General features: G+C 45.8%; 2 protein-coding genes across 2 annotated transcripts; both read left to right on the top strand.

Moving 5' to 3' along the window:
- The first annotated feature begins 31,680 nt into the window (after positions 1-31,680).
- On the top strand, positions 31,681-53,507 carry Zdhhc18 (zDHHC palmitoyltransferase 18). Its single transcript, XM_076860975.2, has 8 exons — positions 31,681-32,067; positions 37,153-37,313; positions 45,721-45,870; positions 47,541-47,678; positions 47,779-47,827; positions 48,359-48,461; positions 50,628-50,740; positions 51,612-53,507. The coding sequence occupies exons 1-8, from the start codon at positions 31,751-31,753 to the stop codon at positions 51,727-51,729; spliced, it is 1,149 nt and encodes a 382-aa protein (XP_076717090.2). The 5' UTR covers positions 31,681-31,750; the 3' UTR covers positions 51,730-53,507.
- Positions 53,508-57,885: 4,378 nt separating this feature from the next.
- Positions 57,886-60,700, top strand: Sfn (stratifin). The gene is made up of 2 exons (XM_076863166.2): positions 57,886-58,490; positions 59,122-60,700. The coding sequence occupies exon 2, from the start codon at positions 59,432-59,434 to the stop codon at positions 60,176-60,178; it is 747 nt and encodes a 248-aa protein (XP_076719281.1). The 5' UTR covers positions 57,886-58,490; positions 59,122-59,431; the 3' UTR covers positions 60,179-60,700.
- Positions 60,701-71,337: the final 10,637 nt, after the last annotated feature.

Genomic DNA, 71,337 nt, shown 5'->3' with positions numbered 1-71,337 from the left:
GCATTTTTTTTTATTGGTTGTTCAAAACATTACAAAGCTCTTGACATATCATATTTCATACATTATACCACAGCATTTTGATTCCTGGAATTTTGTAGTAAGTTTTTTGTTTGTTATTTTGAAACAAAATTTAATGTATATATTAAGTTTTTATTTATTTAATTAATTAATTAATTTATTTATTTATTTTTATGGTACTGGAGGGCTGAACCCCGGCACACTCCACCACTGAGCCACACCCCCAGACCTTTTTATTTTTATTTTCAGGCAGTGTATTGCTAAGTTGCTGAGTCTGGCCTCAGACTTGTTATCCTCCTGCCTCCGCCTCCTGAATCACTGGGATTACAGGCATGTGACATTCACACAGCTGTTAGTAAATTTTGAAATTAGAAATTGATACATCTCCAACTTTGTTCTTTTTATTTAAAATAAATTGTTTTCACTTGAGATTCCATATGAATAGACAGAGAGAGACAAAGACAGAAAAAGATTGATTTTAAAGAATTTTGTTCACATGATTGTAGAAGCTGGCAAGTCCAAAATATTTAGGATAGGCTGGCCTCGGAAGATCTATGGAAGAACTGATGTTGTGGTTGGAGTGCAAAGGCCTCTGCTGGCAGAATTCCCTCCTACTTGGGGGAAGCAGGTCATTTTTTTTTTTAACATTTATTTTTTAGTTTTTGGCAGACACAGCATCTTTATTTGTATGTGGTGCTGAGGATCGAACCTGGGCCGCACGCGTGCCAGGCGAGCGCGCTACCGCTTGAGCCACATCCCCAGCCCGGAAGTAGGTCATTTTTCTATTAAGGCCTTCAACTGATTGAATGAGGCCACCCACATTATGAAGGGTAATTTGCTTTACTCAGTCTGCTAATTTAAATGTTTATCTCATCTAAAAAATATTTTTATAGGAGCTGGGATGTATCTAAGTAATAGAGTACATGCTTAGCATGCACAAAGCCCTGGGTTAAATACCCAGCATCCCCCCCAAAAAAAATGTTCACAGAAACATCTTGAATAACATTTGACCAAATATCTATGTATTGTGGTCTAGCCAAGTTGACATGTAAAACTGATCATCATAGTAAGTTTCTGTTCTATTTGCTTCTAGTTAGATTCATGTGACACACAAAGTTCTTTCCTAGATTCTCAAGCTGATGTACTTATTTGCACCATTATCCCCTTGCCTTATTCTCAACGCAATGGTGGCCACATTGAAGCCATGTGAAATAATAAGTAAGAAGGCCACACTCTTAACCTGATATTTGCCTTAGATGTGATCATATCTTTCAGCTCATGTTTTTCAAAGCCTTTTCAATCTTACCTTGTACTACTGTTGTCTAGAGGCAGTAACTTTTCCAATCCTGAAAGGCCCATGATCTCTGAACTTTCTCTATTCTCCTTACCTATGCTTGAAAACCAGCTAATTCTCACCTAAGCTTCCCTCCTTTTTTATACTACTTTATGAAGACACCTGTGCTACTTATTACGTGTTTGTCTCCATATCCACTTTTCTGCTCTCCTGTATGAGTTACTAGAGCTGGGACTCTGCAAATCACATTTGGGCTGTCAGGCGACTTCATTTGGCTATGCCAATAAAGGCCACTAGAGGGAGATACCCCAGAGGAAGAAGAAGGGGCTTGCTCTTTAAATTTGCTTCTTGTTCCTCTGAAGACCACTCTGGTGACACTCCTTCACCCTGGTGGCAGCAGGCCCTTCCTGTAATAGCAAGTGAGTCCACCTTTGAAGTTTTTTTTCCCCTAGAAATTGTAGAACCAGCTCCATGGCACCCCACTCAGAAACACCAGCATGAACTGGATAATGTCAGGTTCTTCCAAGCTGAGATCCTAGATGTCGGCCCTAGACTTTGAGGTTTGAGTGTCAGCTCTGTAGAGCCCTCCTAAGTTTCGCAGTATTAGTAATTTCATAACCTTCCCTTTGTTCTCTTAGCCCTAGGAGTTACAGATGCTTCCTGCTGTCTATTACTGCCCCCATGATATTAAGAGGGTTTGTGTTTTATTTATTTATTTACAATTAATGACTTTATACTTAGTGAATCATTCTTTCCCTACTCCCACTACTCCCAACCCTTGGTACTGGGTATTTAACCCAGGGACCCTCTACCACTGAGCCACCTCCCCAACCCCTTTTATTTTGAGACAGATCTTGCTAAATTACTGAGGCTGGCCCCCAACTTGCAATCATCCTGCTTCAGCCCCCTGAGTTGCTAGGATTACAGATTTGGGTCACCGCACCCAGTAGAGTTAACCATTCTTTACATTAAATTTTTAAAATATCTATTTTTAGAACTTCATTTATTTACTTTTTATGTGGTGCTGAGGATTGAAACCAGGGCCTCACCTGTGCTAGGCAAGTGCTCTCCTACTGAGCTACAGCCCTAGCCCCCTATATTATTTTTGTCAATAATTGGTATGATTTCTGTTGCATTGACTAGACTTTGATACAGAAATTAGTACTAGGATTGGCCCCAGGAAATAAATCCCAAAAGATGAGATTAGAAAACTGGCTTGGTTGGGTCATCAGATTTGAATGTGCTAAGCTCCTTGTCAATGAAAATATGTGATTCCATCAATTCATGGCATTCCATGGCATTGTAATTAATCAAATTAACACCTGTGGTTATTTGTAATGAAGTGCCAACTAAACCAAGTGCCTCGGGGATCCATGTAGTTGTACTTGACAATTATGACAGTGATCATGACTATAAGGACTATGGTGTGGGACAGATTCTTCTGACTACATCAGGGTTCTTACAAAAAGAAAATGACAAACTTAGGTCTTGAAACTTTCAGCTCAAGTCACGATCAGAGAACTGTAGGGATTCCATGTGTTAGGAGTTCAGGGATACCAAGATGGCAGAGGCAGGGTACAAGAAAAATGCTGATGAAGGACAAGACAAGGAGATGAGTCATCAAGTCCCTGTTACAGTAAGTTCCATTAACATGACAACTCCTGCCACTGAGGACTTATCACCTGTGATAATTCCCACCACAATTTTGGTATTCTAAAATAACCAATAGGGGAAAATTGGACAGTATTCTAATTAGGTACCATAAAGTAACCAATGGGAGCAAATGGGGTGAGGGCTTCGATCAGGTCCACATAGGGAAGAGATGTAAGACACACAGCTCAGCATGTTAGACACTAACTTCCAAACAATGGGCCCTTGAGCCTCTCTCTTGCTCAGCCTACTCTGCTGTACCTTGAGGAGTGCTACTTTCACCTTCACCTTTACTAAATATGTACATTGCCTGTTACTTCTGTGTGTTTTGCTCAGTTCTTTGTTTAGGACACCAAGGACCTGGACCCCAGCTGAACACCCCAGTAATAATATCTTGGCTAGTCAGCAAGGAGGTAAACCCCTTTTCAGGGACCCCCATATTGCAATCACCTAATAACTTTTCTTTTCTATCAGGCTCTCCAATAGTACCATGTGCAGCCTCAGAAGCAACTAATGATCTCCCGGGCCTTCCCCAGGGTAATCAGAACATTGGGACTTCTATAGCTTGGGAGGGTGGTGACTCTAGGTACCTCTCAGCCTCCCCACCAGGTGTTTGATCTGGTTTTGGGGGGTTTTCAGTTTCATTGTTTGTGTTTTTAAATCTCCTAGTGAGCCTGTGTGCTCTTCTTCCCCTTCTCAACTATTTCACTTGCTCATCATGTCATGTCAGGGCTCTTGATTCTTTGCCACACTCTCAGCAGGCACAGGTCGGACAGATAAAAATACCACTAGGAAACTCACCCCTTGAAAACTGCTGTGACAGGATGATCTGGTAGTGAGCCACAGTTAGACTTAGTCTATTTTGGACACAGGACAAAGCTCACCAGTGCTGGCACATTGTACAATCAGCCAGTTACCCCAATCCTGTGTCTTCTCCAGAAGGAAATTATCTGAATCAGAACTCAACATGGTACTCACAGTCTCTGTTTCTGCTTTATTCCCAGTCTTCTTCCACCTCCTGTGGGCTTTTACTCCTTCTCGGTTAATCAATCTTCCTTGCTTGTAGGTATCACCTCCTCCAAAATATCTATGGCTCTTTTTTGAAAGGTTTTAAAAATTCCCTCCCTATGAGGGATGGGACCTATTGGTTGCAGATGTTACCCATATCGTTTGCCATCAACCAAAAGAAAACAGGCCAAAATTAAACTGGTCTTTTCTTTTTCTAGGTTTACGGAGACAGGAAAGGTTGGATAGGGATAACTGGGATGCCACTAAGTGGACCTTTACAAATAGAGTTTCATGGTTCTTTTTAGCCTTTGAGTAGGAAGGCTAAATACCACTGGGAAAGAAAGAATAATTACCAATATGCTAGGAGCAGAGGAAAACATGCAGGTATTACACAGCCCATGGAAAAGAGCCAAACCAAAAAGAGAGAGCCTAGATTCCAAAGGGAATGGGGCAAATTATGTCCCCAAATTGGTAGACATAATTTGGCAGCTTGTAGTTCTGGTCATAGGAACTCAAAGGAAGTAGTGTGCACCCATCATAGGGGTCATAGACATCTGTCTACAAAATTGTGGGATTTCTATGAGGATGCCTGGGAAATGCCCAACCCCTAAGTTCCCAATCCTCACAGGTATGCCTCAGGCAGAATCCAGGGCCCTAGTTACAGAACCTAAAAACTCTTTCTTTCAGAATAGCCAACATGGGAGGAACTACCTCCATTGTACATGACTCCCCACTTGGATATATTCTCCATTACTGAAAATGCTTCTACCCTGACAATTTGAGGTGGGGAAAAGGACTTTTTAAAAATTGTAATAATACTTGCTCCAATATGAGCTAGGGGGTTGAAATCAATGGCCTCTGAATGGAAGCCAAAATTATAATACCATCATGTAACTAGATATCTTTTGCAGGAGAGAAAGAAAGTGGTCAGAAGTCCCCTACACCCAAGCCTTCATGTACTGTATAAAACCCACTCCTATGCTGTGACAATATCCCACAAGGGGCTCCTAAGGCAACTGCCCCAAATCACAATATCCTGAATGACCCATTAGTAAATAACCCTCCTGTTTCTCAGGGGAACAGCTATGACAACCTCCTTCAGCTCTTTGGGTTAGGTTGCCCTAGTTAATGCTCTTTGCCTCTCATGCTCAAAACAACAAATTTCCTTTCTCCTTAGATTTCTGCCAGTTATCTATCTCTCTGAGGCTTGCATCTGGAATGTAATTAAGCTGCACAAGCAATTGTTCAATCCAGTTTAAGAGTGTCACTTTCAGGCTGAGGATGTATTGCAGTTGGTAAAGAGCTTATCTCACTTGCACACCGCCCTGGGTTTAATCCCCGACACCCCCCCCCCAAAAAAAATAGAGTGTCACTTTTAAATTCAAGCTGCAATGGGACATAAATGACTATTTTCTCTGTCCTTGTACTCTGGAATTCTGCTCTCTCATTAAGTTCCTCCCTAGATGCTAAAACACAGGGAGGGAAAATGGAAAGATCCTAGATATATAAATCTTTTTTTCCTTGAGAACTTTTTCCTGAGAAACTCATGGGCTCCTACATTCTTTAAATATCTGGACTGACTCTAATCTGATCCAAAAGTGCACTCTAGTCTATATACAAGAGTAATTACAGTTGCATCATTTAAAAAAAAAAACTGTCTTTTTCTGAGTTCATGTTTTTTTGGGTGAACTCACTTTTCATCCTGCATTCCTAAAGTAATATATTTTGTTTGGATTAGTCTTGTTTTGTCTGAATGGAGTTTTTTTCCCCCCTCTATCTGTTTTTCCTGTTATTTTTATTCAGTGGTCAATAATTCAAGGGTTAACTCTTAAATGCACTGGAAAAGGAAAGAGATCTTCTCCTTTGGAGAGTCCTAAGGAAGGAGATTAACAGTGGTGATGGTGGAAGGAAATCTTCCCCCGTGGAGGATGAATGGTCCCCTTGAACCTTTGATTTCAGCATCCACCATGGCTGACAGACTCTACTGTTCACATTCCCCAAAGCACAGGCCCTTCCTATATCTGAGTCATAGTGAAAAATCTGTGACAGGCTCTATTTTAATTTCTAAATTAAAATTTATATCTGATAGTAGTTCTTTTGTCTCCTACCTGTAGGGATTTCATTTCTGGTAAAAATCTACAAAATCCTTGTTTCTTGTCTGCTTTATGTATATTTGTGCACATCTGTGTACTGTATGTTATATCTACTTATGTGCTTGTGTTTTATATCATTTACATGGTACCAAAATTAATATAAAGATAAATGAGCACTCATAAATTAATAAAAAGAAAGAAAGAAATGGATACAAATGCCTTTTGGTTCACATGTCTTAAATTGGTTTAAATAAGAGTAGAGATGTCTTTAAGATTAACACATGGGCTGGGGACATAACTCAGTTGGTAGAGTGCTTGCTTCACATGCACAAGGTCCTGGGTTCAATCCCTAGCACCACCAAAAAACAAAACAAGATTAACCCACAGGTTTTCTTGGTGGTCGACTAATCAAGAGAGCATTGGTTTCTATTAAGAGTTTAAAGTGTAACATTCTTGCTTCTAGAATTTTTCTTCAGCAGAAAAAGATGGTTTAAAATGTTAACTAGGCTTGATTTCCATGGGTAACCTAAGTTAAAAATGGGTAAATTAGACTTAACATAACTGGGCTTAATCTTCATGCATATGTTTGTTACAAGAGACATTTGAGGGGCTGGGGCTATGGCTCAGTGGTAGAGCACTTGCCTAACATGTATGAGGAACTGGCTCAAGCCTCAGAGCTACATGGAAATAAATAAACAAAATAAAGATATTGTGTCCTTCTACAACTAAGAATATGTAAAAAAAAAAAAAAAAGAGACATTTGATAAATTTGCAAAGTGAAAATACTAAAACATCAACTGATAATACAAATTCAAGTACTCTTGGATTCTTATATTCTATAAGAGAGCATATATTTGGGTCTACCAAATGTGCTTTTGTATAAATTCTTTTTTTTTTTTTTAAGAGAGAGTGGGAGAGAGAGAGAGTGGGGGAGGGAGAAAGAGAGAGAGAGAGAATTTTTTAATATTTATTTTTTAATTCTCGGCGGACACAACATCTTTGTTTGTATGTGGTGCTGAGGATCGAACCCGGGCCGCGCGCATGCTAGTTGAGCGTGCTACCGCTTGAGCCACATCCCCAGCCCCTTGTATAAATTCTTGATAAATTAACAGTTTAAGATTGCTTTGTGTTGGGGTTTTCAAAAGCAAGGTTATGAAGAGTTAAAATTCTAACAGGTGTAATTCTATATACAGAGTATGAAAGTTCCAGTTGTGCTTTGATTAATGTACTATAAAAACATAAATATTTCATTTTATTAAAAAGTTATAACTTGTCTAAATTCAGAAATTTCAAAAAGATTGTTTCATAATGTAAATTTAAGAAAAAATTAGCAACTGGGGAAAAGAAAATACAAGAATGTTAAGCTTGTAAATTGGAAGCTATGTACGTTTAATACAGGCAAGGTAACCAATAATTGCTCTCTTTTATAAATTGTATCTGACATAAAAGGGCCACACAGCCATTTAAAATTTGGCTTACATCTCTTTGCTTTGAGAAAGTCTATTTTTAATCATTAACACTGTTTTCTAAACTTAAGAGATTTAATGTTATCTTTTTATTTTTGTCAGTGTTATTAACCTATGCAGACCTATAATTATAGTTATCCTACACTATCGATTCTAAATTTTTCTTTGAAAGTTAAACTTGGTTAATATAAGACATCTGAGTAAATGTGACACTGTTGTTACTAGCTTCTTTGTGTATTAGATGTATTTATGTCCTCCAAGAATACAAGTCTTAAAATATAAAGCTTAGGAGATCACTTTACCAAGCTGGTCTTCTCCAAACTAAGGTTGTCTGTAGCAATAGTTTATTTTCTTTCTTTCTTTTTTTATATAATATTAGGCAGAAATATGGCTTTATTTTAATATTTCATACCTTTATTTTATTTATTTATCTTCATGTGGTGGTTAGGATGGAACCCAGGGCCTTGCACGTGCTAGATGAGCACTGTACCACTGAGCCACAACCCCAGCCCTGTAATAGTTTCTTTCAGACATATAAAAATAACAAATTTAGCTGGGCACAGTGGCCCACCCCTGAAATCTCAGCAGCTTGGGAGGCTGAGAGAGGAAGATCGTGAGTTCAAAGCCAGCCTCAGCAATAGCGAGATGCTTAGCAACTCAGAAAAACCCTGTCGCTATATAAAACATAGAAAAGGGCTGGGGATGGCTCAGTGGTTAAGCATTCCTGGGTTCAATCCCCCCAAAAATTAGAAATATCACTTTAATGTTTAGTAACTGGATAAAAATAACCTATCTTCACCAGGAGCAAAGGCATATGCCTATAATCTCAGCAACTCAAGAGACTAAAGCAGGAAAATCACAAGTTTAAAGCCAGCCTCAGCAACTTAGTGAGGCCCTAAACAACTTAGTGAGAGTCTGTCTCAAAATAAAAGATAAAAAGGGCCAGGGCTGGGCGTAGTAGTGCACACCTGTAATCCCAGCAGTTTGGGAGACTGAGGCAGAAAGATCGTGAGTTCAAAGCCAGCCTCAGCAATAGGGAGGCTGCTTAGCAATTCATTGAGACCTTGTCTCTAAATAAAATACAAAATAGGGCTGTGAATGTGGCTCATGGTAAAGTGTCCCTGGGCTCAATCTCTGGTACCCCGCCCCTCAAAAAAAGCAATGAGGGTTTTGTTTTGTTTTTGTTTTGTCTTTATTTTGAGACAGGGACCCACTAAGTTGCTGAGAGCCTTGTTAATTTGCTGAGTCTGGCCTCGAACTTGAGATCCTCCTGTCTCAGCCTCTTGAACCACTTGGGTTATAGGTATGAGCCACCATACTGGCTCAATGGTTCTTTTAATGTAACTTAAGATGCACCCTTGAATCAGCCCTATCAAAAGTAAATAAAGCTGGGGGCTGTAAAGGAAAAGGTTATTAGATAGAAGTGCTTGATAACTATCACAAAAGACTGTCAGAGACACAGATTTTTTGTTGTTGTTGTTGTTATTTTTGAGTCAATTTGAGACCTATAAACCTTTTTAACCTCCTACATAGGCAAACTTGATCTGTTTCTGTGTTTTGCTGTTATGATTATGTAGCCCAGATATTTATCCCTCTGATTGGTTTAAAAGATGCAATATAGCATATAAAAGCCCTAACTACCAAGAGAGACCTAAATGACACAGTTTAAGGAATTCCTCTATTAACCCAGAAGTAACACCTACGAGAAAGCTAGTTTACAAAAATAAGATAGCATTAGATATCTTAACTACAGCTCAAGGGGATACCTGTGACATTATAAAAACAAAATGTTGTGTACACACTTCTAACAACTCTGCTGATGTTTCTAAAGCCTCAAATGGCTTCCATTCACAAACCAATGCCACATTGGATTTGCCTTAAGCTTTAATGAGTTGCTGTCTTCATGTTTTTCAGAGACTGACCGATAGTACTAATTGCTTTTGTGCTAATTGTTTGCAAGGAAACAATGCTTTGCTGTCTTGTTTGTTGTTGTCCTACCCATGATCTCTGCTCTATGTCCACCTCACTCAGTTGCCCACCAGTTGCCTCTATGGACCTCTGTACTCCCCTGATGCTGAATCCTTAACTTCCCATGTTTTACCTGGTAGAAAATCATAAAAAAATCTAGGCTATCAAACTCCAACTGGTACTATGGCAAGGCTACAGACGGATCCCACAAATGGACCCCAACACTCCGCTTTTTGATCTTTACCAGATAGGGCAAAAGTTCTGTGAATCCCAAATAGGCAAGGACAATAGTCCATTGTCAGCCTGAAGCAGCTATAAGAAGATGAGATCTCCAGCCCCTCAACCTCCCAAAAAGAATTTGGGGATCATGGCTCTCAGGGGGAAATGTTAGGTAGGAGTTCAGGGACCACCAAGATGGCAGAAGCAAGGTTTAAGAAAAGGAAATGCCACTGAAAGACAAAACAGGGAGATGAGTCATCATGTCCCTGTTACAGTAAGTTCCTTTACCAAGACAATCCTGACAGTAAGGATGCATGGCCTGTGATAACTCTGACCATGAGTTTGGTATTCTAAAGTAACCATTGGGGGAAAATTGGACAGTACTCTAATCAGGTATCATAAGGGAGCCATTGGGAGCAAATGGGGTGAGAGCTTCAATCAGGTCCACATGGGGAAGAGAACACCTCACAGCTCAGCATGTAAGACACTGTATGCTGGCATCAAGGCCTTGAGCCTCTCTCTTGCTTGGCCTACTCTGCTCTACCTTGTGGAGAGCTTCACCTTCAATAAATTTGTTCTTTGCCTTTTACTTCTGTGTGTCTTACTCAATTCTTTGTTTGGGATACCAAGGACCTGGACCCCAATTGGATATCCCAATGATAACACATGCTAGCCATAAAAGAATCTTTTATTGCTTATAACTGGCACTTATTTACTATGAAAAAACACAAAATTTTGCATATTGAAGAATTACATCAGTTAAATTCATAGCTTAAGTTTTTCCTGTGAATGAGAAGGAATGGATCCTGAAACTTGGAATGGGAATGTCTGATTTGACTTGGACAATTCCATTTATGTCTGTGCTTCCCTTGCTGGAGGAAGCATCTTGTCTGCTTGTGTCTAAGTAGACCAGCCTACCCTTGCTGGAAAAGTATAATCTCCTTTTCTGGGGCAGAAAATATGCCTTGTAAAGATCTCCTTAAGATGTACCTGGGTCATCCTTTGTTGCCACTAGACCTATAAGTAGGGTCATATCTCAGCATTCTCCAAGGGGGCAAATACAAAATTTGACTCATAAGGAAGTAACTTACACACTAACATAGAAGTTTTCACTGACTTCATAGCCATTATAGTGTTGCAGCACATAGCATTACTGTATGTGCTTGTAGTGATGTTGGTGTAAACAAAGCTACTGCATTTCCAATTGTATAAAGTACAGTACAAGCTGGGTGTGGGGTCACATGCCTGTAATCCCAGTGACTCAGGAGGCTGAGGCAGGAGGATCTTAAGTTCAAAGCCATTCTCAGCAATTTAGCAAGACCCTGTCTCAAAATAAAAACTAAGAAGGGGGCTGGAGCTGGAGCTCAGTGCCAGTCTTGGAAGAGGAGCTGGGTCTTCCATGACTTCTTGTTGCTCCTGTAGTACACTGGCAGTTTGTGTTTATTGATAGGCTTGAAAGCCCTGGGGTTCTCACTTGCCAAACAGTTTCAATGTTGCAATGACTGAAACATTTCCCTCAAACAAGACTACTATCCTGTCCTTGAAATCCTTGAAATGGGCTTAACCACTGGGCCACATCCCTAGCCCTTCTTAGTTTATATATATACTTTTTTTTTAAAATTGTAGATGGACAGAATGCCTTTATTTCTTTAGTTTTTTATGTGGTGCTAAGGATCAAACCCAGTGCCTCACACATGCCAGGCGAGTGGTCTACCACTGAGCTACAGCCCCAGCCCAAATAATACCTCTTTGATTCACCAAATGGGTCAAGGTGTTATAGCAACTTTTAAGGCCTATAACCCAAAGAGGATCTTTGCCCAGGCTACTGCTGCAACTGCAGAAGACATTGAGCAGATACTGATGCAATTCTGGAAGGATTACAACATCTATGACTGAATCAAGAAAGTTTCTTATTTTGGGGGTGATGTTACCAAGGACTGGCATCTGGAAGAAGACACTCAAGATACTCATCTGTGATCTCAAAGGATTTTCCAAGAATGGGGAGGTTGTAAAAATCAACAAGGCTGTGGTTGAGATGATAAACAACTCTCTCTCTCTCTCTCTCTCTCTCTCTCTCTCTCTCTCTGTATATATATATATATATATAGTTGTCAATGGACCTTTATTTAGTTATTTATTTATATGATAATTGAATTGAACCCAGTGCCTCAAACATGCTAGGCAAGTGGCTCTACCACTGAGCCACAACTCCAGCCCTAATGACAAACAACTTTAACCTAGGTGTGAATGAAAATGAAGATGACATTGAGGATCTCCTAGAGTTTTTTTTTTTTTGTACCAGAGATTGAACCCAGGAGTGCGTAGCTGAGCAACATCTCCAGCCATATATATGTGTATATATATATATATATATATATATATATATATATATATATATATATATATATATATATATATTAGAGACTGGGTCTTGTTAAGTTGCTTAGGTCCTGGCTAAATTAGTGAGGCTGACTTATGAACTCATAATCCTCCTGCCTCAGCCTCCAGAGCTGTTGGGATTACTGGCGCGCACCACTGTGCCAGTGTAGAGGTGGTTCTTGAGGAATTGATTAAGGAGGCATTTTTGCAACTGCACACTTAGCATAGCTGATGAAGAGTCAAGGGAAAAGAAAACTGAAGGAGATGATAAAGACCAAGAACCTGGGCTGGAGATGTAGCTCAGTGGAAGAACACTTGCCTAGCATGTGTGAGACCCTGGGTTTGATTCCCAGTCACTACAAAAAACAAATACCCAACAACAAAATAACTACTTAAGAAGACCCCTATCGAGTATTCACAGTGAAGGACTTAGTTGAGGTATTTTAATCCTTCCTTCCTTCCCTCCTTCCTTCCTTCCTTCCTTCCTTCCTTCCTTCCTTCCTTGCTAGGCATTAAACCCAAAACCTGGAGTGGACTAGGCAAATGGTCTGCCACTGATCTATACTCCCATCTCCCTTGTGGAAGCTTTTGCAGACTTCATCAAGCTCCTTAAAAAGTTTAAAAACATGACTGGGCACAGTGGTGCTTACCTGTAATCATAGTGATTTGGGAGGCTAGGCAAGAGGATCAAAGGTTCAAAGCCAGTCTCAGCAACTTAGTGAGATCTTGTCTCAAAATAAAAAGGGCTGGGGATGTCACTCAATGGAAGAGTGCCCCTGGGTTCCATCTCCAGTATGGGGTCATGGCCAGGGGATGAGAAATGTTCATGGTATTATCTGTTTATATCAAATTTATGATGAAGGAAAGAAGCAACCATCTGGACATATTTATGAAGAGCAATACCTCTTCAAGAAGAGCCTTAGGTCCTTCTGGAGATATTCCAGAATCATAGTAGATGACAATTCCATGCAAGTTATTGCCCCTGAATACCTTCTAGTGGGACAAGAGGTGGAGATTGAAGGCAGGAATATTAATTATTCTCACTCTGAATAGGCCTAGGCTAATGAATACATTAGTGTCCTGGTTTTTAATGGAAAAATTTAAAAAGTAAAGAAATGAAAAATTGAAAAAACTTATATAATAAGGACATAAAGAAATCTTTTTATACAACTGCCTCATATGTATATTTGTTTGGTTCTGGGAATTGAAGTGAGAGGCACTTAACCACTGAGCCACATCCCCACACCCCGCTTTTTTTTATCCTTTATTTATTTTTATGTGGTACTGAGGATTGAACCCAGAGCCTCACCTGTGCAAGGCAAGCTCTCTGAGCCACATCCCCAACTCCTTTTATTTTATTTAAAAAGACAGGGTCTTGCTAAATTGTGCCCAGTCTGGCTGGGCACAATTCATGAGCCATTTGTCAAAAGAAACGAACTTTATTTTTAATAAAGCCTCTCCCACACCCCCCAGCCTCTCCACCTCCCACAATCCTCCTGCTCTTGGGGCCGATTGGCTGGGTTGTGTGGGCGGAGCCAAAAAAGTCCCCCAATGAGCAGCTCCGTGGCCTGAAAGGGCAGGAAAATAGCCCAATGAGCATCACTGCAGAGGAGCCAATCAGCTAAATGTTGCTGGTGCCGCTGTGAGCCAATCATCAGCTGGCAGTCTGAAAGTTTGCTGGGGCCCCTTCGGCTGTGGCTCTCAACATCTCCCCCTCTCTGTTTAAACAACAAGCATGTGGCTTAGGGACCGTGCCTGCCTTAGGTTGTCCAATAGTACATATGGTCCTTACCCGTCATTGGATGCGCTGACCTCAAGGCATCAGCCTCCTGTCTTAGGTTGGTACCATTGCAATTGGATCTTACCCGTCACTGACTACCGGTCCAGTATACAGCCACACCTGTGGAGAGGTCTTTGTACCAGCAGGGGTGGGGCGGGGAGTGAGGTTCTTTGCCTCACCTCTGTTGGCCTCCAAATTTTAGCTGAACGATTATGACAAGCAGAAGGGAGGAAGATACACCAAGCCAATTGATGGCTCCTTTTGGAAAAATTGTACCACCAATGACATCATCAGCAAAAATACCCCAACATTACAACAAGTCGCTGCATCAACAGATAGTTCACAATGCATACAGGTGAGTTCACAATGCATATAAGTGATACATAGTCCAGGCAAGTTCTGCAAGCAGTTCAGTGATGGCTATTGCAGAAGCTGTAGATTGGTTTTATCTTTGTCTTCACTGGCACTGGGATGAAGATAGGAATTCTGGCAATAATGGCTAAAGAAAAAATTATGTAACATTCCAGAAGGCACTAAAAGAAAACAATTTTCTTAACAATTTACATTATCTGGAAGAGAATTATTAAATATAATGAAAAGGAAAGGTGAAAGTAAACAAACAGATCTGTTAACCTCCTTTTTTGTTCACATATTAAAACAATCCTCAACAGTTGTTTACCCAATTTAAATTAAACCATTTAAATCATGTGAATAAAAAAAAAATATTTGGATCCATTTTTTCATGAGCGCTCATCATATATGATATATGGACATACGTACATACAAACATACAACATAAAACACAAGTGTGCACACAACACATAACATAATAGTAAAGGCCTTATAACTTTTTACAGGTGAAATCTCCATTGTAATGTTTAAAAACTCTATAGTCAAAAAAATAGAACTGATCAGCAAAACATTAACCTAGGTCTGTATGAGCTCAAAAAACAAAATAGAACTTCATGATATGGGAAAGGGCAATAATAAAATAGATATTGAAAAAAGCATCCTGGTTCTGTCCCAGATGTAAGAATAGCCAAACTGAAGTTCTGGATATCAGCTGTTATGGATTTGAGCCAAATCATCTTCTTTTTGGTCTGTAGAAATCGCTTTAGTTAAGCTCTCTGGAACCCAAATCGGTTGCTGTTCTCCCTGTGGAAACACAGAAACAGACCCCCGACTCCAGGCAATTACTGGGTCAGGACCTTTCCATTGTCCTGTTAGAATATCCTTCCAAAGTACCTTGGGCTTATGTACATTTTTTGGACACATATGCCTTTCCGCAGCACTAAGCCCTGATGAATCCAAATTTTAAAAGTTTAGAGTAAAAAGGGTTATTTTAAGTTTATCTTTGGGGAATATATACCCCTTCCCAATTCCTTCTTTTTGCTTTAATAAGTACATTTTAATAGTTTGATGAGCTCTTTCAACTATGCCTTGTCCCTGTGGATTGTATGGGATTCCTGTTATATGAGTAATGCCAAATGATGAGCAAAATTGTTTAAAAGAGGTAGAAGTATAACCTGGGGCATTATCTGTTTTTAACTGTTTTGGAACGCCCACAGTGGCAAAATTTTGTAAGCAATGAGCTATAACATCTTTAGTTTTTTCTCCGGCATAAAGGGAGCCCATCAAAAATCCAGAAGAAGTATCAACTGTAACATGCAAATATTTTAATTTTCCAAATTCTGGCAAGTGTGTGACGTCCATCTGCCAAATATGGTTAGGTATCGATCCTCTAGGATTGACTCCAAGATTAACTTGTGGTAAAAAGGTCACACAATTTTGACATTGTTTTATTATTTGTCTAGCTTGTTCCTTAGTTATTTTAAAACGCTTTTGTAAAGTATTAGCATTGACATGGAACTTTTTATGAAAATTTGTAGCTTCTTTTAGTGTAGAGAAAATATGTATGTCATGTGTAGTTTTATCTGCTAAATCATTGCCCAAACTAAGGGCTCCAGGCAATCCTGTATGTGCCCTGATATGTCCTATAAAGAATGGATCTTTTCTGTCCCAGATTAGACTTTGTATAGTGGAAAGCAAAGAGAAAACAGTAGAGGAAGGGGAAATCCTACCAGCATCTTCAAGGGATACTATAGCATTAACTATATACTGACTATCGGAAAATAAATTAAATACAGAATTTTTAAACATCACAAAAGCCTGTAATACTGCCTTAAGCTCTACCTTTTGAGCTGATTGCTTGGGTACTAAAAATGTAAAAGTTTGATCAGGTGTAACTATTGCTGCTGTACCATTATTTGATCCATCAGTGAATATATTTGGAGCATTCCCGATAGGTGTTTTTCTTGTCATTTTTGGAAAAAGTACAGGATGCGATGACCAAAAAGACAATAAAGGATTAGATGGTAAGTGGTTATCAAATGAAACATTAGATTTGCACATGATTATTGCCCAAGTATTTAACTCATTAGCTAACTCATCAATTTGATTCATAATATATGGAGTAATAATTTTATTGGGAGAAATTCCAAACACTCCCTTTGCTGCTTTTATTCCTTTGAGTATTAATTGTCCTACAGCCTCAGGATACCTAGTAAGAATAGTGTTAGGAGAATAAGATAAATGTATCCATAATAATGGGCCTTCTTGCCAAAATACTCCTGTAGGAATATTTTTGTTGGTATTATAATAAATAATAAAGGCAAACTTATATCAATTCTATCCAAATGCATATTTTCCATATATGTTTCAATGATTTTTAATGCCTTTCTTGCTTCAGGCGTTAACATTCGGGGTGAATTTGGATCTGATGGACCTTTTAGGATATCAAATAAAGGTCCCAACTCTCCTGTTGGTATACCTAGATAAGGCCTTATCCAATTTATGTCTCCTAATAACTTTTGAAAGTCATTAAGTGATTTGAGTTGATCTACTCGTATTTGAATTTTTGGTGGACAGACCATGGCTGAGGATAATAGAACTCCTAAATAATTAATTGGAAAATTTAAATGTACTTTATCTATTGCTATCTCTAGATTATAATTTTTTAATAAGTTTGTAAGTGTGGCATAACATTCTAGCAATGTGTTTTTAGCTTTGTGTGCTAATAATACATCATCCATATAGTGAAATATTTGTAGTTCAGGATTTTGATTTCTAAGTGGCTGGATTGCTTTGTTAACATAAATTTGACACATCGTTGGGCTGTTAGCCATCCTTGAGGGAGTACTTTCCATTCATATCTCTGATCAGGACCTTCATGATTCAGTGCAGGGATAGTAAATGCAAAACGTGGACTATCCTTAGGATGAATTGGAATTGAAAAAAAAAACAATCTTTAATATCTATAACTAAAATATACCAAGTTTTTGGCAAAGCAGACAATTGAGGAATCCCCGATTGAGCAGATCCCATAATAACCATCTCATTATTAATGGCTCTTAAATCTTGCAATAATCTCCATTTACCAGATTTCTTTTTGATGACAAAAATGGGAGTATTATGGGGAGATACAGAAGGTTGTATATGTCCTTCTGCTAATTGTTGTTTGACCAGATCATGGGCTGCTTGTATCTTTTCTTTAGTCAGGGGCCACTGAGGAACCCATACTGGTCTTTCTGATTTCCAAGTAATTTTTATTGTCTCAGTGGCCCTTTCTGAAAATCCAACCCATGTCTGTCTGTTCCTTGATCTATTTGTATTGGTGCTGCTATACCTTGTTCTTGTTTTCCTAATCTTTTTCCTTTCCTAAAACCTTGTCTAGTCATAATAGCGGGTGCATTTTGGTTGATGTTATTTGTTAATGTCAAACCTAATTGATCTAGGACATCTCGTACCCATAAATTTATAGGAAGATGATCCAATACATATGGCTGTATAGTTCCTTCACATCCTTCAGGATCCTTCCAATCTAATACCATTGCACTTCTATGGGGATTAGTCGCCACTCCTAGGCCTTGAAGCGTTTGAGTGGCTTGTTGTGTTTTGGCCATTCTTGACGAGAGATGATGCTAAGGTCTGCACCTGTATCCAGTAGCCCATTAAATTCATGTCCTTGAATATTTAGTTTTAGCATGGGGCGAGAATCTAAATTTAAAGAAAGCATAGCCCAATCTACACCTGTGGAGCCTAATCCCTTGGAACCTCTTTCTATAGCACGACTGGAAAATTTATCATGTAGGCTTGGTATTATTAGTAACTGTGCTATTCTATCTCCTGGTGAAATTACTGATATACCCTTTGGAGAACTGGCTATAATTTTTATTTCACCTTCATAATCGGGATCAATTACCCCAGGACTTATCATAAGTCCTTTTAGAGTAGAAGAGCTGCGTCCCAATAATAAGCCTACTGTTCCTATGGGAAGAGGTCCTTTCACCCCTGTGGGAATGATTTGAACTCCCATCTCTGGAGTTAGTACTGATCTGGCGGAGGCGCAGATGTCCAACCCTGCGCTCCCTCTGGTTTGTCTGATGAGGGATCTGATGGACAATGTGTCCTGGGCACTACCCTGATGGGGTTGCTGGGTTCCTCCAGTGCTCCGTATATTTGTGGTTTTGGGCCCCGGAGCATTGGGCCCCCCTGTCCATTTTTTGGCAATGGAGCCCAATGCCTTTCTCCACGATATCGTGGATAAACACTTGGTCCTTGTTCATTTTTTGATAATGGAGTACCCTCTATGGTGGTTTGAGAACGGCATTCATTAGCCCAATGTCTCCCTCTACGGCATCGTGGGCAAATACCCGGTATTCTACTCCTTTGATACCTAGTTTTGTTAAACCCTCCTCCTATGGGGCAATTCCTTTTAAAATGTCCTGTTTGTTCACAATTGTAGCATGTTCTTGGCCTGGCATCTAAAGCCTGTTTTACTGCAGCTGCCACAATTTGCCCTTGTTCATTAATGTCTCTGGCATCTAAAGCCTGTTTTACTGCAGCTGCCACGACTTGCTCTTGTTCATTAATGTCTCTACATAATTTAATATATGTGTTTAAATCTTCATGTTTCCATGGTCTAATGATATCTCTGCACCAACGATTCGCTTGGTCATAAGCCAGTTGTTTTATTAATGGCATTGCTTGTTCTGTAGTCCCCAAAACTCTGGTAGCTGTTTGAATAAGCCTATCTACAAATTCAGCGTAAGATTCATTAGCTCCTTGTATTATCTTAGATAATTGACCTTGTAAACCTCCATGTCCTTGTAAAGTCTTCCATGCCCTAACTGCATCTACAGCAATTTGTAAATATACACCAGGATCATATGCAATTTGTTGCTGCTGATCCTCATAAGGTCCCTTTCCTAACAACATATCTAGATTTCTCTGAGGATAACCAGCTGCTGCATTTCGCCTAGCCGTCTCCTTGCAAAATTCCTCATTGGCAACCTTCCATAACAGGTATTGTCCTCCATTTAGCACAGCTTTACACATATTAGCCCAATCTGCTGGCGTCATGTTCAAGTTGGTAATGGATTCAACCAAGCTTACAGTGAAGGGTGCTTGAGGACCATAGGTTGTTACAGCCTCTTTTAGCTGCTTCACTGTTTTGAAATTTAAAGTATGGTAAATTCGCTGCCCTCCTTCCTCAAATACAGGGCATGTTAATACTTGAGATCCTGTCTCAGGATCTGAACTATCCACTGCGGGGGTTGGGGGCCTCTCAGCATATGGAAGTGGCCTTGTCAGTTGGACACTTACGTCCTCTGGTGATAGAAAGGTGTTAGTAGCAGTCTCCTGTAGAGGTGGTGCTGTTGGTTGGACACTTAAGCCCTCTGGTGATAGAAAGGTTTTAGTAGCAGTCTCCTTTTGTAACTTTCCCCCTGATGGCTTTTTCTGTTCTAAACTTTCTTTCTCTGTCTGATTAGCTCGAAAGACCTTCTCTTTTACTTGAATCTTTTCCTCTTTCTGACTAACTTGAGAGACCTCCTCTTTTACTTGAATCAGTATGTCTTCTCCTTCCTCTACCTTTGTCTGAATTGAAGGCTTTGGACTAAGAAAACCAAATACCAATGGCCACAATGCCAATGTGCCAGCTGGCAGAGTTCCTGGGCTGTTCTTTTCTATTCTTTTTAAATCTTCACCATGATGGTTCCATTGTGATATATTTAACAACTCCTCCTTAAAAAGCCATGGGCTACATTTTTGCATTGTATCAACGTATGCCCTAACTGTTCTTGATTTTACTGAGATGCCTTCTTCCTCTAACAATTTACTTAACACTCTTTCAGTTTGTTTTTTACTAGTTTCTGATCCCGTATTTCTACTATAATACAACCCAACAAGATAACACCAAACAAAACCGAGACAGAATGAAATAAAAATGGAACAACAAAAATTCATTATAGCCTTTCTATCCTCCTTACATGTGCAACCGTCCTTTCTCCCTATCTGTTCCTCAGACGTAAATAGTTTTTCCTCAGAAGTGAGCGGTTTTTCTTCCGTCTCACTCATCTCCAGGGACAGGCAACTTAAAACAAAAATGAAGCAAAACAAAAGAGGAATCTTAAAATGGCTCCCCATCCTCTCACCCTGCCCTCAGGGGCGAGCGGTTTACTTACCCTCAGTCGCTCCCCGTGCGAGCCACCAAATGCCGCAGTCTGGCTGGGCACAATTCAGGAGTCACTTGTCAAAAGAAACTAACTTTATTTTTAGAACCACACACGATAAACAAAACAGCTCCTCAGGAAAAAACCCTCAGAGCCCAACTGCCACCACCGGCTTCCCACAAGCCACACACCCCAACAAACTCTTCCTCCCACAATCCTCCTGCTCTTGAGGCCGATTGGCTGGGTCGCATGGGCGGAGCCAAAAAAGTCCCCCAATGAGCAGCTCCGTGGTCTGAAAGGGCAGGGAAACAGCCCAATGAGCATCACCACAGAGGAGCCAATCAGCTAGATGTTGCTGGGGCCGCTGTGAGCCAATCATCAGCTGGCAGTCTGAAAGTTTGCTGGGGCCCCTTCAGCTCATCAGCTGGCAGTCTGAAAGTTTGCTGGGGCCCCTTCGGCTGTGGCTCTCAACAATGATAGGTGTTTTTCTTGTCATTTTTGGAAAAATTACAGGATGCGATGACCAAAAAGACAATAAAGGATTTGATGGTAAGTGGTTATCAAATGAAACATTAGATTTGCACATGATTATTGCCCAAGTATTTAACTCATTAGCTAACTCATCAATTTGATTCATAGTATATGGAGTAATAATTTTATTGGAAGAAATTCCAAACACTCCCTTTGCTGCTTTTATTCCTTTGAGTATTAATTGTCCTACAGCCTCAGGATACCTAGTAAGAATAGTGTTAGGAGAATAAGATAAATGTATCCATAATAATAGACCTTCTTGCCAAAATACTCCTGTAGGAATATTTTTGTTGGTATTATAATAAATAATAAAGGCAAACTTATATCAATTCTATCCAAATGCATATTTTCCATATATGTTTCAATGATTTTTAATGCCTTTCTTGCTTCAGGCGTTAACATTCGGGGTGAATTTGGATCTGATGGACCTTTTAGGATATCAAATAAAGGTCCCAACTCTCCTGTTGGTATACCTAGATAAGGCCTTATCCAATTTATGTCTCCTAATAACTTTTGAAAGTCATTAAGTGATTTGAGTTGATCTACTCGTATTTGAATTTTTGGTGGATGGACCATGGCTGAGGATAATAGAACTCCTAAATAATTAATTGGAAAATTTAAATGTACTTTATCTATTGCTATCTCTAGTTTATAATTTTTTAATAAGTTTGTAAGTGTGGCATAACATTCTAGCAATGTGTTTTTAGCTTTGTGTGCTAATAATACATCATCCATACAGTGAAATATTTGTAGTTCAGGATTTTGATTTCTAAGTGGCTGGATTGCTTTGTTAACATAAATTTGACACATAGTTGGGCTGTTAGCCATCCTTTGAGGGAGTACTTTCCATTCATATCTTTGATCAGGACCTTCATGATTCAGTGCAGGGATAGTAAATGCAAAACATGGACTATCCTCAGGATGAATTGGAATTGAAAAAAAACAATCTTTAATATCTATAACTAAAACATACCAAGTTTTTGGCAAAGCAGACAATTGAGGAATCCCCGATTGAGGAGGTCCCATAATAACCATCTCATTATTAATGGCTCTTAAATCTTGCAATAATCTCCATTTACCAGATTTCTTTTTGATGACAAAAATGGGAGTATTATGGGGAGATACAGAAGGTTGTATATGTCCTTCTGCTAATTGTTGTTTGACCAGGTCATGGGCTGCTTGTATCTTTTCTTTAGTCAGGGGCCACTGAGGAACCCATACTGGTCTTTCTGATTTCCAAGTAATTTTTATTGTCTCAGTGGCCCTTTCTGAAAATCCAACCCATGTCTGTCTGTTCCTTGATCTATTTGTATTGGTGCTGCTATACCTTGTTCTTGTTTTTCTAATCTTTTTCCTTTCCTAAAACCTTGTCTAGTCATAATAGTGGGTGCATTTTGGTTGATGTTATTTGTTAATGTCAAACCTAATTTATCTAGGACATCTCGTCCCCATAAATTTATGGGAAGATGATCCAATACATATGGCTGTATAGTTCCTTCACATCCTTCAGGATCCTTCCAATCTAATACCATTGCACTTCTATGGGGATTAGTCGCCACTCCTAGGCCTTGAAGCGTTTGAGTGGCTTGTTGTAATGGCCAATGTTTTGGCCATTCTTGACGAGAGATGATGCTAAGGTCTGCACCTGTATCCAGTAGCCCATTAAATTCATGTCCTTGAATATTTAGTTTTAGCATGGGGCGAGAATCTAAATTTAAAGAAAGCATAGCCCAATCTACACCTGTGGAGCCTAATCCCTTGGAACCTCTTTCTATAGCACGACTGGAAAATTTATCATGTAGGCTTAGTATTATTAGTAACTGTGCTATTCTATCTCCTGGTGAAATTACTGATATACCCTTTGGAGAACTGGCTATAATTTTTATTTCACCTTCATAATCGGGATCAATTACCCCAGGACTTATCATAAGTCCTTTTAGAGTAGAAGAGCTGCGTCCCAATAATAAGCCTACTGTTCCTTTGGGAAGAGGTCCTTTCACCTCTGTGGGAATGATTTGAACTCCCATCTCTGGAGTTAGTACTGATCTGGCGGAGGCGCAGATGTCCAACCCTGCGCTCCCTCTGGTTTGTCTGATGAGGGATCTGATGGACAATGTGTCCTGGGCACTACTCTGATGGGGTTGCTGGGTTCTTCCAGTGTTCCGTATATTTGTGGTTTTGGGCCCCGGAGCATTGGGCCCCCCTGTCCATTTTTGGCAATGGAGCCCAATGCCTTTCTCCACAATATCGTGGATAAACACTTGGTCCTTGTTCGTTTTTTGATAATGGAGTACCCTCTATGGTGGTTTGAGAATGGCATTCATTAGCCCAATGTCTTCCTCTACGGCATCGTGGACAAATACCTGGTATTCTACTCCTTTGATACCTAGTTTTGTTAAACCCTCCTCCTATGGGGCAATTCCTTTTAAAATGTCCTGTTTGTTCACAATTGTAGCATGTTCTTGGCCTGGCATCTAAAGCCTGTTTTACTGCAGCTGCCACAATTTGCCCTTGTTCATTAATGTCTCTGGCATCTAAAGCCTGTTTTACTGCAGCTGCCACGACTTGCTCTTGTTCATTAATGTCTCTACATAATTTAATATATGTGTTTAAATCTTCATGTTTCCATGGTCTAATGATATCTCTGCACCAACGATTCGCTTGGTCATAAGCCAGTTGTTTTATTAATGGCATTGCTTGTTCTGTAGTCCCCAAAACTCTGGTAGCTGTTTGAATAAGCCTATCTACAAATTCAGCGTAAGATTCATTAGCTCCTTGTATTATCTTAGATAACTGACCTTGTAAACCTCCATGTCCTTGTAAAGTCTTCCATGCCCTAACCGCATCTACAGCAATTTGTATGTATACGCCAGGATCATATGCAATTTGATGCTGCTGATCCTCATAAGGTTCCTTTCCTAACAACATATCTAGATTTCTCTGAGGATAACCTTAGCTGCTGCATTTCGCCTAGCCGACTCCTTGCAAAATTCCTCATTGGCAACCTTCCATAACAGGTATTGTCCTCCATTTAGCACAGCTTTACACATATTAGCCCAATCTGCTGGCGTCATGTTCAAGTTGGTAATGGATTCAACCATGCTTATAGTGAAGGGTGCTTGAGGACCATAGGTTGTTACAGCCTCTTTTAGCTTCTTCACTTTTTTGAAATTTAAAGCATGGTGAATTCGCTGCCCTCCTGCCTGCTCAAATACAGGGCATGTTAATATTTGAGATCCTGTCTCAGGATCCCAACTATCAACTGCGGGAGTTGGGGGCCTCCCAGCATATGGAAGTGGCCTTGTCAGTTGGACACTTACATCCTCTGGTGATAGAAAGGTGTTAGTAGCAGTCTCCTGTAGAGGTGGTGCTGTTGGTTGGACACTTAAGCCCTCTGGTGATAGAAAGGTGTTAGTAGCAGTCTCCTTTTGTAACTTTCCCCCCGATGGCTTTTTCTGCTCTAAACTTTCTTTCTCTGTCTGACTAGCTTGAGAGGCCTTCTCTTTTACTTGAATCTTTTCCTCTGTCTGACTAGTTCGAGAGGCCTTCTCTTTTACTTGAATTTTTTCCTCTGTCTGACTAGCTTGAGAGACCTTCTTTTTTACTTGAATTTTTTTCTCTGTCTGACTAGCTCAAGAGACCTTCTCTTTTACTTGAATATTTCTACTATAACTATAATACAACCCAAGAAGATAACGCCAAACAAAACTGAACCAGAATGAAACAAAAGTGGAACAACAGAAAATCATTATAATAGCCTTTCTATCCTCCTGAAATGTCCATCCATCCTTTCTCCTTATCTGTTCCTCAGATGTGAGCGGTTTTTCTTCCATCTTACACATATCCAGGGACAGGCAATTTAAAACAAAAGTGAAGCAAAACAAAAGAAGAATCTTAAAATGGCTACCCATCCTCTCGCCCTGCCCTCAAGGGCGACCAGTTTACTTACCCTCAGTTGCTCCCCGTGCGGGCCACCAAATGCCGCAGTCTGGCTGGGCACAATTCAGGAGCCACTTGTCAAAAGAAACGAACTTTATTTTTAGAACCACACACGCCAAACAAAGCACCTCCTCAGGAAAACCTTCAGAGCCCAACTGCCACCACCGGCTTCCCACAAGCCTCTCCCACACCCCCCAGCCTCTCACCTCCCACAATCCTCCTGCTCTTGAGGCCGATTGGCTGGGTCGCGTGGGCGGAGTCAAAAAAGTCCCCCAATGAGCAGCTCCGTGGCCTGAAAGGGCAGGAAAACAGCCCAATGAGCATCACCGCAGAGGAGCCAATCAGCTAGATGTTGCTGGGGCCGCTGTGAGCCAATCATCAGCTGGCAGTCTGAAAGTTTGCTGGGGCCCCTTCGGCTATGGCTCTCAACACTGCCTCATATGTATATCTGTTTGGTTCTGGGAATTGAAGTGAGGGGCACTTAACTACTGAGCCACATCCCCACCACCCCGCTTTTTTTTAACCTTTATTTATTTTTATGTGGTACTGAGGATTGAACCCAGAGCCTCACCTGTGCAAGGCAAGCTCTCTGAGCCACATCCCCAACTCCTTTTATTTTATTTAAAAAGACAGGGTCTTGCTAAATTGCTTAGGACTTCACTAAGTTGCTGAGGCTGGCTTTGAACTTGTAATCCTTTTGCCTCCCAAACCATTGGGATTACAGGTATGTGCCACCGCAACTGGCTATGTATTTGTTTTAAATGAACTGTTATTGCTAAAGAGTCAAAAAAGTTAAAGAAAAATTAAAAGTATGTAAAGTTTTAAAAAGCTAAGATTAATTTACTATTAAATAAAGAAAATGTTTTTAATAAATTTAGTGTAGACCGCCAGGCAATCACTCAGTCAGTGACTCACCCACAACTTCCAGGCTTCCATACTAGACTGATGATAAATACCCTGTATAAGTGTATCACTTTTTATCTTTTATGCAGAATTTTTCTATGTTTAGACACACAAGTACTTAACACCTACAGCCTTCAGTACAGTAACATGCTATACAGGTTTGTGGCCTAGAAGTGATAAGTTAATAACCTAGGTGTGTAGTAGGCTAATCAATTTGTTTGTATGAGTGCAGGTACCCTATGATGTTCACACAATGGCAAAATCACTCAAAGATAAATTTCTCAGAATGTGTCCCCAACATTAAGCAATGCATAACTGAATTTAGCAACTAATGTGGTTAACTGACCCGTTGAGTAAGGACTATTATGATAGGAAGGGCCAAGTGGATTCCCCTCTCTATGAGGACAGCAAACCAGAAGTAAACTGCATACTAATGTGTTATGGGTTGAATTGTGCCCCCTACCCAAAATTCATATGTTGAAGCTCCAACATATGAAGCACCTTCAATAGGCCTTAAAGGAGATAGTCAAGGTTAAATGAGATAATAAGCATGGGACCCTAATTCAATAGGCCTAATACTTTTATAAGAAGAGGAAGAAACATCTGGAGTGTGTGTATAGAAGACAAGGCCATGTGAAGACACAGTGAGAAGTGTGCAAGCCAGACAGATACCTCTTCAGAAACCAAACCTGCTGGCACCTTGACCTTGGACTTCTGGTCTCCAAAACTGAGAAGCTGACTCATACATTGGGGAAGTTTCAGATAGTAGTGTCAGATCAGAGATGAAATAGCCAGGTACAGTGGTGCATGTGTGTTATCCCAGCTGCTCAAGAGGCTGAGCAAGAGGAGTGCAATTTTAAAAGTCAGCTTTAGCAAATTAGTGAGATCCTGTCTCAAAATAAAAAATAAAAAATATTGGAATTGTAGCTCAGTGATAGAACATCTCTAGGTTGCCTACATTATGGTCTGTAGACAAGGCAACTGGATTATGGAGAATGACTATGAATTATCATAAATTTAATCAGATAATGCCTCCAATTATGGCTGCTGTTTCAGATGCAGTAGTTCTCCTGGCATCTGGATTCAGTTATTGACCTGGCAATTGATGTTTTCCTCTGTATAATTTGTAAGAAACACAAGAAGTTTGCTTTTACCTAGCAGGGCCTGAAGTACACCTTCACAGTGTATCCAGACTATATAAAGTCTTCTGTTCCCTGTCATAAAGTAGGAGAGAGAGAGAGAGAGAGAGAGAGAGAAAGAAAACACACTGGGGGTCAAACCCAGTAACACAGACTAGTCAATCTTTGTACATGCTAGACAAGTGCTCTAACACTGAGCTACACTCCCAGCCTCTAGTTCACAGAGATCTTGATCATCTTGGTCTTGTATATAATATCACTCCATTGAGGACATTTTGCTGCTTGGGTATGACAAACTGGAATTAGCAATGACTTAAAGACACTTTAGTAAAACATGAGAAATAAAGAGTTGGAAGACAAACACCATAATAATTCATAGGGCTATGACTTCAGAGTAGTGTCTGGTGGTCCAACATGCTAAAAGCCCAGCTATAGTACAAGCCGCTCTTCACTTGGACCTTACAAATCAGGAGATTCAATGACATTCAGGCTTTGTCAAATAGGGATGTTACATGGAGTCACCAATAGGTGAATCACAACACAGACCTCTAGGACCTTGAAGTAAATCCACACCATTTTCTCCAAATTACCATTCTCTTCATGCTTCTGGGCTCTGATACAGGCTGAAGGCCTAATCACAGGATATCAAGCAGCCATAAGACCTGAGTGTCCAATCAGGAATTAGTTGATATATCTTGTTACTAAGCCATGAGTGAGGTTGGGCATCCACAGCAGTCATCTCTCTTCAATTGAAAATGGTATATAGGAAATAAGCCTCAGGCACATCTGGAAGAGGGAGGCATGAGTTAGTGGAATGAAGAGGTAATTTTCCTTTGACCCCACTTCCCACTGTACTGCCTCCTCCTGGGGAGTTCCTTATGACTACAGCCTGGTTTACAGATGGCTCTGCACCATATGTGGCGGACACATCACAGCTCCACTCAGGGGTGGCCCTGAAGGACAGTGGTGAACTCCCATTGAAGATCCATATCCTTCAGAAAAGAAGATTTGGATCCCCCTGCTAGGTACAGAACTCTAAAACAGCTGAGATCCCAGCAGAAGGCAAAGGAAATATAAAAAGAAGATTAGAAAAATAAAGCTATAAATATCAACCATGGCCTTGTGACCAATTTCAGAAATAAGAACTGTTAAAGCAATGCATATTTTCTTCCATTTGTTATGTGGTATATATGATTACAACTTATAAATACTATAATAATAATTATAATTATAAATTATAATTACATATATAAATAAAGTATCTATATACTTTTTCTTCTTTTCCTTCTTATTTTATACAAATTTTCTTCAAATTCTATGATACAACTTAGTTTTTAGGTAACATAATTTTCAGGAAGAAATGTGACTGGTTTTGAGGAATTATTTACATAGCCCAGATATAGATAAAGTGATTATTAGGATTTTGAATTTCTTTGTTTTGGGGAGTGGGTGAGAACATATTTGTACAAAATATAATTGCAGCTTGTCAAGTAGAAAAATAGAGTTGTCTTGTTGTATGGAAGTTTAAAACTAGAGACAAGTGCATATGGATACTGAGTAGCCACAGAGGCGGACTGCGCCTGATATTAAGTTATTGTCTGTCTGCTCCAAACCAGCCTGTCTATACTTGGCTTTGAAAGCCTGGAGCTGGGACTCTGCAAACCACATTTCTCCTTTACCAACTGATCTGTGTTTGGTTTTGCCAGTTGGGAGCACTAGGGAAAGACTACACAGCTCTCCCTTTCAATAAATATTTTACTATAGCATCACAGAACTCTCCAGCCATCCAGCCTGTTAGATTTGTTTCCATGTAGCCCACTGCCTGATCATTAATGCTGTGCTATCTATTTTTGCTTTTATTATACCAGCATTCCATTCCTGGTACTAAATTTTGTACTCATAAGGGTCAGCTAGCTGGGTAGGGTAATCCCAGCAACTCAGGAGTCTGAGGCAAGAGAATCACAAGTTTGACATCAATGTGGGCAACTTGGTAAGACTCTGTCTCAAAATTAAAAAAAAAAAAAAAACTAATAAGGGCTAGTGGTATAGTTGTGGTAAAGCACCCCTGGGTTTAATCCTAGTACCACAAAAAGGGGGGTTAGCTAATTGTTATAGCAAACAGCTTCCCAAATTCAGTGGCTTATACAACAAAAGTCTATTTTTTGCTTACCTCAGAGTTCAATAGTCATGTAGGGAGAGCTCTGCTCTCCACAATTATGCAGAACCCATGTTCTTTTCATCTTGTGGTTCCACCCTCTTCTAGGTTCTTGGTATCTTTCCCATTCTACTAGCAGAAGGGAAGGAAGGCAAGAATCAGCACACAGAAGTTTTATGGGCCAGGCTGGGAGTAGAACCTACCACCTCCAGAATTCTGTCACATGGCCACACCTATTGGTGACAGTGGCTGGGAACTGTGGGTATTGATGAGAAGTAGTAGTTTTTAACTATAACAAATGGGTCACTGGTAACATTCAAGGCAGAAATTTTTGAGGAGTGATGTAGACAGATACCATATTGTAAAAAGTTCAGAAATAACAAAAAAAGTGGCAGCAGTTTTTTTTTCTTTTCCCTTTTTCTCTCTTTTTTTGTTCTGGGGATTAAACTCAGTGCAGTGCCTTGTGCATTCTAGACAAGGAGTCTACCACTGAATTATACCCCCAGACCCACATCCTTAAGTTAAGAGGAAAGAACGGATAAAAAACAGACATATTGAGATAGGAGGGAAACTAAAAATCAAGTAGGATAGCTTTGGCTTCTGTAAAGTGACAAGGAATAAGAAAAGCTTTAGGATTGTAAGAGGACCCAGTTGAGGTGGGACGATGGGAAACTGCTGTACTGCAACAAGTTAGTTTTGTGACTTTATTTAACAGCCAAAGAGTGGAAGGAGAGGAAACTTACACAATCTTACCCTTCAAGGTGGGACTCATCAAATCCAGAGCCTTTGGCACCAAGGACATGGCAGGGCAGCCTTTGGCATATGTACCAATTAGTAATCCTTGAGGTCACTGTTGGCTTCCTATCTGTCCCCATGTGTATTCTGCCTTCCTTTCTTAGTCTCTCTTGGTCCCCAGCTCTCGTTCTCTCTCCTTTTCTCTCTCTCTCTCTCTCTCTCTCTCTTTAGCTGTTGATAGACCTTTATTTTATTTATTTATATGCAATGCTGAGAATCAAACCCAATGCCTTACACAAGCCAGGCAAGTGCGCTACCGCTGAGCCCCAGCCCCAGACCCCCCAGCTCTCTCTTTTCTTATTTTTTCCCCTAGGTTTTAGAGTAACTCCAGTATGACGGACAGACCCTAAGGTGACCCCCAATGATTTCTGCCTCCTGATATTCACTTCTTTGTGTAAACTTCTCCTCTTGAGTGTAAGTGGAACCTGTGACTTCCTTCTAACCATAGAATAGGGAAGGCAATAGCATATTATTCCTGTCATAATAAGTTATATAAGGTCTGTCAAGGCTAGGGGTGTAGCTCAATGATACAGAGCTTGCCTAGTACATGAGGTCCTGGGTGTGATCCACAGTACTGCAAAACAAAATAAAACTAAACCCTATCTTAGCAAACTGGAGTTGGAGATTGTACTTGTTGGCTTCATGAGGTAAGTGGCCATATTGAAGAAGCTAGCAAAATAAATTGGTATTCTCCAGGAACTGCAGGTGGAACTGGAGGGAAGAAGCCTCCTACTGACAGCCAGCAAAAAGCCCAGGCCCTCAGTTATACAGTGACAAAAAGTAAATTCTGCCAACAACCTGAAAGGACTTGTAAGTAGATTCTTCCCCATTTGAGTTTCTACATGAGACAGCCGCCTGGATGACTTTTATTTTTTATTTATTTATTTATTTTATTTTTTTTGTGGTACTGGAGATTGAACCCAGGGCCTCACACAAGATAGGCAAACACTTTACCACTGAGCTACATCCCCAACCTTCTTATTTTTTTGACACAGCAACTCGCTAAATTGTCCAGCCTGGCCTGGTACTTGTAATCCTGCCTCAGTGTCCCGAGTAGCTCGATTAGAGCCAGCCCACCCTGCTGGGGTGGGTCGCATCTGGATTGGAACCCTGTGAGACTCCAAGCAAAGGATTTAGCTCAACTGTTTATGGGTTCCTGACCTGGGATCCACGAGAAATAGGTGTGTTTTTTAAGTTTGTGGTAATTTGTTCAGTAGCAATAGAACACGAATATATCCAGAATTCCTGAAAAAAACACGGAGGCCCTCAGGCATGACCCCTGCATTACAGGCTGGGCTATACCTAGGAACCTCTGGTCTGGGCCCAGGACAGCTGGGTGAGGAAGACCAGAAGGTGGGCCCTTTGGGCATTTGAACTTCGGATGTGTCCCCGACTCCCAAAGATGCCTGCCTCCAGAATGCCTTCCAGTCAGTCCTCAGGGATGTGCGAAGCCTGGCCCGGGAATTATAAATTGGGCCGCCACCTGAATCTCGGCTCTTGGCACAGTGCCTGGCACACAGTGGGCTCCTAACAAACGGTTTGCTTGCAAAAGAGAAAGCGCCCTTGAGAGCGCATCTGCTGATGGCTCCTGGTGTAGAACTGCGGGGGTGGGGGGCCGCAGGGACTCGCTGGGGTCCTGCTGTGGGCCGGGACCGCCTCGGCCGCGCCATCCCGGGCCCCGGCGGAGGGGGCGCTGCGGCGGGAGGCCGCGGCAGCAGCGGGCCGGGGCCGGGGGCGGGGCGGCTGCAGGGCCGCCCCCAGAGAGCCAGCGAGCGAGCTATCAAGCACCGCGCGCGCGCGCGCGCGCGCGCCGCCGCCGCCGCCACCTCCGCTGTTCGCCCGGGTCCCGGAGCGGTCCGGCCGGCCCGCGGGGCACGGAGCCGAGGCCCGCGGCCGGCCGCATGAAGGACTGCGAGTACCAGCAGATCAGCCCCGGGGCTGCCCCGCCGCCCGCCTCCCCCGGGGCGCGCCGCCCCGGCCCCGCCGCGCCCCCCGCCCCGGGACCCGGGCCCGCGCCCGCCGCGCCGCGCTGGAGCGGCAGCGGCAGCGGCAGCGGCAGCGGGAGCTTGGGCCGCCGCCCGCGGCGCAAGTGGGAGGTGTTCCCGGGCCGCAACCGCTTCTTCTGCGGCGGCCGCCTCATGCTGGCGGGTCACGGCGGCGTCTTTGCGCTCACGCTGCTGCTCATCCTCAGCACCACGGTCCTCTTCTTCGTCTTCGAGTGAGTTCGCGGCGCTCGCCGCGCCCCTATCGCCGGCCGCGCGCCCCTTGCTCCCCTTGCTTGGGCACCCACCTGCACGGCCCCTCCGGGCACTCGCCCTCTCAGCCCTGAGCCCGCCCGCAGCCGCCTGCTCCTCTCCGGTCTGTCCTGAGGCCTCCCCTGGCTCCCGACTCATCTCCTGTTTGCCCGCCCTGGACCCCTCCACCCTTGCCAGCCACTCTGCCCTCGGCCGCTTTGGTTCCCTGCCTTTGCCGGCCTCTGAAGGAACACCACCCTCCAGTGTCCCTTCACCCTGCCCCCCAGCCTCCCAGAACCAGCCTCCCAGAACCAGCCCCCCAGGCCTCCTCGGTTCCTTAGGTAGAGCCCTCCTGCTCTCTCATCCCTAGACCATCTCTTGCACATCCCACGTTCTTTCTGACCCCTCAAGGCATCTTTTCTTTCTGAGCCTTCCAGACAACTTCTAAATTTCTATGTCCTTTGGCTGTGTACATACTATCCTGAATTTCCTAGCATCTTCTTGTTCCCTCCAGGTCATCCCAGGGTCTCCTTTCAGACCCCTCCTGTTTTTTGCTTTCCCTGTCATGCTCACTGTGGATCCCAAGGCATCCTCCCACAAACATCTTGGGGTCTCTCTGGCTGCCTCTTCCTTCTTCCCTTAGCTTCCTCAGAGCTTCCTGTCCTTCCCTTAGTCCCCTGATCCCCCCAGATGTCTTCCAGGTCCCTGCCCCCATTCCTGACCTCATGGCTTTTTTCCCCTTCTTACCATTCTGGAGCATTCCTCTGGCCTGTTCCACATCAGGAACAGCTATGTGCCTTGTTATTTCTTAAAGAAAGGATCCAGAGTGCTTTGGTATGACAGGTCCTTTTTGACCCATGGGTTTTTTACTCCTTTGTCTCCCCAGTGACCCTGGATTGTCCCACACAGGATATCTGTTTTGTGGATGAAGGAGTGGGTACTTATAACTTACCAGGACCACATTGGTGATCAGAAGTTTCCACCCCACCTCTCTAGCTGGAGCCACCTGCCACATAATTCCTTGCACAGAATCCCAGGCATCCACACCCACCCCATGAGCCCCACCTTCCCCTCCTGGCTGTCATCTCTTGTGGTCCTCTTGTGGTGTGGTTGAGAACTCTGTCTCTGGGGCCAACAGCTTCACCTCACACTAATTTTGTGACCTCAGGGCAGTAACTTCAATTTTCAGACCCCCTGCTTCCTCGTCTGTAAAATGGGGTCTTTAATAGTACCCACCCCCCAGGTGATCATGAGATTGGCCTGCGGGCTTTTAGCCCAGTAACACTAATCTGATGTTGGCTACTGTTAGTACTTGTTGTCTTCACCAGAAAAACACTTCACAAGGGCATGTGGCCATAGCCAGGCTGTCACAAAGACACCAGCTCCCAGGTCCCTTTCCAGTTGCTAGATCATGTAACTGCAACCTCAGATTGCCCCTTGAAGCAAGGTGAAGACTTCCTATAAATTGGCTTCTTCTTTTCATCCACTAAACACTCTGCTCTTTCTTTGTCTTTGTGGGAAAAAAGTTCAGGGATGATTTAGAAATAGAAGCTCTGGATTCCCAACCCACAGGGTAACCCCTGGGCTGAATTTCAGACCTGGTTGTCCAGACCAGACCTGTGGATGCTATGAAAGTGCCTCCTCCAGGAGCCCCAGGATGTGCTTAGTCTCTTGCCCAGGCAGGAGGAAGCAGTGCTTGCAGCGGTTGGCCCTGTGACCTACAGTGTGAGATTCAGTCAGTTCAGAAGCAGGACAGTTGCTGGCTGAGTGAGTAGCTTTGCTGGTGACTTATTTGTCCCCTGCTAGGGAGAAAGCAAGGACTTCCAGGCTCAGAGAACACTTGTGAATCATCTTGGCTTTTGTCTCTGCTTGTCCTTGTCCTCACTTGAAGTGGTAGATTTGGCAGCAGGGTTTGGTGAGGTCCTTGAGCTCACCTGGGTCTGGACCAGAGTGAAATCTCAATAAGAACCTGGAGTGGTGGAAGTGCCTTTAGTGAGGCAGGGAGCACGGAGATGCTCAGACACCCCCATTGCTCTGGGAAAAGATACAGGTGGCCATCTGGGGCCTTTTCTGCAATGAATGGTTTTGCTTCCTTGTTTGGTTTGGTGGATTGTTGCGCAGGCCTCCTGGCTTCTGCCTACTTCCCACCCCCACCCCCACCCCCACTGCAGCAGGAGTGTCCCTTTGATTCCTAGTCAGATCTCAGTCCTCCTGGTTCTCTGGGTAGGAGCCAGAGCTCTGGTCCCTGCTTCCCTTCTGTCTACTTCTGCCCCATTGTCCTGATGTGCATTCCCATCCAGGCAGGTTGGCCTGCTTGCACACTCCTACCTCGGGGCCTTCGCACTGCTCGGAGTGTCCTTCCTTCAGATAGCCTCATGCCTCACTCTTCCCTTTCCACACCCTTCCCTGACATCCATGCTGCATGCATACTTGTTTGGTAGTTTCTTGCCTGCCTTTGTACATGAGAGCAGGGTATTGTTCTCCTCACTGTTGTATCCTTAGTCCCTAGAACCAGTGCCTGTATATTGCAGGTACTAAATACAGCAACTACTGGTTGAAAGAATGAATGAGCAAATCAGTTTTTGGGAGCCCAGAGACTTTGGCCGGCTAAGTGAACTTAAATCTAGCTGTGGGCCCAGGAGTTCCCCTCTGGAAAATCAAGAGACTAGGACTTAGTGTTTCTTGAAGGTTCTACAAGTCTCAGAGTTCAAGTCTTCTCCGTTCTCCAGAGAAGTCTGGTTGTGCATGAACTGGACAAGTTGCCAGTGGGTGACCCTGAGCGCCCGGCTGGTTCTTTTTGAGAATCAGATCTGGGAGCACTGAGATTTGTGGAGTAGAGCATGGACCCCTAGGAGTTCTTGTCCTTGGCAGTCTCTGCTCCTCAGGGGAAAGGCTTCTATGGAGCCACAGCACCTGATGCTAGAGGCTTCAGAAGCAGTGTGTAGATGCCCACAGGTTTGCTCCCTGCCTCTGTGCTGGCTCCTGGCCTCTTGGCTGTTCTTGGGCCTCCAGCCTCCAGTCATTTCCAAATAGCTGCTTCCCATTCCATTAGTCCACTCTGTCTTTAGGAGGGAAAGCAGCATATGACAGTGATTAATATAGTATGGACCTCAAAGTCAGATCTGGCTTGAGTCCCCCCTCACCTCAGACAAGTTACCTAAGTTCTCTGAACTTTAGTTTCTTCATCTATAAATTAAGAAGCATAATTTCAGAGGGTCTCTGTAAAGATGTTTGTTTGGTTGGTACTAGGGATTGAACCTTAAGGGTACTCCGACTGAACTACATCCCCAACTCTTTATTTTTTTTTATTTTAAGACAACATCTTGCTAAATTGCTGAGACTGGCCTTGAACTTATGATCCCCCTGCCTCAGCCTCCTGGGTCATTGGGATTACAGGCATGTGCCACTGTACCTAGCTCTACTATAAAGATTTATGGCACATAGTAATTGTTAGTACTTAAGATATTATTAATAATAATTTATGAATTAGGGCCGTAAATGGCACATAAAATGCCTTCGAAGAAGACAGCTATTTCTGACCTCTTGCTGGAGGGGACCACTATTCATTCATTTTTGGAAGATATATACTGAGCACCTTCTTGGTACCAGGTGCTGGCAGGGTGCTAGGGGATGTTAGGTGAACAGGGTATCACAGTCTGTCTCCTCATAGGGGCTTGTGTCCCAGCAGGGAACAGGCAGTCAACACATCAGCAGACAATTAATATTTTTAATTTTATGCAAGAAATAAAGAGTATTGGGAAGGGCTGCTTTATACAGAATTTCTCACGGATGATCCTTCTGAGGAAGGAAGAGCATTCCAGAAAAAGAACAGCAAATGCAAAGGCTCTGATGTAGGAAAGAGCCAGGTTTGTTTTAGGGGCTATCCTGAAGCAACTGTAACAGGATTCATGGGGGCAGGGTGAATTTCATGGAATGAGGCTGGAGAAACCTTCAGTAGGAACCTTCCTGAATTCAGTAGGGTCTGGACCATGCTTGGCCTATGAGGCTGTGGTAGGGAGTTTGGATTATATTCAAAATGTAACGACATGGTATAATCCCAGCAACTCAGGAGGCTGAGGCAGAAGGATCTCAAGTTCAAGGTCAGCCTCAGCAACTTAGCGAGACCCCGTTTCAAACTAAAAAATAAAAAGGACAGGAATGTGGCTCAATAATAAAGTACCCCTGGGTTTAATCCCCAATACTACCAAAAAAAAAAAAAAGGATGGAAGATGGATCTGAGAGAGGGATGGGGGCCTGTGGTAGGCTGCCCACCTGCCTGGTAGAGGAGGACACATGTTCATCCAGCAGCCTCACAGGGCCTGAGCTTTCTTTTGGCTGTTCTCTGAGCCACCTAGGGTTAGGGGTCCTGGCACATTCCTATGGAGTTATCATGCCTTAGGTGACTATGACTGATGTGCTGTTGCCCCCAACCCTTTACTCATTCTGGTTTTAGCTTCAGTGTCTCTCCTTCAGGGGGCCTCATGGGCTAGGGACTCTTGTCATATTTATGGCCATTATTCCTGCTGTTTATTAAAAGTGTTGCCTGGCTCAAGGAAGAATATTTGGGAAGTGAGTGATTGAGTGAGGAGGTGAATGAGTAAACAAATATGGCCATGGGTGGTTTATCGCGATAGTTCACTTAATTCTTAGTACTGCCTGGAGCCCTGTGTTTCAGAGGATCCTGAGGCTGCAGCTAAGCACTGGGGTTAAGAGTGCTGGGATATGAGCTTGGTACAGTGGCACAACTGTAGACTCAGCAGCTACAATGGGAGCATCACTTGAGCCTAGCAAGGAGTTCAAGGTCAGCCTGGGCAATGCAGTGAGACCCTGTCTCAATGTTGGCGGGGGAAGGGGGGGATGGCACTGGGATCTGTTGATCACTTTGCCGTGAGCTCAGCGGGGACGTACAAGGCTAGATAAGTGATGCTTATTATGGGCACTTATATGGGAGTGGCTGCGCTCACCCAGAAGCTGTGCCTCAGCCTCAGCTTTATTCAAAAATGTGATACCTAGTACCCCAGCGAATCCTTGGGGTATCTGCTGATCTCTCTCTCCATCTCTCTTTCTAGCTGCCCCTACCTGGCTCGCAAACTGACCCTGGCCATCCCCATCATCGCTGCCATCCTCTTCTTCTTCGTCATGAGCTGCCTGCTGCAAACAAGTTTCACCGACCCTGGGATCCTGCCCCGGGCCACTGTCTGTGAAGCAGCTGCCCTGGAGAAACAGATTGGTGAGGCTCATTTATACTCCCAGCTGAAGCTGTGTCTTTCCCAGCTCCAAGTTCCTGGACTTGGGGAGGAGGCCCAATTTTTCTCTTCTAACACTTTGCTAGGAACTGGGTTACAGTAGTGAGCAAGGCAGGCCGGAGTGGACGCTGGAGTGGTGGGAGCCAGATGATAAACAAGCAAGAAATGCTAGCCAGAGCTGGGGATGTGGCTCAGTGGCAGAGCACTCGCCTGGCATGTGTGAGGCCCTGCGAATTCCATCCCCAGTACCAGACCAAAAAAAAAGAAGAAGAAAGAAATACTAGCTAAGCTGGGTATGGTAGTCCATATCTGTAATGCCAGTGACTTGAGAGGCTGAAGCAGGAGGATCACATTCAAGGTCAGCCTCAGCAATTTAGCAAGGCCCTTAGCAAAATGCCATCTCAAAAATAAAAAGGGCTGGGGATATGGCTCAGTAGTTAATTGCCCCTGGGTTCAACTTCCAGTACCAAAAACAAATAAACAAACAATAACAAAAGAACTAGCCAAGAAAAGACTGTATTGGCAGTCAGCATGGCACTGAGTGCTAACTCAGGGTCAGGCACTGTTTTAACCTTTTCATAGGCATGATCTTATTGAACCCATTAATCCTATGAAATGTACCATTGTTATTCTCTTTTTACTGATTGATTAAATTGAGGCACAGATAAAGTAAGTAAATAGTCCAGGATCACCCAGTAAATGAAAGAGTTGCACTGAGACCCCAGGCAGTCTGGCTACAGTCCTCCTCTTAAACATTCATAAATAAATTCATTTATTCATCAAACATTTATTGAGCAACTGCTACGTGCTAGGCACTTTTCTAGATGCTGGTGATAGAGTAGCAGTGAACAAAACTAACTAACATTAATCCTTGTTCTCATGGAGACGATATTCCAGGGGAGGAGAGAGACAGTAAACAAATAATTAAATGTCTAGGATTCAGACAGAAAGAGGAGGGAGAGAGGATAAGAGCTGCAGAAGGGCATAGGGTTTTAAGCAGTGTGGTTAGGGGAGGTTCTGTGAAGGAGGTGATATCTGAGCAGAGGCATGGGCCTGTAGAGATGAGGGCCTGGTGAAGGGACAGCAGAGGGACACAGTAGACATGGGCTTGGGCTGGTTTAGATCCCGTGGTCGGTCAGGAGCCCTCTAAGAGATGGGCCCCATAAGATGTGGTAGGAATACGAGGATCTTCAAACAGTAAAGGGAGAATCCCAGGATGGTGAACAAACTGGGTGGATGTAAGGGACAGCAGGTGCCTTGTGTGGCCCTTGACTCCTCTTAGCCTGCTGTGCAAGTTCCCCTGGACCGCTAGGCTCTGGGGACAGGGCCTTAATCTCAGCTTGCTCCACCCTAGCTCCTTCCTGTCGAGAAGTGACGTGGGTGTTTGCACACCTCGGGGGTTTCCGGTTGATGGCTGGTTCCTTCCCCTGACAGGCTTTTAAATGCCCAGCTGGCCCTGAAGAGATCTAGTGGCCTGTAAATGTCAGAGCCCTGCTGTGCCCATCACTGGAAGTAATTCACTAATTCTCCGGAGCAGCTTGGGAGGGACCAGCGGGGAGAGGGTGCTCTCTCCAGTTTTGTGGGTTCTGTCTCATTCCTTCGCCAAGCCTGTTCACAGCCACACCCAGGGCTGCTGCCTGACTGTCATCTCCATCCAGCTTCCTTCCCTTTGTGCCCCCGGCCACTGGCCATTCGGCCTTCCAGGTGCAGCCTCTTTAGTATCGCTGGGTTTGACCTGGGCTGGTGCACCTGGCAGTAAAGAACGCCCAGCACCTGGTTTCTCCTCCCCTGAAGGTCAGGGCTAATCATAAGGCAGGATTATGGACCTGCTCAGCCAGACTCTGAGATCTGGCAGCCTGGAATCCTCTGACCTCCTGTGAGCTACTTGGGTGATAATGACAACAGTAATCCCCATGTTTGGGAGAGCGTGACCATTTGCTCCATGCCTTCCCTCCATTATCCCCACAGTTCTTCACAACATCTGATGATGAAGGCGACCCTGTAGGCCTCGCAGACACTGAGCCAGTGGTCACAAGGCGTGGGGTGAAGGACCAGAGATGGAGTGTGTCCTCACCCCCAAACCCTTTGCTTTGTCTTCTGACATGGCCATGGGGACACAGTCCCTCTGTCCTCCTGTCTGCACTCTGGGACCTACCTGAGCCAGGCCATCCATGACCTTCCCGTGTACATTCTCCTTTCTTTTCTCCCCTGTGCTGCGTGGTTGTCATTATGGAGTTGCCCTGTCCTCTGGGCTGTGAGATACACAAGTATCTTGTTCACCTTGTCATATGGAAGGGTCAGTGATGGTGGCTGACAGGATGGATGAACCGCTAAGAATGAACCTACATAAAGATGCTCCTTGCTGCCCGTGGGGTTGTCAAGAGACGGTTGGCATATCCCATGGAGGCACTGTGGTTTCGTGCCTTTGTGTGTGAGTTCCTGTGCTGTCTCCTTACTGCAGAGGGGCAAGGAGTCTGAGTGGTTTCTGGTCTAGATCAGCACACCGTGGAAGGCCTGCCCACCACAGGCCAGGCCAGGCTTTGGGAGAGGATTGCAGGGACTGAAGTGTCTTCCACCTGAAAGACTTGGAGAGGCTTCCTGGAGAGGTGACAGTTGAATCAGGCCCTGAAGTTTGGGTGGGATTCAAGCACAGGAAGACGGAAGGATGGGGCCAGGAAGATGGAATAGAGAGAGGACAGGAGTGGGAAGGAGGAGGGACAGGCCTGGGGTTGCTGAGCAGGCCGAGTTGACTGGAGCACACGGAACACCACAGCAAGGAAGGGAACAGTGTAGGGAACAGTGGAATCAGCCTCACAGGGCCTGAGCTTTCTTTTGAGATCAGTTGCCAAGTCTGAAAGCGACATCTTTGGGACCTTTGAATCCTTAAGCTACAACTGAAGCCAGATTTTAGGGTGTGGCCAGGAGGCTTCTGATCAAAGTAGAAATGTTTTCTTGGTAAGGACTAAGTCTGTGGGACTTTTCTGAGAGGGTGAGGGTCTACTCTGAGGTGGTGGTCATAGAAACACGCACTGATTCCTGGTCCTAGGCTCATGCAGACAGTGCAGACTTCTCCTTTCACCCTCTCCCAAACTGGAGATTGAATTTGGGGGCCCTTTACCCCTGAGCTACTCTGCAGCCCCCCCCCCCCGCCTTTTAAATTTTTTTTTTCATTTGTCAATGAACCTTTATTTTATTTATTTATATGTGATGCTGAGAATCAAACTCAGGGCCTCACACAGGCTAGGCAAGTGCTCTACCACTGGGCCACAACCCCAGCCCCTCCAGCCCATTTTTATTTACTTTTTTTTTTTTTTTTTTGCAGTACTGGGACTTGAACTCAAGGGCACTCTATGACTGAGCTACATTGCCAGCCATTTTTACATTTTTATTTCAAGATGGGATCTCGCTAAGTTGCTTAGGGCCTTATTAAGGGCCTCAACTGAGACTGGCTGGTCTCCAACTTCCTGTCTCCCAAATTTCTGGATTACAGGTGTGCATCACTGTGCCTTGCAGTAATATAAGGTGTTTTCCCAGGGGTGTTTAACCACTGAGCCATGCCCCCAGCCTTTTTTTTTTTTTTTTTTTTTTTTTTTTAATTTTGAGACAGGGGACAGGGCCTCACTAAGTTGCTGAGGTTTGCTTTGAATTTGGGATCCTCTGCCTAGCCTCCTGAGCCACAGGAATTACGGTGTGTGCTACCATGCCCAGTTAGTATAAGGTTCTTAATTCTGCCCCAGAGGCCAGGAGCTTCAGACCTGTAGATGTCCAAGGTGCCTGTCCAGCAGGGTGACCAGCTCCTTCCAGTTTGCCTAGGACTGCTGTGTCCTAGCACCAGAGGTCTAAATCATCCCAGGCAAACCAGGGCAGCTGGTCACCCTAATCTGAGATCGGGACTTGTCACCTGGTGCCCATGTAGCTGGATCAGCCTGCGGGCTCTGGGCAGTTGGAAGAGGTAGAGTGTGGGAATAATACTCCTGAGAAGCTCCTGATCTGATGAGAAATAATGGAGACATCTGAGTTTGAGGGACAGATGCACACCTAGATTCAGCTAGACCCAGGTGCACTCATGGGACAGATGCAGTCTTTCCCATGTGCTCCTATGTGCCAGCTCACAGACCATCCGGTCCTTCTCTCCACCGGGTCCTGAAGGCTGCTTCCTGGGGCAGACCCGCCTCACCTTCCTCCTGTCTTGACTCAGGCTCTGCTGGTCAGGCCCCCAGTCCTGGTCTTCAGTTGCAGTTGTTTCTCGGAAACCCAAATTTGTCCCTGGTCCTCCTAGACTGGGAACTCGGGTGATTCCCGGAGCCCTTGGTGCTGTTTCCATCCGTCATGAAGTTCATGTCTCTTGCCCTTCCCATATCCATATGTACCTTCATTTCCCTGGTATTTTCCTTTAAATATAATCACTGCATTCTGTCATTTTGACCAATGACATACTCCATAAAGGACTGTAGTCCCATAAGATCCTATCACCTAGTGGCATCGTAGTCCTCTGTTTGTGTAAGTACACGCTGGTGTTCACACAGCGAGGAAATCACACCTAGTGATCAATGACACATTTCTTAGAATATAGCCCTGTCCTCAGGCAGCAGGGGGTTGTATATTTTGAAAGTAAAATGTCTGTCACCCTGTTAAGTGGAAAACCAGACTCAACTTCCTCTCTGTAGATCAGTCACGCAAGCAAAGGCAGCAATACTGCAGGTTTCCTGGCGGTTACAGCTGCCCGTGGACCGCAGTCCCTTTGCAGTACGGGAGGTTCGAAGTTCCAGGTATTAAAAGTTGTGGCTTTCCCTTGATGGAGAGTAGTGAAGGGAATCATTTCTCATGACATGATTCACTGGTGCTGTGTCCAGGCAGGAAACAAGTCATCTTCCATCTTCCGGAATGTTCGCTGACAGGGGTGGAGCCAGCAGAAGGAAGCCAGCTGCAGCCCTGCCTGCCCTCATTTCCTCCCACTCCCCAGGACCTGAAGCTCGGCTGCATGCTCAGGGCCTTTGCCTGTGCTCGTGCTGTCCCCTCTGCTGTCCCTTCTGCTGTCCCTTCTGCTGCCCCCTCTGCTGTTATGCCTTCTAGCCCTGGCAGGCCTGAGGTCTCATACTCTCTGATCCAGCACAATTGCCACTTTTGATTTGTATGCTGCCTCCCGTCTCCACTCCACTACTCCCTGTTGAATTCTCAAGGCATTGAGTATAGATAGTTGCATCAGTAATTGACTGATTATGGGTTAGACCTTGGTGTTATCTTATCTATCTGTGTGTCTTGCGAGGTTTATTATTGTCCATCTTAGACTTGAGGAAAGTGAGGTTCAAGGTGCTAAGCAGCTTCCTCAAAGTCTTAGACCAACAAGTGGTCATACCAGGTTTCAAAATGAGGAAAAAAAAATGACACGTCAGGGCTGGGGCTGGGGCTCAGTGGTAGAGCGCTTGCCTGGCACGTGTGAGGCACTGGGTTTGATCCTCAGCACCACCTAAAAATACATAGATAAAGGTATTATAAAAAAATGACATGTAGCTGGTCCAGAGTCACTGCATGGTGGCATTGACTCAGTGCTTCCTACACAATTCCTCTACCTGACTGCCCTCAGGCTGAGCTCTTCCTGTATCCCCAGGCCTAGCACTAGGCTTGGTAGGTGATAGAGGCTCCATAAACCTCTGGGAATGAACCCAGTGGTCATGTAGGGATTACAGTGACCTACCCCCAGAGACCTGGGCACTGTGGCTGACCTTGAGCTGGCCTTGGGAGCTGGGAGACCACAGTTACCTCCATAGGTGGTGACAGGGGGGCAGTAAAGCAGTCAGGGCCTCCCTTCACTTAAGCCTTCTCAGGGGCTGGGGTGGAGCTTGGTGGCAGACAGCTTACCCAGCATGCCTGAGGCCCTGGGTTCCATCCCCAGCAGTCCAGAGCCAGCCAGCCCTGGGGGTTTCCACACCAGCACTGGCCTTTAATATAATAACAACCTCAGCCATTCATGACGCCCAGCATGTCCCTTGGTCAGGAGGAAGTTCTGAGGAAGTATATTTGCATCTCATCATAGCCATTCGCTGGGAAAGGATAAGTCCCTCCCCTTGTGATCACATCCTCAGAGACTTTAGATACCCTTCTAGAAGGGGTAGGAGAGCCTTGCTTGCATGAGAGCACCTTTTTTGGAGGTGAGGGGTGGGGAAAGAGCCTGACATAGCAGAAGGAGCCCTGGAGCAGGTCTTAGATTTCCTTAGTGCAGGAAAGCATCTCCTCTGATCAGTCCCTCCTCCTTCAACAAATATTTTTTGAATACCTGCATGTGCCAGTCAGGCACAGGGTGAACAAACAGATATCTCTGACTTATCTATATGTACTTTCTCCTTACCTGCCACACCCAGGCCTTAAGCAGTATCTTGCACAAAGTAGGCACTCACATTTTTAAAGAATGAACAGAGACTGCCCCGGGAAGCAAGGATTCTGGGTTCAGCCCTGCCTTGTTCTGCTGAAGTGAACTCTCCTCCCATCAGCAAAATGTGGGCACATGTCCCCTTGCCTAGCTTAGAACATTCTCTGTGGTCCAGTGAAACAGGGAATGTCAGTACACCTTAAAATCATGTCTTTACATTGAAGCTCAAGACTTGGGATGGGGTGTGGCTCAGGTAGAGCACTTGTCTAGCATGCCAGTCCCCAGCACCATATACTCACAGAGGCACACACGCAAACCAATAGTCAGAAAAAAAACCCTACAATCCTACTAGGAAAAAAAACAACAACACTACAAAAGAAACAATCTAATGATTTGTAAAGAATAGAATTGGCATAATTAAAAAGAAAGAAAGAAACTTAAGAAGCTCAGCCTTTCGGTCAGGAATGGCCGAGGAACTTGCTGCAGTTGCTAATTAGCTGTCATTGGCCACGGCCCCTGGGAGGAGCACCTGGAGGAGGGTTCTGAGACTGAGTCTGGGCCGGTGAGTGGTCAGCACTGTTTGGCCGGAGAATAAGCCAGGATAGCTGCCCCTGCCAAGCCTCCAGTGACCTCTGTTCAGCACCTGGCTGGTACCCTCCCTCTGACATGGCACCTCTCTGCCTCCCTGTCTCTTGAAGGTCTGAGGAAGTGGTGTGTGCACAGCTTCACTTCCTCTTTCTCAGAGTTGGGAAGAGTCCTTGTTGCTGGAGGCCAGAACATGCTGGTCAGCACTCCATCCCTGCCTTGTGGGAGAGTACAGGATCCCCTCTGTCCTGGGAAGGACCATCGGGATCTACTGAGGATTCTAGTAGCTTCTCTCAGCGCTGAAGAGGGCCTGTGACTGTCCTCCACTCACAGATGAGTTGTGTTCTGAAGGTTTCAGTGAGACCCTGTCTCTAAATAAAACACAAAATAGGGCTGGGGATATGGCTCAGTGGCCGATTGCCCTGGAGTTCAACCCCTGGTGCCCCCCAAGAATAAAAATATTTAAAAAATAAAGAGATCTTGGAGCCAGGCATGGTGGCACACACTTGTATTCCCAGTGACTCCAAAGGTCGAGACAGGAGGATCACAAGTTCAAAACTAGCCTCAGCATCTTAGTGGGACCCTGTCTCTAAAAAATAAAATGGGCTGAGATGTGTGTCTGTGGTGAAACACCCCTGGGTTCAATCTCCAGGACCAAAAAAAGAAAGAAAATACTATTAACCATCTAGATTCAGTGAAGTAATTCTTAATAGTGTCTTATTTATGTCATATACATATATTCTTTTTAAACCATTTCCTAGTATATCATAGACATTTTACTCATAAGTATTTCAGCATACATCTTTGTGTTGCTGGGGCTACAGGTGCCCACCACTGTGCCCAGCTAATAATTTCCTAATTTTTAATCCAGTCGGATTTGCTTGCATGCTCTCCAAATATCTTTTGTTGCCGTGGGGGGGGGGGTTGTTTGTTTGTTTCTCAAAACAAGATTCATTCAAAGATCATATGTCGAATTTACTTTTGTCTTTTCTTAATGTTGAATCACCTTCCCTCTTTTCATAAGTGAAATTGCCTTTTTCTTTTTTTTTTTTCTTGGTGCTCGGGATTGATCTCAGGGCCTTTAACTCCTGAACTTCCTGTTAACTGGGACATAGATCTAGACTTGATAAGATGTACCTGAACTTATCTCACTAAACCTTCCTGGGGACTGCATCTCTGGTGGCCCTTCTCAGAGATGAGCCAGGCCAGCAGGTGTGTGAGCAGCTGTGTTAAATGTCAGCAGAGTGCCTGGCGCGTGAGAAGCCTCGGGACCTAGTAGCAGCTCTTCATATTTGTCCCTGCCTTAGGCCAGGGACAGATACACCTTCATTTGTTCCTGGGAAACAGTTTCCCTGAGGTTTCTCCTGTTGCAACCAGGCAGCAGGGTCCTGCCCTGGGCTGCCTGGGTATCCCCTACCTCTCTCTCTTCTTACCCTCAGACAACACAGGCAGTTCCACATACCGGCCTCCCCCTCGGACACGGGAAGTGATGATCAATGGGCAGATGGTGAAGCTGAAGTATTGCTTCACCTGCAAGATGTTTCGGCCACCCCGGACCTCACACTGCAGTGTCTGTGACAACTGTGTGGGTGAGTGGGAGGCCTCAGGGAGGATGTGGGGGTGCCTGAGACAGGCTGAGTCATGGGACAGGAGGTCTTGTGTAGAGCAAGGTGGGTAGTGTCTTAAATACCCAGGGCTGGGCAGGAAGTCTGGTTTGTTCAGGTTTGCTCTGAGTGTGACCAATGGCATTAGGATCGGTAGGTCCCTTAACCCCCAGCTCTGAAGTGTGGAGCAGATAGAGAGACCTTGAACACTTCTCCTGGCTTCAGCTGGTCTTCAGTAGTCCAGCTTCTCAGCCTGGAACAGTAATATTCCAGATATGTTCAGACCAGAAAGAGAATGGTTTACCACCCAGTGGTCAGAAGTACTGGTTTCCAGGGTTCGGGAGGGTCAAGAATCAAGCTGGTAGCTGGATGCAGTGGCACATGCCTATAATCCCACCAGCTCGGGAAGCTGAGGCAGAAGGATCAAGGCAGCCTCAGCAACAAGGAGGCGCTAAGCAACTCAGACTCTGTCTCTAAATAAAATACAAAATAGGGCTGGGGATGTGGCTCAGTGGTCCAGTGCCCTGAGTTCAATCCCTGGTACCATGCCCGCCCCCCAACAACCCGCCAAAAAAAAAAAATAGAATCAGGCCAATGAAGTGGTGAGGATAGATCTGGGGCTGGAAACTGGTCTCCTGACCCACACTTTAGTGCTTGCTTTGCCTTCTGGCCCTGCTCTTCAGAGGCATGCACTCTGATGGGACCTCACTAGGTCCATAAGGGAGGTGCCATAAGGGAGACACTTCGTGAGGCCCCAGGTGAGCTGAGCCATGGTGACAGTGCACAGTTCTCAGGGCAGTGAGCTCATTGTGCCAGCTCAGCATGTCCCACGTGGGAGAGCAATGAGGAACACCCATGACGGCAGGCAGCAGAGGGGGTGACTCAGTGGGTGTCATTCGCCCCTGAAAGTCTGCCCCACCCACCTCCTGTAAGGGCACTAGTCTTGGCCTGAAGCCTGCAACGGGCTTGTGACCCAAATTCCCACAGGGACTTTCCTCACCAGTCTGGGTGTGTCCCACCCCCAGGGACATAGCACTGGTGTGAGCTCAGCCCTGGCCCAGATGCCTGCTCTCCATGAGTTACATAGCGGCCCGGCCCCTCCCTGAACCTCTAGTCCTAGAGCAGGAGACAGGATTATTGGCTGTTGGCATATGGCTGGGGTAGCAGATCAGGCAGCATGTACTTTTTGTGGGTCATTGTCCCAGGGACAATGGTGGACCCTGGGGATTCAGCCACTGTATGAGGAGGCCACCACAGTCCTTTTCGGGGGGCTCATGATCAAGCAGGGACAGTTGGCCAGTCCAGTGACCATGAGCAAGTATCTGAACACACTCGGGCCCAGTGCAGTCAAGAGGAGCAACAGAGCAGACCACAGGGGACCTCCACCATCTGGGGTCTGAGGGGACTTTTTAAAGAAGTGGCTTTGCAGCTGAGGCATGAAGGAGACATCACTGCTCACCAAGAAGAGAGGGAAGAACGTGTTCAGCAGTGGGAACCAGTGCGAGGCAGGCCCAAAGCCAGGCATGTCCGAGGCCTGGAGCCTGCTGGTGCGGAGAGGGCAGGGGTTGAGAGCCCTGGCCCAGGGTGAGATCTCTCGACTCCTATGCTGGTCAAGGCCAGATTCATACTAACCCGACCCCTTGGCCCTTTTCTAGAACGGTTTGACCATCACTGCCCCTGGGTGGGCAACTGTGTGGGGAGACGGAACTACCGCTTCTTCTATGCATTTATTCTCTCCCTCTCCTTCCTGACGGCCTTCATCTTCGCCTGCGTGGTCACTCACCTGACGCTGCGTAAGTTGTAGGGAAGGGACAGGGGAGCAGCAGGTCTGAGCAGCAAGCTCAGTGAGGACACCACCCCTCTGAGCTGTGTCTTTTGTTTCTTCTTCCCCAGGCTCTCAGAGAAGCAACTTCCTCTCCACTCTGAAGGAGACACCAGCAAGATATCCTTTGTCAGATAGTGGACACCCAGGTGGAAAATAAGTCCCTGCACTGGGGCAAGTCCCCAGAGGGGACAGTAGAGCCTGTATCTGGCCTCTAGAATCCCATGCACCAGCTGCCTCTGTTCACACCAGGCTTGGGCTCATCCTAAATAGGGCATCTTGGGGATGAGCTGGCTGAGAACTCCCAGGAGGCCCTGTCCACTGTCTTCAGGGGCCTGGAAGGAAGCACACTGAGCTCCCTGGACTGGGTTATGTCTGAGGCTCCATATCTGGGAGCCTCGGTTCCCCCTGCTATCCATCACCCCAATCTGGTCTTGTTCTGGTGGGAAACTCCCTACTCCTCCTGGGAACCCAGGAGGTGATCCTGCTGAGAAGTGGTGACTGGGCCACAGGAAGGTTCCAAAACTTGTCACCTGTCTGGGAAATAACTCCAGAAAAGGATGTTGAGAAAGGAGAATTGTGGCAAGCTCCCAGGCCCAGAGAGGCTCCTACCCTCCTCCACCCCATGCATGATGTCCTTGACTGTCCCACTGTGCTGGAGTTGGTGATCTGCTTCTTCTCCATCTGGTCCATTCTGGGCCTCTCAGGGTTTCACACTTACCTCGTCGCCTCCAACCTGACAACTAATGAAGATGTAAGTAAGGCTGAAGCTGGGCTTGGGGAGCTGGGGTGGCCAAGGGCAGCCCTGCTGGCAGACTGCTGGGGGAGAGGGTGGAGGTAGAGGGCAGCCAGACATGCTCCCTGGCCCCGGAGCAGACTCCTGAGATCCCAGCATGCTTTGGCCTCTCAGTGCAGCCTACTAAGGTCCCCAAGTTGTTCTCAGAGTTCTGTGGAGGCAGCACTCATGCCAGGGTACTCATGACTGGCCAGTGTGTGGCCACTTACAGAGTTCCTGAAGTTCCCATCATCTCTTTGGGTCCCTTTGCCTAGCCCAGGCACAAGCACAGGGCTGCTTTTTATCCATTGGATGGCTGAGAGATGTGCCTCAGGGTCACAAGCTGGGAAGGCACAGAGCCAGAGTTGGTGCCCAGAAGCCATATCTGTGCTAGCTGTGCTCTGCCACGCTGCACCTGTAGGCAGTAGCTCTGTGACTGCGGCTCCCTGAGGCATTCTTACTGAGAGCTGCAGAAGGACAAGACCGTGGGGCTCTACTGTCCCTCCCTACCTAGGGCCAGTCCCGATCTCTCCTCCCCATGCTCCAAACAATAAAAAGCAAACCTGAGCATATGTTCCCTGGTTCACCATCTAGTACTGATCAGAGACCATTATCCAAAGAAAATACATTCCATGACCTCGGCATCTCACTTGGGGAAACAAAATTTAACATGCAGGGTGTCCTGTGCTCGGTAATTGGCAAGAGCAGAAGTGACATCAGCCACCATGTCCCAGAGTGGTTTCCTGGGTACTGGTTCTGTAGGGTAGTTCCAGAGCTTAAGCAAAAGGGCAGCTATGGCACAATGAGACTAGAAACGTCTGGGTTTTACCTAGGTGGGTCTTTCCCAGAGCCTTCAATAGCTGACTTCACAGAGCTAGAGATCAGCCAGATCTTGTCTAATGATTCACTAGTCTGAGAATTAGTAGTATTATCTGAGAATTAGTATTATTGTCCCTATTTTTCAAATGGTGACAGACTGAGAATGATCTGTCCAGAGTTGGGTAGCTAGTGAGTGGCAGGGCCAGGGTTCACAGCCAGGTCAGCCTGAGCCCTGTGCATTAAATACTGTCCTTCCTCTTGGGTGGCTACCCAGAGCAGGGAGAGATTGACCCACAAACTTTTCTCTGGAGATTTCTCTTTGATTCTATTGTCTTCTGTCCTGGTTAAGGCCTCTGATCTCTGCTGGGGATCCCTGACATCTGATGGTCTCCCACATTGTCATTGAATGACCTGGGTTAAAGACCTGTTCCCTCTGATACTTCAATCGGAACTGGCTTCAGAGTTGGTAAACTTTCCCCAGCCTCTAGAAGAGTGAAACCAAGCCAGGCATGCACACCTGTAATCTCAGCTACTTGGGATGCTGAGGCAGGAAGGTCACAAATTTGAGCCTAGCCTCATCAGCTTAGCAAGAGCCTCAGCAACTCAGTGAGAGTCTATCTCAAAATAAAAAATAAAAAGGCCTGGGAATGTAGTTTGGCAGTAGAGCACCCCTAGGTTCAACCTCCAGTATAAAAAAAAAAAAAAAAAATAGGAAAGAAAGACAAATGGACCCAAAAAAGATAGCTGGGGGTTGGAGGCGGTGGCTGGCAGTGTAGCTCAGTGATAGGTTGCCTGCCTTGCACTTGAGGTATTGGGTTCAATCCTCAGCACCACAAAAAAATAAATAAAGATATTGTGTCCATCTATAACTAAAAAATTTTTTGAAAAAAAAAAAAAGATAGGGCTGGGGATGTGGCTCAAACGGTAGCGCGCTCGCCTGGCATGCGTGCGGCCCGGGTTCGATCCTCAGCACCACATACAGACAAAGATGTTGTGTCCGCCAAATACTAAAAAATAAATATTAAAAAAATTCTCTCTCTCTCTCTCCCTCTTTCTCACTCTCTCTCACTCTTTCTTTAAAAAGAAAAAGAAAAAGAAAAAAAAAAAAGATAGCTGAGGGGTTTAGCTCAGTGGTAAGGCACTGTCTAGCACTGCATGAGGCCCTGACTCCAATCTCCAGTACTGAGGGGGGAAAAAGAAAAAAGGTAAGGGGAGGAATTTAGGGTAAAGTGTGTACTTAACATGCACAAGGCCCTGGGTTCAAACTCCAGCACCATGTTTAAAAAAGGAAGGTAGAGCTGACCCAGGCTTCCTTCATGCTTGCAGATCAAAGGCTCGTGGTCCAGCAAGAGGGGCGGTGAGGCCTCTGTCAACCCCTACAGCCATAAAAGTATTATCACCAACTGCTGTGCTGTGCTCTGTGGCCCCCTACCTCCCAGGTAAGCCACAGGGTGCAGAGAGAGGTCCCATGGAGGGTGGCACATCCTCACAGAGGTCCTGGACCTCAGCAGACCTCTCCCTACATACAGACCTCTGCCCACTGCCCCATGCAGAATGCATTCTGGATTTGCCATGTAAAGAGATTCTGTGCAAGTTTGTCATTTTTAGTTACATGAGCTCAATGTAGGAAAAAATTAAGTACAAAATATTAAGGAATATTAGGTATTACATATAATCCTACCCCCTCAGGGATCATCACAGGGCCTGTTGTGTCCACACTTGAGCAACCCTGCCATTCTAGTTCGTGCTGGGTGGGGTGTCTACCCTCTCCTGGCAGAAGGGAACCCTGGTGGCTCAGCCCTGCCAGGAAGTTTCCTGTCCATCATGACACCAGGGGGCACCAGAGCTCCAGAACAGGAGTTAAATTGCCAAAGGCACTGCTAGGACTAGACCTCCCCTTGTGGTCCTGTGCCCTCTCCTGTCCCTGCAACCCCTGGTCCCACCCAGTGTTCCTGTGACGTGTCCTGCCTGGTGGGGAAGGGACAGTAGGAATTTCACTATTTCCAAATGCTTATTTTTCACTTTTCCCTTAACCTGCAGCCTGGCTTCCTGTTAGCCAATCAGACAGGTGGGTCAGTTTGAATTAACAGTGAATAAATCTTGTGGCCAGAAGCTAGGTGTCCAGAGACAGAGAGAGGCCTTTCAGAGAGAGTGTCTTAGCCCCGGATGGAGAGCAGCCTCCCTTTCCTCAGCCTTGCTAGGACCAGTCTTTCCCTGGCCAAGAGTCGGACTCTGCCATCTAGCTCCTGGCCTGGAGCTTTGGCATCAGACACGGTCCTCATGTATCATTGTGCCCTTGTGTTTTGGAAGCCTGATTGACCGGAGGGGATTTGTGCAGTCTGATACCGTGTTGCCCTCGCCCATCAGAAGTGATGAGCCAGCCTGTGGAGCCAAGCCAGATGCCAGCATGGTAGGAGGCCACCCTTGAACACGGCTCAGTACTTGCCACCTGCTGGCCTGTCCACCCCTCCGTATTCGCCTGCCGCCCTCCACACCTGCTGGGACCCTCCCCATTCCATCCAAGGGAAGCAGAGGTGCCAAAGACTGGTGTCTTTTCATATTTATTTTCCACTCTGCGTGGCTTTTCCTGAACCGTTCCATGGCTGTACCCTCTGCTCCCCAAACCCAGGTTCCCAGAGCCATGGGCCCTAGGTCTCTCAGCCGATCAGTGGCAGGAATGACAGGAGACCCAGAGCCTCTGGAAGCCATCAAGGGGACCATGCCAAGTCTCTGCGTGCCAGGGCAAGCCCTGTGTGAGTGAAGGTGTGAGCTGAGTGTGAAGCCTCCCAGGTGGGGCACTGCCTGGGCCTTGCTGAGCTGGGGCCTCTGGTGAGACAGGACTGTTGAGCAGCCAGCTCTGGACCTCAGGCCACAGAGAGGATGTGCCAGTGGGCTGCTTTGGTGTGGGGGCTCCTGTTTTCTCTTTATGATGATCATTGTTCTTTCTACTATTGGGTTTTTGGTCTTTTTTGTTTTTTTGTTTGTTTGGAGTTGACCAATAGGATGGGTTCCACGGGGGTAGGGGGAAGCCAGCCAGGCAGCCAGAACCTTAGCTCCTGTAGAGTCCTGAGCAGCGCATAGGAAAGGGGTCCTGGCCCTTCCCCTGCCTGTGGAGGCTCTCTAAAGGATCCCAGGCTACCCCACTATGTCTCTCGCAAGTCAGGGCTGGGGATAGACGGGTTATTCTCATGCTGGCAATACTTGAAACGGGTTTATTATTGCTGGGTATTTTGCACAATTTTATAGACCTCTTTTCTACATAGCCTTTTTTAAATGATGTGTAGTGCAAGGTGAAGGGTTATCGGAAGCCTAGTTCATTTTAATAAGTTTGTTACAAGAGACCTTCTGTCTGTGAATGTGTGTGTATGCGCATGTGTTCATGTGTGCCCTTGTATGAGTGTGGCTGGCTTCCACATCTGCTGGGCTGCCCCTTTTCCCTGTCCCCCTTGATTCAGGAGCAACTTAAGCCATGGGGCAGGGAACATGTGCGTTGGTCACAAGAGCCCCCTGGCCTCCCATTGGAAAGAATCATCCTCTTTAAAGGCAGGAGCTGGGGACTCTGCTGCCACTTCCCTTGCCACCCAGCCTCCAGGTTAGGCTTCCAGCTAAGATCTGCCCAGACAGGCTGTGGATGGGTGTGGTGGGTGGGGTGATGGCTTTGGGGAGCGGCTGCCATTCATCCCACAAGCCACACCTCCTCCCCAGAGCTCTGAGTATGGAACCCAGTGCCAGGGACTAGAGGACAAGGTGTTTCTGCCAACTGGGGGCTTCTGTCCAGAGAATAGGAAGGAAGGTGCAGGATGGGCCAAAAGGCGAGGGAAGGTTGACCTAAATCCGGGCCAGAAACTCAGAGGATGTCCCTCCTTTGCCGGAAGCTATAGTTTCTTATAAAAATAGAGAATTACCCCCAGACTCCTTCTTGGCCCTTCAAGTGGGCCAAAGCCCTTGAAAAGTGACATAGGAAGTCATTAGATCTTGTCCTTCCTTGTTCCAGAGACCGGTGGGTCACAGAGCTGGGAAGTGGCCACAGCAGAGGGCCCTTCTGGGAGAACCAGCTCCACCCAGCCTCAGGACCCTGGGCCCTCATGCAGTGGCCCTGGGGGGTGGGGAGGAGACTGGTTGGAAGAGGGGGCTCCCACCTGCCTTTTATTTAAGCCAGTATTCTTCTTTGATTCGCTTGTAATAAAACTTTTGTTTTTAAGAGTTGATTTGCTTTGGTTTGGTTTTTGTTTGCTTTTCCTTTGCTGAGGCCCCAGCTGGCAGCCTTGGGTTCTTTCAGACAAACTTGTCTTTCCTGGGGAGACAGAAAGATCTGACTGAACAGTCTGGCTGAAGTTCCCCTCATGGAGCTCTGTCTGTGGGAGGCAGAGTAAAGGAAGAGGCTGTGACTAAGCCACCTTGTCCCCTCTTCATCCCCTCCCCTTCCCCTGCCTCAGAGGCTTGGAGCCCTCTTGACTGCTTGGCTAAGGAAATGTTGGAGATTCCAGTTTGCGAGCAGAGCCTCCCACCTGGGTGGTAGGGCCCAGCCAGACAACTCATAACACTGGCCCACCTCTCTGGTATCTCCCCCAGGAGGACACCTGTCAGGATTTTGCCATCTCCTGCACAGCCTGAGGGGGCTAACAGGCCTCTTTGCAGAGGGTTAGCTGGTAAGACCGTATCTCGCCTGGCGGCCAGCACTGCCCGCTCCCCTCACACACCATTTCATCGTCACCGCATGCCTCGCCAACCCCATGGAGCCCATCCATCTGTCTGTGTGTGGTGCGGTGTGTGTGCTAGTGGTGGTAGGTCCCCAGGGCTCCCCTCAAGCAGAAGGATCTTAGTCCTGCCCTAGACTGGTCTGAGAAAGTGGCTTCTCTCAGAGCAGCTGTCCTGCTGGAAGAGGAGGTGAAGGGTGAGGTTGGGGAGGATGGGACACCTGCTCTGAGGTGCCTGGACCTGTTATGGTGGTGTCCTGGTGTGCAGGGGCCCTGGTGTGTCCTGGTCACCAACACTCCTGGTCCTGGCTTTCTGTCCCTGCTGAGCTTTCTCTCACCTGCCTGTTTCTCTCCTGCTTCTTTGCCTGCTGCTCAAGCCTGGCCCTTCTCTAATGGAAAGGCAGGCACTGTGGCAGACCCTGTCCCCCACTGTGGGCCCCTTAGGTCACCTCTCTCCTCCCATCCCCTGCTAACCGTCTCTCTTCTCCTTCTTTGCCATCCTGCCTGGGATCTCCAGTGTGTGCAGGGGCTTAAGGACCTCCTGAGGACCGCTGCTCTCTGCCTCTCCAGGAGTGGCCTGGGGGGAGCCAGGCACCCGGCACCTCCACCTGCCTAACCTGTGGCCCATCTGCCACCATCTGTGCCTATAGGCTCTGCCCCCGCCTGCCCTACAGTGTGTGCTATCTAGGGCCCTCAAGAGGGGACAGGGGTTGGCCTCTTTGCCCCACCCCCACTCCATGCTGGACAGAGTGTAGGAAGCCATAATGCAGCTGTCAGCACAATACCTGTAACATGATGCTGAAACTCTCCCACCCTCCTCCCCTTCCTTCCCCTTCCCCAGATTTGTGAAGTGTCAAGACTCTTCAGGAATCTTGCCTTACAGCCCTCACCCCCCAAATCAGGCATAGCCATAGTCAAGCTGAGCAGGTTTCTTAAGGAGCCGTCTGGGGTGTTGATGACGCTGCTGAACAAGTTTGGTGACTGTTCTATGCACAACCAGATTGACACTGTTCCCACGGCCCCATCCCCTCCCCCAGTAGGTAGGATGCAAGGAGCCTGTATCCTTTGCCCCAGGCGCTGAGGGATGGAGCTGGCTCTGTTCAGCACCATGTTCCTTAGAAGACCTAAAGGAAACCAGGCCAGGTGTGGGAAAATCAGCTGAGCCCAGGGCTGGGGGCTGCTTGTCTGCGACCTTTTATAACCAAAATAAAGATTCCCCTCTTCTTGCTGTACCCTTGACTGGTGCCACTTTTTACTTTGGGGTCTGCAGCCGGGTCCATGGTGATATGCAAGCATGGCTGACCCTCACTCCCAGCTTTGCTCCAACATGTCACCTCTGCTAAGGAGAGTTAAAGGGAACACAACACAACCAGGAGGGAAGTGGGAAAGTGGCCTAAAGCCTCTGCACTGTCCCCCCCAGAACTCATCACAATTCCAGAAACCTTGGAGCTTTAGCTGACCACTGAACTCTGAAAGGCCCAGCCCAGACCAACACAAGGGTTAACTCCAGCCTGTGATCCACACCCCCTGAACTGAGCCCAGCCCAGGGTAACAGTCTCATGAAATCTTCCTCTCCCCAGCTGCCATCCCACATTGAGACACACACAGGCATGCATACTGTACCAGGAGCTAAAAACTAATTAACTAAAAACCAGGTGTAGTGGCACAGGCCTGTAATCCCAGCAACTCCAGAGGCTGAGGCAGGAGGAGGATCACAAGTTCAAGGCCAGCCCCAGCTGCAACTTATCAAGGCCCTATGTCAAAATAAAAAGTAAAATAAGGGCTCTCGGTGGAGCTTTGTGGTAAAGCACTCCTGGGTTCAATCCTCAGTACCAAAAAGATTAAATAAAAATCTAATTACTGCTGCCATTTAGCAAGAGCTTGCCAAGTTCCAGGTCCATTTTCTCACCTTAACCCAAGAAGATGTCAGCCTTTGTTTTGTTTATCTTTGGAACTAGGAATGGAACCCAAGGATGTTTTACCACTGAGCTACATCCCCAGTCCTTATTTTACTTTTCATTTTGAGACAGGATCTCACCAAGTTGCTAAGGCTGGCCTCAAACTTTTCGACCCACCTGCCTCAGCCTTCCAAGTAGTTAGGATTATAGGTGCATACCACCAGAGCCCAGCTGATGTCAGCCTTTTTACAGGTGAGGGAATTGAGACTCCAGGAAGGTGCAGGAGCTGCCTAAGGTCATCCAGCTAACAGAGCAGCAAATCCAGGTTTGGAACCTGGTCTCTGCCCCAACTGCTAACCCTTCTGCATACCCCAGGAAAGGATGAAATCTTGGAGAAGCCCTAAACTCTGCAGGGGGTTTGGAGGTGGTATGGGCCAGCCTCCTTGAACTGATGGGAAAGTTGAAGCCCAGAGGCAGGAACGGACCTGCTAAGGCCTTATAACAGAGCTGGAATGCAGTCCAACACCCTGACCTCATTCCAGTCTCTCTCCATAAATTCCACACTATCTCCTAGACCAGACTGGAGATGTGGGGTACTCTGAGCCACAGCACCTTGAAGAGAATGGTAGAATCACTTAAAAGTAATCTAGGGTCCATTCCTGAAAGCAACTAGTAGAGAGAGCTCTTACCTACATAACTGGACTCTTATTCACAACTAAGCCGGAAGAGAAGGTACTAGAGCCTTCTCTGATCACTTGTTTAATTTGATCATTTCAAAAACAGACAAATTTACTTTGAAGGTCTTTCTGGAAGCTAGCCAAAGTCCCCCTAGTTGCAAACAGAAAACCCTATCTTTTTTCTCGGTGAAGATAGATAGCAACTGGCTGCGGCTTTCTCTCTAGCACAGCTCTTCAAAGCCTGTTACTTAAAAGCCAGCTAAGAAAGGACTGGTTGAATATGGGCCTGGGGATGCTCCAGGAGGGTGGGAAGGTGGCAGGCAGGATGAGGAAGGCCCCCTTGGGCTGCAGCCCCAGCTCCTGTCCTGCTGACTCAGGCAGCTGATGTGGAGCTTTGTGCCCTGCCAGGGCCTGCTGCTTCCTGCCCGCCTGGGCTCCTGGACTTGGGAAATGGAAGCCTGAGGCAAAAGGAGGTAACAGACAGGAACTGAGTCAGGATCAACAGGCCAGAGCTGGCAGGAGGTGTCAGGCAGCCTGACTCCCAGATTCATCCTGGAGCCTCAACAGAGGAGAAGGGGGATGAGAGGGCTTCCTTTTCTCTGCTTGGGTATGCTGAAGGCATGGAACCTGTGATATGAACCAGGCCCCCTGACTGAAGCGGTGGGAAGAGAATTCCTCCTTGATTTAGGAGAAACTCTGAAATTCCTAGGCCTACCAGGCTCCCATTGTCTTGGGATCCCTAGGTTTCCCCCAGGACTTGGGGAAGCCCAAGCTCCATGACTAGTGCAAAAGAAGGTCCTTGAAGGCCCAAGGGCTGCTGAGACCAGAGGAGTGGCCTAGATGGAGAGAGGAGGCAGTGCTGAGGGGCTGTGACCATTCACTTTACACCTACAGGACCTGAGGCTTACAGAGGTTGTCACTTGGCCAAGGTTACCACGACTTGTAAGAACTGAACTCAGGCAGTTGATTCTAAAGATACAGGTTACTCTGTCTCATGGAAAACAAGCATATTAATAAGTTGGAGATGATGGGGGAAAAAAAAGTCGGGGAGTCTCTCTACCTAAAGACACTCTCTATAAGTGGTATTCTAATGTAACTACTTTCCATCATTTTCTGTCAGTGCTCTGATGAGAGCAAAGCCTTCAGGATGTCAGGCCTAAAATCCCTTCTGCTTTCTTTTAAACCCTACAATATTAGCCCACATAAGTCCTTACTTTTTCTTGTGGCAAAGAGGCAGATCTCAACTTCAGTTCTTCAGAGTTCTGGGCCTCCAGTGGGCAAAGAGAGTGCTCAGTACTCGGGGGAGACACAGGCCTGTGAAATGGTCCCAGGTCAAGGATCAAACTAGCTGGATCCCAGAGGGGAGTATCATCTCTGAGCCATTCTGAGCTTTGGGTAGGGCAGGGTAGAAAAGCAGGAAGCCACCCTCATGGGCCCAGAGCCAGCACTCTTAGTTGATTCTTGATGAAACTTGAAGACAGGACACCCCCCCCCCACGCCAACTAGCAGCGACAGAAGGTTGGCAACAGAGGAATCTCCATCTCTGAGGCCTCTTTCAAGGGGTCAGAGATAGGGCCATGGTCAAAGAGAAGGAACAGGGAAACTTCTGGAAGACAAGTTTGGGGGAGACATCACTCAGCTCAAACTGCCGCCCCATAAAACAAAATGATATGTGTTGTAGCCATCTCCCTTGCCTCAGCCCTGTCTCTCTCCAGGTTGCTGGCGTTCCCCCCCAGGGGGATCAAACTGGACTGAGCACCTTGGTGGCCTGCTTCCCAGCCTCTGACAGAAGGCAGTCTGAGTCAGACAGGAAAATGGGACAGTCAACCAGCTGGGCCCCCACCCTTGGTGAGCCCAGCTGATACATGATAGTAGGCAGCTTCAAGGGGCAGGTGACCTGGCATGGAGAGCCAGAGGGTAAGTCCTCAGACAAGTGGCAACAGGCCACCAACTTGAAAGGGAAAATTGTGCTGTGTGGGGAAGGTGTTGAAGGAACTTACTGGGTGACTAATTACAAAGGCTGGGCTGGAGCGTCAGAGTCCACTTGTTAAACTCTTCATTAAGTGGCAACCTGAAAGCTGCTACCTATGCATTCTGGGAGCTCAGAGGGGACCTTGAGAGAGAATGAGGACCAGGGGATGGAATGATGTTTAGGTAGACTCAGGAAGAAGCCTGGAAGAAAGGTGTTGAGGGAAGCAATATAGGGAGCGCTGGTAGCTGTGTGACCTTGGGCAGATTTTGCCCCTCTCTGAGACTTAGTGTTCCCATCTCCATGGACCTGTGCACATAGACATAATGGGAATTAAGTTAGATCAGGGATTTGAAAGTGCTTGGGAAACTATGATTCTATGGAAACATGAGCTATATAGCCTGAACCAATGAAGGATCCACATTCTGCTGCTCCTGGCTTGCTGGACTCTGTCTAGGCTGAAGTAGCCAGGTAGCTGAAGCCATTCTTACCTCTAGAAGGGTGCTGGGAAGGAGAATCTCATTGGGGAATCCAGGCCACTTCCTAATGTGGGTACCCTTGCATTGCAACCCTGAACAGCAGGAGGCAGCCTGGAGCACCCACAGGTGCCTGCCCTGGTGGAGCCCACACCTACATTTCTCCTGACTGTCCTGATGACTCACTCACACATCCCAGCCCTTTTACCTTTAAGGAAGAGCCGGAAAGGGTGTGGGGAGAAGAGGAGAAGGAGGCAGGTCCTGGGCCCCAGTCCCGCCCCTGCTCCTCCCCACCCTACCCTGGGCCAGGCCACCCAGCCAAAAGGCAGACCGAGAGTCGGAGAGGCACAGAGTCCAGCATTGGTCCCAAGGCAGCCAGTTAACTCGCCGCCAGTCTGTCTGTCCCCAGAGCCATGGAGAGAGCCAGTCTGATCCAGAAGGCCAAGCTGGCAGAGCAGGCTGAACGCTATGAGGACATGGCAGCCTTCATGAAGGGCGCCGTGGAAAAGGGTGAGGAACTCTCCTGTGAAGAGAGAAACCTGCTCTCTGTGGCCTACAAGAACGTGGTAGGCGGCCAGAGGGCTGCCTGGAGGGTCCTGTCCAGCATTGAGCAGAAGAGCAACGAGGAAGGCTCGGAAGAGAAGGGCCCTGAGGTGCGAGAGTACCGGGAGAAGGTGGAGACCGAGCTCCGGGGTGTGTGCGACACCGTGCTGGGCCTGCTGGACTCCCACCTTATCAAGGAGGCAGGGGAGGCGGAGAGCCGGGTTTTCTACCTGAAGATGAAGGGTGACTACTACCGCTACCTAGCCGAGGTGGCCACTGGTGACGACAAGAAGCGCATCATTGACTCTGCCCGGTCAGCCTACCAGGAGGCCATGGACATCAGCAAGAAGGAGATGGCGCCCACCAACCCCATCCGTCTGGGCCTGGCCCTGAACTTTTCCGTCTTCCACTACGAGATTGCCAACAGCCCCGAGGAAGCCATCACGCTGGCCAAGACCACTTTTGATGAGGCCATGGCTGACCTGCACACCCTCAGCGAGGACTCCTACAAAGACAGCACCCTCATCATGCAGCTGCTGCGAGACAACTTGACCCTCTGGACAGCCGACACCGCCCTGGAAGAGGGTGGGGAGGCTCCTGAGGAGCCCCAGAGCTGAGCCTGCCCGTCACCCACCTGCAGCCCTGCCCTCCAGTCCCCAGCCCTCCAAGAGGACTAGTATGGGGCGGGAGGCCCCGCCTTCCCAGACCCTTCCCAATGCTCTGCCCCAACTCGGAAAGCCTTGGAGGGGAGCAGTGGAGCTGAGCCCACCTTGGGCTGGGGATCCCACTCTGCATGCAGCTGTCAGGTGCTCCTAACCGCAGGTGGTCCCACCCACCCCTGCGTGGTCCCACCCACCTCTGCACCCCCTTTCCTCCCGTCTCTGCCCCTGACTGGGCTACCCACCCTCCTGCTATTAGGAATTGAGGAGTGTCCCACCCCTGATGGCTGAGAATGGACTGTGTTGTGTGGCAGAGGCTGGAGATGAGAGAGAAGAGAGAGAGAGAGAGAGAGAGAGAGAGTGTGTGTGTGTGTGTGTGTGTGTGAGAGAGAGAGAGAGAGAGAGACTGTGTGAGATCCAGAGCGAGAGAGAATGAGGGAAAGCATGTCTGCTGGGTGTGACCCTGTTTCCTCTCAATAAAGTTCCTATGACACTCCTTCTGTCTTTTCCAGTCATTGGCCATGGGCTGGGAGAGGGAATGACTTTGGACTTCTGGATTGGGGCCAGACCTCCCCTGGGGCTGGCTCCCCGTGGGGCTGGTGAATGTAGGTGAGAGGCGCGGGTCCAGCTCTCTCTGACAGAGGGGCCCCAGTCCGGTCCCGGGAGAGTCAGGTGAGAGCTACTGAGGCGCTGAGGCTCCTCTGCCCGGCTGAGAAGATGAATGGGTGCTGCGGGGCAGGGGAAAGAAAAGCTCGGATCTGGGGGAGCCGGAAACCAGTGAGGGCTCAGGTGTGAGGTGTGAGGACAGCGCCGCAGGGGTATGCTTCATTGAGTGGCACTAAGTACCCCAGACAAGAAAGCGGCAAACAGTTCCATCAAACGATCAGATCTGAGCCAAGGGGTGCACGATCTGAGGCATTAAAAACCTAGACCTAAGAAGGGAACGACCCCCACCCCCCAGCGTATGGAGATGGGGACAAAAGGAGACGCGCGGGCGGGGAGCAGGCGCTAGCTGGGTGGGAAGGGCCGCGGGGAGCCCGGCCAGCCTAACCCCGGCCTCCTACCCGAGCAGGCAGCAACACGCCGCACTCGGCGGCAGCGGAGCTCCGACCCTCAGTCCCGGCCCGAGACTGGAGGCGGGGCCTGGGGTCGCTCCCACCAATCGCAGGAGGGATCTACCCATGGTACCGTCCCCGGGACGCGCCTGGCCAACCCGAGAGTGAGCCGCGGCGCACTTGCAGCAAGTGCTGCAGGCGCGGATCCTGCTCTGCAGACACTGGATGAGCTGACTGAAGGAGCGACTTCCCAGCCGCCCGCCAAGCGCCCAGGGCGGCGCTTTCCCGGTTTCACTCAGACAAGTTACTACCCGCCTGGGCCGAGAGCTCGGCTTCCTCAGAGCAGCGGGACCCGGCGAGGCCGTGCGCAAAACGTAGTCCCCGCCCTTTGAGTCATCCGCTCACTTGGCCGTGCCTGGACCAGGCTGGGTAGCAGGGTGGGCTGGAACAAATCACCAGGTCGCCCCCACCACACTTGAGAGGCATCTCTGAACCGGTCGCCTGGAGACTTGGATTGTGTCCCTGATTGGCTTTGCCACTTTGGAAAAGCCAGTATACTTGTGTGGGCCTCAGTTTCCCTTCTGTACCATAAGAGGCTTGAACTAAAGGCTCTCCAACCGATAAAAGTGAAAACGTGGGCTTCTGGAGTGAAACTGCCTGGGTTTGGCTCCCATCTCGCCTTGCCCAAGCCTGGTGACCTTGTTTGCCTTTTGGCCCTCATTGCGGGGTAGTGATTAAAAAACGGTACTTTCTCTGGAGGCTGAATCAGAAAGATAGCAAGTTCAAAGCCAGCCTCAGCAATAGTGAGGCACTTAGCAACTCAGTGAGAGGCTGTCTCTAAATAAAATACAAAATAGGACTGGGGATGTGCTCAGTGGTTGAGTGCCCACAAAACAAAAACTGTACTTTCCTCTTTGAGTTGCTGTGAAGTTTGAGAAAAGAAATTCATGTAAATAGCTCAGGGTATGTGCTCAACAAATGTTAGCTATTAATCCTTCTAGAATCAATGAATCTAGGGTTTCTCCAGCATTCTGGGCCCAAAGCAGAATAATCATCCAGGACCAGCACTGAAGAGCAGTTTTAATCCAAAGCTGACTGCTTGCTTGCTTGTTTGCTGGGCCCCCCAGAAAGGCAGGCCTGACAGCAGGCTTCACTCCTCCACCTGGCAGAATGAGGGAACTCAGTCCAGCCTCATCAGGTTCCCCAGAGTCCAAATTTGGCCACATTCATGGGACTTAAAACTGAAGGGCTCTTGTCACAGTTCCTAATCCTACAGGGGATGCTTCAGGACATTCTGATGCCTTTTGGGTTCCCTATTATCTCCCCTCCTTTCCTGGTGGTGTGTTGGGTTTCAAGGTTCCAAACCTGACAGACACTCTGTGCTAGGGCAGGTGACTCCTCTCAGCTCTGGAGGTGACCTGATTTCTCTGATCAGACAGGTCTGGTGACTTTCTCTTAATGGGGTAGGTCCTGGGAAAGGAACTCTTTCTTTTCTCTCTACCTTTCTTCCGCCGAAAACTAAAAAATAAATCTTAAAATTCTCTGTCTCTTTCTCTCTCTCTCTCTCTCTTAAAAAAAAAAAAAAAAAAAAAAAGACAGAACCTGAGTTTAAAATCCTCTGACTTTTGCCTCTTGTTTCCTGACCACTCATATGGGAAGAGGTGATACTGGGCGCAGTAGAGCACACCTGTAATCCCAGCAGCTCTGGTACCAAAAAAAGAAAAAAGAAAAAAGAAAAGAAAGAAAGAAAAAAAAAAAGGAAATGAGAAATAAGCTGTCCTAAGGTAATGTGTTGCTATTGAAGAATTTCAAAAGCAGATGATGTGGATAACCATATCAGACACTTATGGCTACATACTATACTTGGCTGAGATACTGTAATGATGTCAGACCTTTTTATCTGTAACATATTTAAACACCACCAAAACCCTAATCAAACCAAAAGTAAGATTTACTGCCTTCTTTTCCTGGTCTATATTTGACATTTTGAAAATTTCAAGTCAGGCATAATGGCACATGCCTGTAATCCCAGCCATTTAGGAGGCTGAAGCAAGAGGATCACAAGTTCAAGACTAGCCTCAGCAACTTGGTAAGGCCCTTATGCCTTAGAGAGACCCTGTTTTAAAAATAAAAAAATAAAATAAAAAGGGCTGGGGATGTAGCTCAATGGTAAAGCACCCCTGGGTTTGAGTCCTGGTACAAATAAATAAATAAATAAAAATTTTGGTCCCACTGCTAATAGGTACAGGATGGTTTTTGTTTGGTTTGGTACTGGGGATTGATCCCAAGGGTGCTTTATCACTGAGCCATAAACCCAGACCTTTTTATTTTCATTTTTAGATTTTGAGACCAGATCTCACTAGGTTGCTTAGGGCCTCACTAAATTGCTGAAGGTGATCTGGAACTTGTGATCCTCCTACTACCCCAGCCTCCTGAGTTGCAAAGACTACAGGCATGCACTGCCCAGCAGTACAGGGTTTCTTTGGGGGTGATAAAATATTCTAATTTTAAATACTGTGAAGTTGCACAACTTTGTGAATATGAACTGAGTTGAACACTGTAGAATGGTGAAATTTATGGTATGTCAATTATATCTCGATTGAAAAGTCTATCCAGAGGCTAAATGTATAGCTTGTGTAGAGTGCTTGCCTACTATGTGAAAATCCCTGGACTCAATCCCTAGCAAGGATATTTTATAAAAATCTGTCTCAAAAGGCAAAACAGATAAAAATGCCAAGTTCCATTTGAAATTTCATGGTGGCTATTCATTACTTTCACTTGATCATTTTTTTAACCTTTTCCAAATTTCAAAGTCACATTAAGTCAAAAAAATTTTTTTTAATATTTTTATTTTTTTTTTTAGTTGTAGTTGGACACAATACCTTTATATTATTTATTTATTTTTATGTGGTGCTGAGGATCGAACCCACGATCTCGAACATGCTAGGCGAGTGCTCTACCACTGAGCAACCTCAACTCCTAAATCAAAATTTGACTAGCTGGCCAGGCACAGTGGCACACGCTTGTAATCCCAACAGGTTGGGAGGCTGAGACAGGAGGATCACAAGTTCAAAGACAGCCTCAACAAAAAGTGAAGTGCTAAGCAACTCAGTGAGACCCTGTCTCTAAATAAAATACAAAATAGTACTAGGAATGTGGCTCAGTGGTTGAATGCCCCTGAGTTCAATCCCTGATACACACATACACACACACACACAAAAAAAAAATTAAAAAAAATTGACTAGCCACCTTCCCTTACCTGTTAACATATAAACAGAGATCAGATATGCTGTTTTACCAATGCCTTACATTTTTATTTATTATTACTTTTTTATGTATTTTTTACTGTGCTGAAACTTGAACCCAGGGCCTCATGCATATGAGGCAAGTACTCTACAATTGAGCTACACCCTCAGCCCCTAACCCCTTATATTTACATAGGTGCATTTATTTAATTATAATTTCATTTCTATCTGATTCTACCTGTGAGTTTGTGGCTACATCCTGGGTTTATTTCTCTCATAGAGTTCCCTAAAAATGGTGTGTCCCATTATTTCTTTTTTTCCCACAGTGACTCCAGCAAGACAGAACCTGAGGGGCTGGGGATGTGGCTCAAGCGGTAGCGCGCTCGCCTGGCAAGCATGCTGCCTGGGTTTGATCCTCAGCACCACATACAAACAAGGATGTTGTGTCTGCCAAAAACTAAAAAATAAATCTTAAAATTCTCTCTGTCTCTTTCTCTCTCTCTCTCTCAAAAAAAAAAAAAAAAAAAAAAAGACAGAACCTGAGTTTAAAACCCTCTTAAAAATGCCTGGAGTGAGGTTAGTGCCAGATTCTCTATTCTGGAAAAAGAGATACAGTTGGTCCTAAGATGAGACAGGGCTGTCTAGACAGAGACCAGGCTCACGAAGATTCAAGCAACCCTAGTCCTATCCTTTCTACACTGTCAGATTGTCCCTTCAGGAAATGGAGACCCAGGGCTTATGAAGATTTCCCTCCTAAGAATAATAGTAACAGGGAAAATTTGCAATCTAAAATTCTCTAGCAAAGGTACTACTGCCTTCTCAGAACAAAGCAGTTACCTCAGGTAAGGCCAAGTCACTGGGTCAGGCAGGACACTGTGGTTCCTTCCAGAAAAGCAAGGTACTCCTCCCCATTGCTAATACACACACACACACACACACACACACACACACACACACCCCAAAAAAAAAAAAAAAAAAAAAAAAATATATATATATATATATATATATATATATCCAAATATCCCTTGTTTTTAAAGAAAACTTATTTCAGATGTTTGCACCAAGATTGCTCTTCTGACCATTAGTGCCCCTCTCCAGCTCTTGACCAGAGATCAGAGTACAGCTCACATCACTTATATGTGCTAAGTAGTTTCATACCTTAATCCTCACAGCAATGCATATTACCATGTTTCCTTTGCATATGCAGAGACTGAGGCTCAGAGCAGCTAAATCACCTAATAACTAAGGTCATAAAACTGCCTATGTGTTGAGAGTGGGAGAGGAGCTGACTTCAAGCCTCAGGATCTTTAAGCAACTACAGTTATTTTCAAACTGTGTTTACAGAGCTCCCTAGAAGCTGCCATGGGATAGAAGTACAGGTTGTCTGGGTTTCCTATTTTCACACAACTTCTGCTAAAATAGCCACACATATGTCTGTTTTGTATATTGGAGTTTCATGAGTTAAAAATAAGTTTGAAAAGAACCACATTGTGCTGTGATACTCTGTTTCTGTTTTGGACTTTCCAAGAAACAAGAAAGCCTTTTTCTTACTCTACTCTCAATCTAACCACTCCAGAGCTTGACAGTAAGAAATTGTCTTAAATGATTGTAAAGTGGACCAGTTTTCTGGCTCACTCACCAAGTTAACGTTTCCTTGACCTGGTTCTATTCCTTACTCCTTTAAATTCTTCACTCTATTCACAGGGCCCACCCCACACACTCCACATCCCTGCTTTGTTTGGGATAGAGAAGGCAGGTTTCTGAAGGCAGGTTCCCCTCCCCTTAGGATACCCGCCCCCCCCCCCCAGCCTCACCTACTCACTGAATCAGGAGCCAGGAATGTCTGTGGGGGCAGCAAACAGGTATGTCACCCTGGGGGTGCCAGAGGATGATTCATTTCTCATCTCCACCCAATCTTCTTACAGCTCTGGGAATTGTAACTCTTTGTCTAGAGATTAGAGAAATCCGGACTCTTAAAAGCACGGAGTCTTCTAATCTGTGAGTGGTACTGCATTTAAAAATCAGATTATGGTAGCCAATAAACGTTTATTGTAAGGGAAGAATGGAAAGAAGGAAAGGAAAAGGGGAAGGAGGCAGATGGGAGGAAGGCAGGCACATTTTCTCTTTTATTTTCCAGAGTGAAGCTTCAATCTCCTTGTTTGACTAACAGTGGGGACTGATTTTTAGCTCAAAATAGATTATGTGACCTCTGGTATGACTTACAAATTGGGGGAAATCTTTCTTAAATCCCAATCTCCCTCCTTTGCTGTTTCTGTAACTCCACAAAGCAGTGTGGAGGTGCCAGAATTAAAAGACTGGAAGAATTCAGAGGTCATGACCCAGTGCAAAGGGAAGCACCAGGAGATATTTCTTGAAGTTAAATTTACATAGCAAGCATGTTGCTTAGGACCTGCTATTTATTTGGGATTTTAAAATTTTATTTAAAAAATTTTAAAGACATGGTCTGAGCTGAGTGCATACTTACAACTCCTAGTGACTTGGGAGACTGAGGCAAGAGGATTGAAAGTTCAAGGTCAGCCTCAGCAACTAAGCAAGACCCTAAGCAACTTAGTGAGACCCTGTCTCAAAATAAAAGGGGCCGGGGATGTGACTTGGTGGTAAAGTACCCTGGGTTCAATCCCCAGTATTGGGGTGGGGCAGGGAACGAGACAGCAACAGGGTCTGGCTGTGTTGCCCAGACTGTCTTTGAACTCAGGCTTAACCAATTCTCCCACTTCAGCCTCCCACAAGCTTGTGCCACCATGCCCAGCTCTATTTGGGATGATTTATAAGGGGTTTCTTCTTTCCCTCCTTCATATCTGCTTCAGGTTTTTGGAATGAGGAGGGTAAAACTGAAACTAAAACTAAAACCTTGCTGTGTATTCTCATTAGAGCATCTTATTAGTACTCAAATTTTATATATATATATATATATATATATATATATATATATATATATATATATATATATATTTTGTTTTAGGTGGACATAACATCTTTATTTATTTTTATGTGGTGCTGAGTATCGAACCCAGTACCTTGCACATGCCAGGCCAGCGCGCTACCACTTGAGCCATATCCCCAGCCCCAGTACTCAACTTTTTTTAACCTCACAGGCATCAAATGCCTACCCAGCTCATCCAGAGCCCATCAGTCTTAGCCAACCTGAACACTTGGGCCTCTGTCTGGAGCTAGTTCCCTGGCAGGAAATGAAGGGATACAATGGGTGGGAAATGAGACATGTGTTTTCCCTTATCCTCAGTAGGCATGAAGCCACAGCAGATGTATGCTAATCTGGGGTTCTCTTTTCTAAACAGAAGAAGAAGAGGGAGTGGGCAACCCAGATCAGGTTGGGTCAGGGCTCAGTAGCAGGAGTAAGAGAAAAGAGAAGGTAGAGGAGAGGAGGGATCAGTAGGGGACTTAATAGTGTTAGATGTGTCTGTCTAAAGTCACCCCCCACCCTCTCAGGATTCTATTTTTTTTTTTTTGGTGGCATTGAACACAGGGGCACTCTGAGCTATATCCCCAACCCTTTTTTTTTTTTTTTTTGGTAGTGGAGATTGAACTCAGGGGAATGCAACCACTGAGCCACATCCCCAGCTCTTTTTTATATTTTGAGACAGAGTCTTGCTGAGGGCCCTGTTAAGTTGCTGAAGCTGGCTTTGAAACTTGAAATCCTCCTGCCTCAACCTCCCAAATTGCTGGGATTACAGGAGTGCACTACCACACCTGGCCCTTTGATTTTTAATTTTGAGACAGGGTCTTCTAAGTTGCCCGGGCTGGCCTCAAAATTTGTGATTCTCCTGTTTTAGCCTCCCAAGTAGCTAGGATTATAGGTGTACATCACCATACCTGGCTCCCTCTCAGTATTTTTGAGACAGGACAGAAAATCCCTCAAATCTACCTTCTCTTTTTTCCCACAGACTCTGATGGGATCAAACTTCTCATCATGAGCCAGCTGTTGGTGAGCATTTTGCTAACTCATACAGACTGGGTATGCTTCAGCACTGTGGGCTGTAGGGCTCCCTCCCTCCCTCCCTCTTTGTTAGGCTGGGAACCAATGATCTGTGGTCCCTAGTGAGTTCTTCCAAATTTCACACTGTATTCCAAATATTGGAATCTCCACTTCAAAGTCAAGAAATGCACAGATCTCAATGGTAATTGCCAGTAGGGATATCAGGAAGATGACTCAGTAAGACATAAAGTGGCACTCTCTTTTTCTTTTAATATTTATTTTTTTAGTTGTAGTTGGACACAATACCTTTATTTTGTTTACTTAATTTTACGTGGTGCTGAGAATCGAACCTAGGGCCTTGCACATGCTAGGTGAGCGCGCTACCACTGAGCCACAACCCCAGGCCCTAAAGTGGCACTCTCTTAGGAAGGATTTCAGTAATACGAATCCAGAACCTGGAATATGTGAGCTATTTAACTTGAGTTAAAAATCAGAGACTCAGACAAAGATTAGGGTACAAAAGTGTTAATCACAGGACTATTTTCCACAACAAAAGCTTGGTGTATTAGTTTTTCATTGCTGTGACAAAATACCTGAAAAATCAACTTAAAGGAAAGATCTATTTTGGCTTATGGTTTCAGTCAATGGTTGGCTGGCTCCACTGTTCCTGGGCCTGTGATGAGGCAGTTCACCATGGCAGAAGGGTGTGGCAGAGCAAAGCTGTTCACCTCATGGTAGTCAGGAAGCAGAGAGAAAGAAGAAGGGGGCCTGTGGACAACCACACCCCCCAAGAACCCAGTCTCTTCAATTAGGTCCCAACTCCTATGGTTTTCATCATCTCCCAAAAGTCCATTTAAATTATGAAGCCATAAATGGATCAATCCACAGATAAGATCAGAGCCCTCATAATCCAGTCACTTCCCAAAGGCCCACCTCTGAACATTGCTGCATTGGGGATCAGGCCTTCAACACATAATCCTTTGGGGGATACTTCCTAATTAGCCGTAGTACTTTGTAGTCACTTAGAGGCTAACCATGGGAGTCTGGATAGGTAAACAAGTTTATAGCCATACCACCAAATGTTATTATGTACACATTAGAAAGGTTTTTTATATATTTTTTAATTACATGGAATAGTGTAACTGAAAACAGTGGGATACAACTGGGTTCGGCAATCCCAGGTACTCAGGAAACTGAGGCAGGAGGACCACAAATCCCAGGCCAGCCTGGGCAACTTAGCAAGACCCTATCTCAAAATAAAAAGATCTGGGGATGTAGCTCAGGAGCAGAGCACTCGCCTCAGCTTGCACAAGGTCCTCAGTTTTACTCCCAGTACCAAAACAAGCAAGCAAACAAGGCAATTATAAAATATCCCAGAGATATAAATGGTATCACCCTTATGTAGAGAAAAATAAGATTGAAAGAATATATAATATATACAATGTTTGAATCAGAAATTTATTATTGGCTGGGCTAAGCTACTTGGGAGGCCAAGGCAGAAGGATGACAAGTTCCGGGCCAGCCTCAGCAACTTAGCCAAATTCTGTCTCAAATAAAAAATAAAAAGGGCTGGGGATATAGTTCAATGATAGGGTATCTCTGGGTTCAATTCACTTCACCCTGCCCCGCAAAAAAAGGAAAAAAGAAGAAAATTTATTATTAATTATAAATGCTAATGATTATTTCTGAAATAGGATTGTGGGTGACTTACTTTCTCTTTTCATTTTCCAAGTTATTTTATCTGGAAAGAAAAAAAATGGTCATAAGGTTGACTGCTGTGTGTCAGTCACATTGGAATATGGTCCTTTCCTGCCCATTTCATATTGAATGATTCTCACAGACATCTCACCCTTTATACTGTGCTTTCCCTACACCATCATCTCAGTGCATGCACAAGGAAATGAAAATCATTTTGCTTGGAGACTATATTTATTTTCATTTAAAAATTTTTTTTTTAGTCGTCGACCTTTATTTATTCTTATTTATATTCTTATTTATATGGTTCTCAGAATGGAGCCCAGTGCCTCACATGTGCTAGGCAAGCGCTGTACCACTGAGCCCCTCTCCCCAACCACCAGGAACTACATTTATTGAGGGGAAAAAAAAAAATTGAGGCTTGAAAACAAGGTTCTGGATTATTTCCATCCATCTCTACTCCACGACTAGAAAGAATAAATGCATAGGGCTCTTGGATATGAGGCCATAAAGTTGTAAATGACGCGCTCCAGCCCCCACAACTGACCTGTTTTGGTGGGAGCTGGAGCCTCTGATGGGTAAGCATTTAAACCCATGACCACAGCTTTTGGTACTGTTTAAAAAACACAGCACCCACCTTACACCCTGATGAAGGACTTGTCCAGCAGCCTGGGCGTCAGGATTCCTGGGCTCCAGGCCCTATAGGTGACTCACAGTCAGCCCCAGGCTGTGCCTCCTGGCCTCAGTTTCCCTGACTTATTCTGTGGGTACTCCCACCTACTGTGCAGGGTGTTAATGGAGGTAAGGTGCTTTGAACTCCTCAGATGAAAGAGGCTAGGGAGGGAGCACCCAGTTATTATCCCCTCTATAGTCCGGCGTGGGAGCTGAGGTCGCCTGCTTTCATACTGTTCCAGCTACAGGAGCCTCCTCATAGCCCCCCACTCTTCTGCTTTCAGCTCCAGGTGCCAAAATTGGGAAGCAAAGATCAGTTGCCTGTTTTTTTTTAGGTATCAGGGATTGAACTCAGGGGCTCTCGACCACTGAGCCAGATCCCCAACCCTGTTTTATATTGAGACAGGGTCTCACTGAGTTGCTTAGCATCTCTCTTTCGCTAAGGCTGGCTTTGAACTTGTGATCCTCCTGCCTCAGCCTCCTGAGCCACTGGGA

The sequence above is a fragment of the Callospermophilus lateralis genome, chromosome 7 (assembly GCF_048772815.1).
Source record: "Callospermophilus lateralis isolate mCalLat2 chromosome 7, mCalLat2.hap1, whole genome shotgun sequence".
NCBI classification, from domain to species: domain Eukaryota; kingdom Metazoa; phylum Chordata; class Mammalia; order Rodentia; family Sciuridae; genus Callospermophilus; species Callospermophilus lateralis.
This window is presented reverse-complemented; position numbering and strand designations above follow the sequence as displayed.

What these genes read in the sequence shown, in the direction of transcription:
- Zdhhc18 (XM_076860975.2), top strand. Translation starts at nt 31,751, where the DNA reads ATGAAGGACTGCGAGTACCAGCAGATCAGCCCCGGGGCTGCCCCGCCG. An exon ending in TGCCCTGGAGAAACAGATTG is followed by an intron (nt 37,314 to 45,720) that starts GTGAGGCTCATT and finishes TCTTACCCTCAG; the next exon opens with ACAACACAGGCAGTTCCACA. An exon ending in TGTGGCCCCCTACCTCCCAG is followed by an intron (nt 50,741 to 51,611) that starts GTAAGCCACAGG and finishes GTGTTTTGGAAG; the next exon opens with CCTGATTGACCGGAGGGGAT.
- Sfn (XM_076863166.2), top strand. Translation starts at nt 59,432, where the DNA reads ATGGAGAGAGCCAGTCTGATCCAGAAGGCCAAGCTGGCAGAGCAGGCT.